This window comes from Mesoplodon bidens, assembly GCF_964165515.1.
Source record: "Mesoplodon bidens genome assembly, chromosome: X".
NCBI classification, from domain to species: domain Eukaryota; kingdom Metazoa; phylum Chordata; class Mammalia; order Artiodactyla; family Ziphiidae; genus Mesoplodon; species Mesoplodon bidens.
The window spans coordinates 36630537-36702625 of record NC_138163.1 but is presented as its reverse complement, the minus strand read 5'-3'; the positions used below and the strand labels follow the sequence as shown (position 1 = coordinate 36702625).

Here is a 72089-nt window from a genome sequence, read left to right as displayed (position 1 = left end):
GTGTCCAGCAGGGTTTGATATTATGATTAGTCCATGCTGGGTTAGGTGCCCAGCTGTGTGTGCAAAGGGGGACACAGGACTATATTGAAAGGACAGTGAAGGAGTAACAGATCTCCAAAGGAAGAGAAGTGCTATTACCAGAAGCAGGGAGGAAGGAATGCTAGGCAAACCAAAACAACAGATGTCCACTACATAGACTCCTCAGTTTTAATAGTTTTAAAATTGCATTTCTTGGATTCCCAATGCCTATAATCATATCATCTGCAAATAATTATACTTTTTTCCCTTTCCCCCTTTTTAGTTTTATACAGCTTATTTTATTTTCTTGGTTTATTACATTTTCAGAACCTTCAAAATGCTGTAGTGGGGCTTCCCTGGTGGCGCAGTGGTTAAGAATCCACCTGCCAATGCAGGGGACACGGGTTCGAGCCGTGGCCTGGGAAGATCCCACATGCCGCGTAGCAACTAAGCCCCTGTGCCACAACTACTGAGCCTGTGCTCTAGAGCCCGCGAGCCACAACTACTGAGCCCACGTGCCACAACTACTGAAACCAGCGTGCCTAGAGCCCGTGCTCCGCAACAAGAGAAGCCACGACAATGAGAAGCCCGTGCACCGCAATGAAGAGTAGACCCCACTCACCGTAACTAGAGAAAGCCTGCGCGCAGCAGTGAAGACCCAACACAGCCAAAAATAAAAACAAAATAAATAAATTAATTAAAAACAAAAACAAAATACGCTGTAGTGGACATCCATGCCTTATTCCTGCACAGTTGCCACGATAATTACTTCTGGTAGATAAGTGGATGGCCCAGGTCGGGTGAGTGGGGTAGGTTGTGGGAGGAGGCATTGTAGCCTGGTCAGTACAGGCCTTGTCCCTAGTTCCTGAGGACAGCTCTTGGAGCGGCCTAGCGGTGGTTGATGGTCTCTGAGAGTTGTTGCTGGCATTTGCGTTAAAGACCTTGCTCTTGGTGCTGAGGGTGGCTCTGTCTTCAGTGAGGAGGGCCTAGTCTCTAAAACCAGAGCTCCCCAATTGTTGGAGGCAGGATCTCTGAGCTGCAATTCAATGTTGGCTCTGCAAGAGCTCAGGGAGGTCAGAAGACTGTCTCTTGGGACAGTGGGTTGTGGGGAGCAAAGGTTGTTGCCATAGGAGGCCCACTTGAGCAAAGTCTCTGAGCTTGAACCTGACCTCTCAGCCCTTTGCATGGAATTGGGAGAAGCCCCAGATGGCAGAGGCCTTGTCTCTGGGCATTGTACATAGCATTGGCAGAGACTACTATTTGCTTATATATGGTTCTGCAGGATATGCCCTGCACAAAGGTGTACCACTGAGGGGGTATGTGTGTTGGGGGTGGGAGAGGATGAAATCTAGCCCATACTCTGCTAGTCCAAAAGCCTTGAGCCCTAATGCAGGGATGCCACTGTCAGCAGAGAAAGGCAAGCATTTTTCTAATTGGCCTACCCAAAGGAGTGCCTTTTTCTAATCAACTCACCCAAAGGGGGCACTTTTTTTTTTTTTTTTTTTTTTTTTTGTGGTACACAGGCCTCTCACTGTTGTGGCCTCTCCCATTGCAGAGCACAGGCTCCGGACGTGCAGGCTCAGCGGCCATGGCTCACGGGCCCAGCTGCTCCGCAGCATATGGGATCTTCCCGGACTGGGGCATGAACCCGTGTCCCCTGCATCGCTAGGCAGACTCTCAACCACTGCGCCACCAGGGAAGCCCCGAGGGCACTTTTTTTGTGTACAATTTTTCTGCTCTGAGGATCATGCCTGCTAGTTGTCACCTTGGCTCTCTCAGAAGCACTGATATGCAGACACTAGATTTCTCAATCCTAATGGACCTTTATTAGAAGTCCTGACTAATCAGAAGCCAGCACTGGAAGATGCCCTTTCCCCTGGCCTTTCAGAGTGAACGCTGGCCACTCTCCTTGCCTCAGTCAAATTGACATAAGAAAATGACTCTGGTCAGATTAGATCAAGATGGCAGCCTAAGTGCTTGTAACTTTGTCCCCATCCTCCCCTCCCCAAATGTCTTAAAACATCAGAATAGCAAAATGACCAAGAGTGGTATAATTAAAGGAAAGTGTACCATCAGCAGTTCAGAAATTGTGAAGAATCCGTTGAGGATAGAAATCTGATATGATCATATTGATAAGAAAGGAGGAGGAGCACAGTCCAAAACGTGCAAGAGAAAATTACTGGATTAAAACCAGAGTAAATAAAATCTCTGAATAAATGCAAAGAGCGGGGGAGGCTCTCTGGTCAATTAAAGAATTGTATTCAGAAAAGAAGGATCAGTTGGGCCCCTTTGTGATCAGTCCTACCCCTCCTTCCCCCAACCCATTCCAAGGTTAAAGCCTAAAATATCACCCTAAAGAAAGTGAGCTATTTGCTTCCAAAAGTTTGCTAGTGTGAGTGTAGGATCCTAGAAAAAAAACAGAGCAGACCGTGGTGCAATCTGGACTTCCACAAAATATATGGAAAAACAAAAAAAGAGAAGCAACTTTGAACAGGAGAGAAATACACTAAAGTTCTCCACTGCCAGAGTAAAATTGTTTTGGCAATTTGTGGGGAGTAGGGAGAATGGCCTTTCTGTCTCATTCGTAGTTACTTACCTTAAAGGGAAGCCTGACAGGTCAGCACACACAACCCACTTACATAAAGTTCTTCTGCTCAGAAGACGGGGCAGTCAGACACACATAACTGCAGAGGGAACCCAGGCAAGCTATCTTTGCTAATCAGTGTGTCCCTTATTCACTAATATGCATAGACAACAAAGGATTACCAGAAATAGTTGGAGAAAATCTACAACATAAAAGAGAAGAACCAAGGGTTTCAATTAAACCAACCACAGATGGAAAATATTCTAAAAAGTTCCAAAAAGCAAAAGTGAATTTGCAGAGCTGGCAACTATATACATAGCATTTACATTGTATTTACAACTATTTACAAAGCATTGACATGTATTAGGTATTATCAGTAATCTAGAGATGATTTAAAATATATGGGAGGGGGCTTCTCTGCTGGCGCAGTGGTTGAGAGTCCGCCTGCCGATGCAGGGGTCACGGGTTCGTGCCCCGGTTCGGGAAGATCCCACATGCCGCGGAGCGGCTGGGCCCGTGAGCCATGGCCACTGAGCCTGCGCGTCCGGAGCCTGTGCTCTGCAACGGGAGAGGCCACAACAGTGAGAGGCCCATGTACCACAAAAAAATAAAAAATAAAAAAAATTTTTTTTAAAAAAAAAATAAAATATATGGGAGGGCTTCCCTGGTGGCGCAGTGGTTGAAAGTCCGCCTGCCAATGCAGGGGACGTGGGTTCGTGCCCCGGTCTGGGAGGATCCCACATGCTGCGGAGTGGCTGGGCCCGTGGGCCATGGCCGCTGACCCTGCGCGTCCAGAGCCTGTGCTCCACAACGGGAGAGGCCACAGCAGTGAGAGGCCCGCATACCGCAAAAAAAAATAATAATAAAATAAAATAAAATAAAATATATGGGAGTTTTTATAATAACTATAAATGGAGTATAACCTTTAAAAAATATGAATCACTATATTGTACAACTGTAACATATAATATTGTACAACCACCATACTTCAATTTGAGAAAAAGTATACAGGAGTTCATTTATTTTGTTTTGCTTTTTATTTGTTTTTTATATTCCACATATGATTAAAATCATACAGTATTTGTATTTCTCGGTCTGACTTATTTCACTTAGCATAATACCCTCAGGGTCCATCCATGTTATTGCAAATGACAAGCTTTCATCTTTTTATGGCTGAATAGTACTCCATTGTAACAAAATAAATGAACATACCAAACCAAACAAAAACAAAGACACAGATACAGAGAATAGAGTAGTGGTTACCAGAGGAATGTGGGGAGAATGAAATGGGTGAAGGGGATCAACTGTAAGGTTATGGGTGGAAACTGAATTTTTGGTGGTGAGCACATTGTAGGGTATACAGAAGGAGAAATATAATGTTACACGCATGAAACTTATATAATATAAATCAATATTACCTCAATAAAAATAAATACACCTGAAAATAAAAAAAATATAATAATAAAGTATATGGGAGGATGTACATAGGTTATTTGCAAGTACTATGCCATTTTATATGAGACTTGAGCATCTGAGGATTTTGGCATCCATGGGGGATCCTGAAACCAATCCTCAGTGGAGACCAAGGGACTACTGTACATAGAACAATTGTCCCTGAGTGGGGAAAGGGAAGGAGTGAAGTAATACAAGGAACAAAACTCCAGTTTTCAGATTCTAATTTTCTGACATATTCAGAACACATTGTAGGCATATTCAGAACCTTTGTGAATTACTCAGGTAGGTATTACAGCAAAATGAAAGAAACAAATCCAAAAAAGAGGACGATGTGGAATATAAGAAATCGTGGTAAGCAAAGAAACAGTAAAACTTTGAGTTGTCCAAATGCTAGCAAAAACCAAACAAACAAAAAAACCCCACTATTTGAATCAGACAAAAATAGAATTCAGAGCCCAAAATATTAAAAGAGACAAAAGGGTGTTTAATATTGTTAAAAGGTACACTCCACTAAGAACGTGTGACAATCATGTATCTTTATGAACCTAACAACATGAATTAGTGACAAAGACTGTTAGGATACTAACAGAATACAAATTTACAAATAATAACCAATCATAGGTGGAGGATCCCCTTTCTTGCTCTCCCTTTCCTCCTTTCCCTCTTCCCTTCTTATCCCTTTCCTGCTTTCTCCCCTACTTTTCCCCCAAAATATATATTTAGCACCTAATATGTGCCAGGCATTGTATTAGGTACTGTGGGCATAGTAGCAAGCAAAACAGCCTTGATGCCTGCCACATGAAGCTTTCAGTCTAGTCAGGGAGATAGACATTATTCAAATATTCATTCAAATACATGTAAAATTACAACCGTGATGAGTGCTCTGTAGGAGAGGTACACAGAGGTGTGAGAGGTCAGGGAAGGTTCCCGAGCAAGCGAAACCTCCCCAGAGATTTGAAGTTAACTGAGTGAAGAGGGAGAAAAAGTATTTCAAGCAGAGGGAAAAGTCTGTGCAAAGGCCCTGTGGCAGGAGGAAGCCCAGTGCATATAAGGGACAAAAGAGCTGGTTCGGCTGTAGACAATCAGCAAGTGGGTAATTTTATAAGATGAGACTAAAGGAGTAAATATTCAGGGTCTCAGAGGCTATGTTAATTGTGTCCTTATTCTAAGCACAATAAGAATCATTGAAAAGATTAAAAGTGAAAAAGACAATTCTGACGGTAAAAGGTATTGACTGGATAAAAGTCAAAGCAGGGAGCTCAATTAGAAGGCTCTAACTGGGAATTCTCTGGCAGTCCAGTGGTTAGAACTCCAGGCTCTCAATGCCAAGGGCCGAGGTTCAACCCCTCATCGGGGAAATAAGATCCCACAAGCCATATGGCATGGCAAGAAGGCTCTAACTATATGCTGGAAGATATCTTAGAGGTGGTGCAAGTGGTCAACATTGAGAGAGAAGAAGAGAGTTTTAAGAGATTTAACAGGCAAAATTGATAGGGCTTCAGGGTGGGTTGCACATGAAGATGAGAGAGAGGACATAGCAAAGGTGACTCCTGGTTTCTGGCTTTGCAAAAGGCAAGTGATGGACGATGGTGCCATTCTTGGAGATAGGGAACACTGCAAGAAGACCAGGTTATTGGTTTTGGTTTATAGGGGGAGGTGGAAGAAAAGACTTTGGTTTTGAATATGTTGAATTGGAGGTGTTTTGAGGCATGTAAGAGGAGATGTGTAGTGGGCGTAAAAATCTTTGGAGTTCAGAGAAAAACTGGGAACATCAATTTGTGACATATATGAACAGGGGATAATTGAAGCCCCAGGTATGGATGTGATTACTTAAAGAGAGGTTGTAAAGTGAGAAGAGGGGCTGTAACTGAGTTAAATGTTAAGATTCAGTGGTTGAGTAAAGGAAGGTAAGGAGGGTAGAGAGGTATGAGGAAAGCCAGGAGAGTGATGTCTCAGGTAAACCAAGGGAAGAGAGTATTTCAAAAAGAGGCAATGGTTCCCTGAAAGAAGAGCTACAGACAGGTCAAATAAATGAGGATGAAAACATGTCTATTACATTTAGCAATACAAAGGTCATTTTTGACCGTTCTAATTATTCTTTTTTAAAAAATTATTTTTGGCTGCATTGGGTCTTCGGGCTTCCTCTAGTTACAGCGAGCGGGGGCTACTCTTTGTTGCGGTGTGCAGGCCTCTTGTTGTGGTGGCTCCTCTTGTTGAGGAGCACAGGCTCTAGGCATGCAGGCTCAGTAGTTGTGGCATGCAGGCTCGCGGGCTCTAGAGTGCAGGTTCAGTAGTTGTGGCGCACGGGGTTAGTTGCTCTGCAGCATGTGGGATCTTCCTGAACCAGGGCTCAAACCCACGTCCCCTGCATTGGTAGGTGGATTCTTAACCACTACGCCACCAGGGAAGTCCCCGTTCTAGTTATTCTTTTCTAGTTATTCTTAACACACAATCCCAAAATTTAGTGGCTTAAAACAAAAATGTAATAATAATTATTGTTATATCTGATGATTATTTGGGTCAAGAATTTAGACAAGGCACATCCAGCTCATTTTGGCTTCATGATGTCTGGGGCCTCAGCTGGGATGACTTGAATGGCTGAGAACTAGAATATTTGGGGGCGGGCTGGACATCTTTTTCTCCAGACAGCCTCTCCACGTGGCTAGCTTGGGTCTTCTCACAGAAGGACAGACTCAGGGTAGGCAGACACATTACCTGGTGCTTCAAGAGTCCAAGAGTAAGTGTTCCAAGAGGCCTAGGTGGAAGCTTCAAGGCTTCTTATGTCCTAGCCTTATACATTCCAGAATATCACTTCTGCTGCATTCTTTTGGTTAAAGAAGTCACTAAGACAAGCCCAGATTCAAGGAGAGAAGAATTAGACTCCAGAGAGAGAGAGGTGCTGAAGAATCAAGAGAGAAACAGGATAATTGATAAGGCAAGGTTTCTGAGAAAATGGAAAATAATGGAATTCCAAGGGCAGGTGGAGAAATGGGTCTCAGAAGGAGGGGTAGTTCTTCTATTGTTAGAAGAATGGGAAAAGTTAAATGGGATGGGATGAAGGTAGACAGTTGTAAGTTGTATGTTTGGTACCAGGCAGATGAAGGCAATCCCATCTTCCTTTCCATTTTATGCATAAAGTAGGATGTGATGGTTAGGGGAGGGGTGGCAAAAATTTGAGAAAAGTGGAGAAGGTTTGAAATAGTTCAGAATAACTTAATAAGAGATAAGATTGGGGTTGCTGGCCAGACTTTCAGGCATATTTGAAGTAAAATATTTCTCTAAGAAATCATCAGATCATGTGAATAAGTAAGGATATACAGAAGTTCATAACACTACTCAACAAGATTGAATATATATATATACATAGATATATATAATATATATGAGATTACCCTGTCCAAACATAGAATGTGTTTTCTTTGCAAATACCTATAGAACATTTTCCAAAATGACTGATTTATTAGTCTGCAAAAATGCAGAAATCATAGGAGTAACAGTCTCTGATCACAGTGCAATAACATTACAAATTAGCAACAGAAAGAGCCCCCCAAATCAACACACTTAGAATTTCTTTCTGGTTAAAGTCCCTTAGGTAACAGCTTTCTTGAGATAGAATTTATATGCCATAAAATTCACCCCTTTAAAGCATACAGTTCAATGATTTTAGTATATTCACAGAGTTGTGCAACCATTGCCACATTCTAATTTTAGAACATTGTCATCACCCCATAAAGAAATCCTGTCCCCTTCCTCAGCTGCCACTTAGGTGGCTAAGGCCGCGTTGGGGTGAGGCCCTCACATCATCGGGCAACTAGAACCACGCCGGGCAGCCCCTGCCTTGCACTCCCCCGCACCATGGCCTCCGTCTTAGAGCTCGCCTGCATCTACTCCGTCCTCATCCTGAACGACAATGAGGTGACGGTCACGGAGGATAAGATCAATGCCCTCATTAAAGCAGCTGGTGTAAATGTTGAACCTTTCTGGTCAGGCTTGTTTGCAAAGGCTTTGGCCAGTGTCAACATTGGGAGCCTCATCTGCAATGTGGGGGCTGGTGGACCTGCACCAGCGGGAAGTCCTGCCCCCTCCACCACTGCTGCCCCAGCTGAGGAAAGTAGAAGCAAAGAAAGAAGAATGTGAAGAGTCTGATGATGACATGGGCTTTGGTCTTTTTGACTAAACCTCTTTAGTAACACGTTCAATAAAGAGCAGAGCTCTTTGCTGACAAAAAAAAAAAAAAAAGAAATCTTGTGTTCATTAGCTGACACATCCTATTCCCACCTTTCCCCATACCCTGGCAACCACTAATCTACTTTCTGTCTCTATGTATTTGCCTATTCTGGACGTTTCATATAAATGGAACTATACAATATGTGGTCTTTTGTGACTGGCTTCTTTTACTTAGCCTAATATTCTCAAGGCTCATGCATGCAGTAGCATGCATCAGAACTTCATTCCTTTTTATGGCTGAATCATATTCCATTGTATGGGTAAGCCATATTTGTTTATTTCACCAGTTGAAGGATATTTGTGTTGTTTCTGCTTTTTGGCTATTATGAATAATGCTGCTATGAACATTCATGTACAAGTTTTTGTGTGGGCATATGTTTTCATTTCTTGGGTAGATACCTAGGAGTGGAATTGCTGGACCATTTGGTAACTCCGTATTTAACATTATATGGAACTGTCAAACTGTTTTCCAAAGAGGTTGTACTGTTTTATCTTCCCACAGCAATGTGTGAGGGTTCCAGTGTCTCCACATCCTTGCCAACACACAATATTATTTGTCTTTTTAATTATAGCCATCCTTATAGGGTATTTTTAAAACATTTAACAAACTCTTTTAGGATAGTTTTACATTTACCAAGAATATATAAGAATATTACAGAGAGGGGCTTCCCTGGTGGCGCAGTGGCTGAGAGTCTGCCTGCTTATGCAGGGAACACGGGTTCGAGACCTGGTCCGGGAAAATCCCACATGCCGCGGAGCGGCTATGCCCATGCGCCACAACTACTGAAGCCCCCACGCCTAGAGCCCGTGCTCCTCAGCAAGAGGAGCCATTGCAATGAGAGGCCCGCGCACCACAACGAAGAGAAGCCCCCCTCGCATCAACTAGAGAAAGCCCACGCACAGCAACGAAGACCCAACGCAGCCAAAAATAAATAAACTAAAAATTAAAAAAAAAAGAATATTACAGAGAGTTCCTATATACCCTGTACCCAGTTTTTCCTATTGTTAGTATTACTATGGTACATTTATCACAACTAATGAACCAATATTGATACACTATTAATAACTAATGTCCATATTTTCTTCAGATTTCCTTAGTTTTTACCTAAATGCCCTTTTTTTCTCCTCCAAGATCCCATCCAGGAGACCACATCATCTTTAGTCATATCTCTTTAGGCTCCTCTTGGCTGTGACCATTTCTTAGACCTTCCTTGTTTTTGACTACCTTGACAGTTCTAAGGAGTCCAGTCAGATATTTTGTAGAATATCCTTTTTTATCCAAATTTGAGTTTGTCTGATGCATTTTCCATAGTTATACATCATACCAAGGGTACATGCTATCAACATGATTTATCATTGATGAGGTGAACCTTGATTGCCTGGCTGAGGCAGTGTTTGGCTTGTTTCTCTACTGCAACACTATTCTTTTTCTCTCTTTCCAAACTCCACTGTTTATAAGGAAGTCATTATGCACATCCTACACTTAAGGAGTGGGCAGTTATGCTCCACTGGCTTGAGAGAGTATCTACATAAATTATTTGGAATTCTCCTGTACAAGAGATTTGTGTACTCTCCTTTAATTTATTTATTCAATCATTTATTAATATCAGTATGGATTTGTTAATATTTATTTTATACTTTGAATTATAATCCAATGATAATTTTGTTGCTCAAATTGTTTCAAATTTGGCCATTGGAAGCTCTTTCAGTTGGCTCCTATATCCCTTTGACATACCTCTATAATTGCAGGGGTTTTTGTTTTTATGTTTGTTCAGTTTTTTATAATTAAAAAAAATTTATGGTGGTCTCGACTCATCTTATATTTTCCATGCTCCAGTCCTAGAGTCAGCCATTTCTCCATGGAGCCCTGATTCCTTCTATCGGAGAATGGAGAAAAATTTGGTGCTATCTACTAAATTAAATATCCACTTAACCCTCAACTCTGCAATTCTGTTAGGTATGTAGCTTAAAGAAATAATGGCATTTGTTTTGAAAGAGGTATGTGCAAGCAATTTTTTGTGTGTAAGCATTTAAAATGCAGTATTATATGTATTGATAATTCACTTAAATATTTACTGCAGGCTTATTATGAGTTCAGCCTATTCTAGGCCTTGGGGATATAGCAGGGAGTCAGACAAAGTCCTTACCTTCTTCTTTTATTTTATTTTTTAAAATAAAATTATTTATTTATTTATTATTTATTTTTGGCTGCGTTGGGTCTTCATTGCTGTGCGTGGGCTTTCTCTAGGTGTGCCGAGTGGGGGCTACTCTTTGTTGTGGTGTGCGGGCTTCTCATTGTGGTGGCTTCTCTTGTTGTGGAGCACGGGCTCTAGGCACACGGGCTTCAGTACTTGTGGCTCGCAGGCTCTAGAGCACATGCTCAGTAGTTATGGCACACAGGCTTAATTGCTCCGCGGCATGTGGGATCTTCCCAGACCATGGCTCGAACCCATGTCCCCTGCACTGGCAAGGAGATTCTTAACCACTGTGCCACCAAGGAAGTCCCAAAGTCCCTACCTTCTTTTTTTAAAATTTATTTTATTTTAATTTATTTTATTTTTTGTCTGCATTGGGTCTTTGTTGCCATGCATGGGCTTTTCTCTAGTTGCAGCTAGTGGGAGCTACTCTTCATTGTGGTGTTCAGGCTTCTCATTGCGGTGGCTTCTCATGTTGCAGAGTGCGGGCTCTAGGCGTGCAGGCTTCAGTAGTTGTGGCACGCGGGCTCCAGTAGTTGTGGCATGCAGGCTCAATAGTTGTGTCCCACAGGCTTAGTTGCTCCGTGGTGTTGCAGTTGTTCAGTCAGAGATGAAAATGAGTCCAACACACGAGATGTATGCGTTAAAGCACAGTGGTAGAGGGCTGCAGCTCGCTCAGGCAAAACAGCAAAGCCCTCAGTCCACTATGGAGTATTTATTTAAGCTTTATCTAATAGAAAAAGGTTCTTTTTAGCACAGGCTGTGTCGTCCTTGAACATCTAAACAATGCACCTCCTTATTTTCTTATGTTCCCAATTATACCAAGGACATGCATAGATCAGTGCCCAGAACAATCAGTACTGCTTGCAGTCCTGAAACATTCTCACGCACCCAGCTTGTTAGGTGAGCCGATTCTTGGGTCACGTCTTTTCCCATGTCCTCAGTTACCCTGCTACACCGTGGCATGTGGGATCTTCCCAGACCAGGGATCGAACCCGTGTCCCCTGCATTGGCAGGCGGATTCTTTTTTTTTTTTTTTTTTTTCCAAACAAATCCCGGGTAGATTTTTTTTTTTTAATTTATGTATTTATTTTTGGCTGTGTTGGGTCTTTGTTTCTGTGCGAGGGCTTTCTCTAGTTGTGGCAAGCGGAGGCCACTCTTCATCGCGGTGCGCGGGCCTCTCACTGTCATGGCCTCTCCCGTTGTGGAGCACAGGCTCCAGACGCGCAGGCTCAGTAGTTGTGGCTCACAGGCTTAGTTGCTCCGCGGCATGTGGGATCTTCCCAGACCAGGGCTCGAACCCGTGTCCCCTGCATTGGCAGGCAGACTCTTAACCACTGCGCCACCAGGGAAGCCCCCTGGCAGGCGGATTCTTAACCACTGTGCCACCAGGGAAGCCCCTACCTTCTTGAAGCTTACTATCTACTGGGGGAAACAGACAATCAACAGCAAAAAAATAAATAATTTTAACGTCAGGCAGTCCTGTCACTCAGGGTACTGGCAGAAATGAGAGGTGCATTCAAACAGAAGGATTGATAAGCATTTAATGAAGGATTTACAAAGTTGTAAACAATGATAAGTGAAAGGACAAGAAATGATTCAGCAGCCACAGGTGGGAGGGGGATGAGAAGACATTACCATAGCTTGGCCCTGAGTCAACCTGGAGAGAAGTATGACAATAGGAGAGAGTCACCGGACAGGAGTGTCACAGCTGCTGGAAAATCACAGCAGGGAGGGAGCTGGGGAATAAATGCTACAACTCCAGTGTCTCCCACCCTCCTGTCTCTTGAGGGTATCTCTCACAGGCAAAACCTAAGGGGAAACCAGAAGGCAAGGAAGCCTATTATTGCAGATCATAAAGATCTGCTGCAGGGCACAGAACAAGGTGGAAAGGGGGAGAGAGGATCCGGAGAGGCAAAGTGAGAATATTCAGCGCAGTAGTGATAAGTGCTATGGGGAAAAGTAAAGAAGAGTAAAAGAGAGAGTGTAAAATGGGGCACTATTTTAGATAGTGTTAGGATGAGGTGGCATTTGAATAATGGCGTGAGTGAAGTGAAGGTGGGAGTCATGTGGATATCTAAGAGAAGCACATTCTAGGCAGAGGGCAAAAGTGCCAAGGCCTTGAAGTGTTATTCATACAATGAAATATTATACAACAATCAAGATGAATGAACCACAGCAACATGCAAATTTACATGGGTGAATCTTAGAAAAGTAAATATGGAAGGGGAAAAATTAGGTTCCCAAAGAGTACATACAGCATACAGCTGTATAAAGTTAAAATGCATTGTAATAAAAATTATACTTTTAAGAAAGATATATATATATATCCATATATGTATGTAGGCACACATATCTATATATGTGTGTGTGCATATATATGTATGACATAAAATTGTATTAAATGGAGCACCACAAAATGATGAACACAGGATTCAGGGTAATGATTCTTTGCCAGGGGGTGGGGGGAGGCAGAGGAATGAGATTAGGGCCATATGGTTAGATTTAGTTATTAGGTTCATGGATACTTATTACATTATTTAAAAAACTAACTAAAAATGAACCATACTTGTATTAATAAAGAGAATGTGCCATGAATCAAAGATTATTATTAATTTAATTCTATTCATCCAAGAACCAATGAAAAAAAATAAGACTCTGAGAAGCAAGGGACCATGCTTGGCATGCTTGTGGAATAGCAGGAAAGCCAATGTGGCTGGAGCAGAGAAAGGGAGAGGAGTAGTAGATGAGGTGGAGGGGTGGATGGGGGCCAGATTGTGTAGAGCCTTCAGAGCAGGATGAGGACCTTGGATCTTATTATAACTGAGATGGGAAGCCACTGGGGGTTTTGTGCAAGGGAGTTACATGATCTGACTTATGTTTTAAAAGGTTCATCCTACCTGCTGTGTAAAAAATAGACTGTAAGGCAGCAGGCATAAGAGTGAAAGCAAGAAGCAAAATAAGTAAGAGACGAGTTTGGTAGTCAAGGGGACAGATGATAGTGAATTTGACTAGAGTCATAGTGTTAGAGGTATGTGAGAAGCGATCAGATTTTGGATATATTTTGAAAGTAAAGGTGATAGTATTTGATGATGGACTAAATGAAGGATGTAAGAGAAAGAGAGGGCTTCAGGGATTTTTGATCCAAGAAAATAGGTGGATGGGACTCCCATTTATTGAGATGAAGAAGATTGCATGTTGGGGAAGGGGCTGAAATCAAGGATTCTATTTTGGACACGTTTCATTTGCAGTGTCTATTATTCAAGTGGAGATGTCAACTTTGGATAGTTTGAAGTGTAGTGGAGATATTCAGGCTGGAGATTTCAAATTGGAAGTCCATGGTATATAGATGGTATGGAAAGCTATGAAACTGGCTAAGGAGAATCAGGAGAGGGTGGTGTTAAGGAAGTCAAGGTACCAAAGTGTTTCAAGAAGGAGATCATGGTCAACTCAAATACTACTGAGAGCTTGAGTAAAATGAGAACTGAGTATGATTTTTGGTTTTGGCAAGGCGGAGGTCATTATTAACCGAACTGAGTAAAGGGATGGGGGGGTGGTAGATGGCATTTTAAAACACGTATTTATTTATTTATTTTGGCTGCGCCGTGACTTAGTTGCAGCACGCTGGCTTTTCGTTGCGGCATGCGGGATCTTATAATTTTATTTATTTATTTATTTTTGGCTGTGTTGGGTCTTCGTTTCTCTGCGAGGGCTTTCTCTAGTCGTGGCAAGCGGGGGCCACTCTTCATCGCGGCGCACGGGCCTCTCACTATCGCGGCCTCTCTTGTTGCAGAGCACAGGCTCCAGACGCGCAGGCTCAGTAGTTGTGGCTCATGAGCCCAGTTGCTCCGTGGCATGTGGGATCTTCCCAGACCAGGGCTCGAACCCGTATCCCCTGCATTGGCAGGCAGATTCTCAACCACTGTGCCACCAGGGAAGCCCGTCATACAGGATCTTTACATGCATGCAGGGATCTAGTTCCCAGACCAAGGATCAAACCCAGGCCCCCTGCATTGGGAGCGTGGAGTCTTACCCACTGGACCCCAGGGAAGTTCCTAGATGGAATTGTTAAAAGGAGAGATTACGGCAATACCTTATTGAGAAGGTAACATTTGAGCAAAGGTCTGAAGGAGGTGAGGGAATTGGTCATGTGGAGATCTGGGGTAGAGCTTTCCAGGTAGAAGGACCAACCAGTGCAAAGACCCTAAGATGTGGGGTGTTGGAAAATAGCAAGGCAGTCAGTGTGACTGGAGAAGAGTAAGAAAAGGGAAGGAAGAGTAGTAGAAAATGAAATTGAAGAGGTAACAGGAACCTAGACAATTAAAGACCTTGTAAGCTATTGTACAGATATCGGTTTTACTCTAGTTGAGATGGAGAGCTGTTGGAGAGGTTTGAGCAGAGAAAAGACTTTACTTTGAATTTCACTTTTAATAGGAAAATCTGGCTTGTGTTGAAAATAGATTGTGGTGCGAGGCAGAGGTAAAAGACCAGTTTGGGGGCTATTGAAACAATCCAGGCAGTAGATAATGATGGCTTGAACTAGGATGGTAGCTGTGAAGGTCATGAGAAGTGGTTGACTTTTTTATGTATTTTGAAGAATCAATAGGACTTACCAATGACTTGGGGGTGGAGTGTGAGAGGAAGAGAGGAGTGAAGGAAATTCCTAAGATTTCAGGTCTGAGCACATGAAAGGATGGAGTTGTCAATAACTGACGACTGTGGGTAAAATAGGTTTGGGGACAGATGAGTGTATGAGGGGACAGAATGGAGAGAGTCTAGAAGTACAGTTTTAGACATGTGTTTGAGATGCTGGTAGAAGTGGGTAGATGGGGTGGTGGGAGTCTGTGAAAGGTGTTGGGGGTTGAAGGAGAGAAATAGTCATCTAGGGGAGACTGCATAGCTTATGCTGAGCTGTCCAGTACTTAGCCACTAGCCACATGTGACTACTGAGTACTTGAAATGTGGTTAATATGGCTAAGGAACTGGTTTTTCAAGGTCCATCTAATTTAATTACTTATATGTAAACATAAGTAGCCACATGTGCTAATGGCTACCGTTTTGGTGAGCACAGAGTATAGAATATTTCCATCATTGCAGAGAGTTCTATTGGACAGCACTAGTCTAAGAATATATACTATAATTGCCAGGCAGCATTAAGGGCCCACTTGAGATTAGTGATCATGAATTTAAAATGAAGCTGGTTAGCATGGCTGTGTGTGTGTGTGTGTGTGTGTGTGTGTGTGTGTTTAATTTATTTATTTTTGGTTGCATTGGGTCTTTGTTGCTGCACGGTGTGCAGGCTTCTCTCTGCGGTGGCTTCTAGTCATGGCACGCGGGCTCAGTAGTTGTGGCGCACAGGCTTAGTTGCTCCGGGGCATGTGGGATCTTCCCGGACCAGGGCTTGAACCTGTGTCCCCTGCATTGGCAGGCAGATTCTTAACCACTGCGCCACCAGGGAAGCCCTGTGTGTGTTTTTTTAAAAATTTTTTAATTGAAGTATAGTTGATTTAGAATGTTGTGTTAGTTTCTGGTGTATAGCAAAGTGACTATATATATATATATATATATATATATATATATATATATATATTCCAGATTCTGGTACTTCATAGCTTGGTAATCTTGGGCAAGCTACTTTACCTCTTTTTTCCTCAGTTTTCTCATCTATAAAATGGAAATAATAATAGTATCTACTTCATAAAGTCACTCTGAGAATTAAATAAGTTAATACATGAAAACACTCACAACAGTGCCTGACATAGCATAAGTAGTCAGTAGATGCTAGCTATGATTATGGTCATTATACTTCCGTGTTGTTTGAATGTTATACGATGTGGGTGTATTCACGTATTTCCATTGAAAGAGCTGAGAGGAAGGAGCCAGTAGAGAGGGAGAGGTTGAAGGTATAGGACAGAGGTAATGACAGCTTGAGTAAGGTTACTGAGGACCTGTACATGAAAGGGATCTGGAAGACAGATGGAGGAATTAGACCTAGCTTGGAAGAGGGCTCTCTCTCATTTTAACAGTAGAAGGATGGCTCTGAACATATTCCTAGTTTGGTAGTAGTAGGTAGTAGGAAGTTGGTTTCCCATATGGAGACTTCTATCTTATCTTTAAGAGGTGAGTTATTTGGTAGATTGAAGGGGCTGTTGAGGTGTTGGAGTTTTGAGGAAAATGGGCAAGCTTTGAAAGAATCACTGGGGAGAATGAGAGAGTGACCCGAAAACATGAAAGGATTTCCCCAGGAATATTGAAGGTCCATTTGAGGCTGGGACTACGAATTCAGGGTGGTACCTGTTTATTTAACTGTGATTTTTCTTTTGCAGTGTTTAACGACTCTAGGGTGGAGAGGAAAGGCTGTGAACCAGGATCTTCAATGAATGAGTAGAGGACAGCAAAGAGGAAGTCAAGGTGTAACCAGATAGTATGAAACTTGGAGGAAGAAGAATCAGGTTTTTTTTTTTTTTTACCTGAGGGCGAGGAGGAATTGTCTAGAAGTTGTAGTGTGGCTGGAAGAGGGCATCTCATCACCTCCTGACTCCCTAGTACATGCAGCGTCTTGGTGTAAATCACTTTCATTTGAAAGTGCTGTAAGAGAAGCTCCAATCTCATGGGAAAGCCAGGAATATCACTGGACATTCAGGGATAAGTTGGAGAATGGGTAGGAGTTTGTTAATCATGGAATTGTGTTCCAGGGAGGCATAGCAGAAGCACCTGGAAATTAAGGTAGAAATGAGAGGTCAGGTGGCAGGAGAAGAAGCACAGAGGAATATGGGAATGAGGTTAGAAGAGAGGAATAACGACTGCAATAGTAATTTAATAATAACAATACTAATAATTTAACAATGCTTTGCCTGTATTCTCTCATTTAATCCTCATAACAACCTCATAAAGTAGAGCCTTTACTTTTCAGATGAGAAGACACGCACACGGGTTTAAGTGACTTGCCCAAGGTCACATAATAATAGATTGAACTTGGTGCTTACATATTGGGCGATGACAAAAGAAAATAGGGATATGAGTGAGGCACAGTGAGTTTGGCTTATCATAAATTTGTCAAGATGGTTACTTCTGACAGTCTTTTGATAAATAGGGGTCTCTCAGCTTTCTCCAAATTTAGCTGTATTTGGGACTAGAGGTGGATGATGCTGTTTGGTTGGTGTTCCTTATATTGCTCTGTATGGAAGGATCCAGGCCATGGCCGATGCATTTTCTCACCTGTGCTCTGCACAGTGATTGGTGGTGGGGGTAGTGGTGTGATTCTTAGGTATGTCTTGACCTTGTTGGGGATATAAAGTCAGGCTGCAGGTGGCTCTGAAGTATAAGGCTGCGGGGCGGTTTGTGGGAAAAGTGACCTTAATGGAAGACTTCACAGGCTGTAGATTCTGAGAGATGAGAGACCCAGTAGGGGTCTGGCAGTGGCCCAATTCTTTCTTGCAGTGAAAGCACCTCCTCCAGTGTTCAAAGCTATGGCCCACCTCCTAAAGAAACCATTTTTTACTGGACACTCTGGAGGGTTTTGGTGCCATGCTTATTGCTCAAGGAAGCTTATGAAGAAGAAAAGGAGGCCTTACTGTAAACTTCCTTGGGCAGCATTTTATAGTCTTATGTCAAGATGATCCTATAAAATTGTTTCAAAATTCTAAGACAGCAAATACAATCATTAAACGTTTAATGCTTATTATAGCTAGGTTACTTATTTTAGTAAACTGTATGCTAGACTTGGGTTTTCTGTGTCCTGTGCTGCATGTACATTGATGTCCCTTGTAAAATAAATTGCACAGAACATCTATGCATGAATTCTAGTATAGACAGCATATATGTCTAAAACATAAAGGTCCTTTATAACTATTGCATGAATAAATGAAGTTCATTATTTCAATTTTGGAAGAGGTTTATTTTGAGGTATTTCTTCTTTTATGACATATTGTTTGTTGTAGCAGTGATTTATTTGATGATGAGTTCTGTCAGGAGTAAACCCCCAATTATGACCTTGGAAAAATGATCCCGTTTACAACACAAAACCAGAAACACATTACAGTGAAAAGTGGGCCCTGCTTATGTATCTGTGTAGATGGGTTATGAATAAAGGTATTCATGTACACATACAGAACTAAATATCTCCCTCATTAATACTAATGACCTAACTTGGCATTTGTCATAATTCAGATTCAGTTTCTGTGATTATCAGAGTGTATGAAAGTGGATTAAAATGTGTATGCACATGTAGCTATATATCTATTCCATGCATGTGGGATTTGTCATAATTTAGAGTATGTATAATTTTTTTTTTTTTTTTGCGGTACGCGGGCCTCTCACTGTTGTGGCCTCTCCTATTGCGGAGCACAGGCTCTGGACGTGCAGGCTCAGCGGCCATGGCTCACGGGCCCAGCTGCTCTGCGACATGTGGGATCTTCCCAGACCGGGGCACGAACCCGTGTCCCCTGCATCGGCAGGCGGACTCTCAACCACTGCGCCACCAGGGAAGCCCTATTTTTATTTTTTAAAACCTTATTATTATTATTTTTGGCCGCCCCACGTGGCATGCGTGGTCTTAGTTCCCCTACCGGGGATCGAGCTGGCACCCCCTGCAGTGGAAGCGTGGAGTCTTAACCACTGGACCAACAGGGAAGTCCTTATGTATAATTTTTATAGAATTAAAAGTTAGCTATTATTTCTAGCACTGCAAATACTCAGCATAATACTTTTTAATAAGTCTAAAATTAGTAGGTTCAAGAAATTAGGAAGTCCATCCAGGTATTATTAATTTTGGAGTTCATCAAGTTAAATTTTATTTACTAGTGGAATGCATTGTTATTACTAAGGTGTTATGTTTAGATTGAATACAAAATATTTATTTTCTCCTACCTCCAACCGCTTAATTATAACTGTTTATTGTTGTTATAATATATTTACTGTTACATGGCAGGCTTCCAGGGCGATGTGAGTTGCCAGTAGAGGAAAGTTCTCCTGTTTTGTAAGAAGCCTAACAGTGTAGCACTAACCACAGCTTGGGGTCTGGGCTTCAGTTTTGTATGTTCATAAACGATATTTAAATGTCACAGAGTTGATTGATGCTGGGAATGCGGATTCACGCTAAGGACGTTCTCAAGAGATTGATGTATAAACCATAATGCCAATTTATTAATTTACAAAGACAATTGTTCACGTGGATATGATTTGAAAATAGCAAGTCCTTTCCGGGCAGATCTTCATGGGAAGCTAAATTATAATCAGAAGATTGTTGCTACCATAGAGTCAAGGCAAGGTGAGTTAGCAGTACAATTCAAACACATAATACCATTTGCTGTCATTGCCAAGGCCCATCTCCCCAATATAGAGTATTTGCTCCATGGAGAGACTGGTGTATTTGTTTTACAGATCAGTGCACACCCATCCCACCGCCTGGGTAGTGCCTGTTTAGGTTTTGCATTTTTCTATGCTTTCTTTGCTGATCAAAACTCTTGATTTGCTCTTTTTCAAAATCACATAAGTAAAACGTGTTTCTTTAGCTGTTATCTCTTCAATCGGATTAGTCTAGTATCGATCGGCTACAGGCCATTCTATCATTCAGGGAAGGTACCTCTTTATATTTATAGCTCAACTTATAGCCATGGGGGTGAGGCAGGGGACAGCAACCTAGTGAATAATTCTTTGGGGGCACCTCACTGTGGCCAGTGAATATGGTTGCCAGATTAAAATACAGGACGCCCAATTCAATTCAGATAGCACGTACTTTTTTTTTTTTAGTATAAGTATGTCCCAAATATTGGATGAGGTATAGTTATACTAAAAAAAGTATTCATTGTTTTTCTGAAATCCAAATGTCCTGTACAGGGCGTCCTATATTTTTATTTGCTAAATTTGGCAAGCCCACGAGTACATCAACATGATGTCAAGAGGCTTGCTTGGCTTCAAGCTGGTCTGTAAGCACCAATCCATTCGGTTTTCTCAGGGAACAAAAACCATTCCCACTAAAAAATAACTGTAGGTAGCAATGAAACACGGAAGAATTTTGACCCTTTGAGGAACCCGTAGTGACGCAACAGCCTTAAGTACTGCCTTGCTTGATTGCCCCGCCCCCTCCATCTTCTTTCTCTGCTCTTAGAATGATTGCTCTATCACTTCTTCCTTCTGAAGTCCCGCCTTTTCAGCTACCCGCTCTGGATAGGGATCGGTAAACCAAAAAGGGCCGGCAAAAGAGCCGACGGGGGTTCCCTGGTGGCGCAGTGGTTGAGAGTCCGCCTGCCGATGCAGGGGACACGGGTTCGTGAGCCGGTCCGGAAAGATCCCACATGCCGCGGAGCGGCTAGGCCCGTGAGCCCTGGCCGCTGAGCCTGTGCGTCCGGAGCCTGTGCTCCGCAATGGGAGAGGCCACAACAGTAAGTGGCCCGCGTACTGCAAAAAAAAAAAAAAAAAAAAAAGAGCCGACGGTTTTGAGAACCGGAAGTAGTCAAATTTTCTGACAACCGTAAAGTGCGGCTGGCTGTCTCCCTTTCCGGGTAACGACAACAGCTCCGACTGTTAGTGCCGGCCTTCCTCGTGTAAGGGGATCTGCCGGACTCTTGCTAATTCAATTTTTTCCCCATTCCGGGCCCTTCCCTATCGTCGCCCCCTTCACCTTGGATCATGTTCAAGAAGTAAGGACATTCTGTGGCCTCCGTCGGCTGCTCACAAAGGTGGTGGGGGTGGGGGGGGGAAGAAGGCGAGAGCAAAGATTCTCTTTCTCTCTCCCCCGCCCCTGCCATCCTTACTCCCTAAGGTTTTCTATAGTACTGTTCTCTCAACTCGCAACCAGCAACACTTCTTTAAGCTTTCGTCCCTAATCCTCAGTTGGGTTTGGGTCCTCCCACCCTCATTTTCTTTCTCCTTACCTCTCTTTCTCTTTTGCCCCCTTTCCTAATTCTATCTCCGTTCCTAGGGTTCTACCAATCACATCCATGCTCTGTGATTTAGGGACATATCCTCTTTAGCAGAGAGGAGAGCCCTGCACTCACTGCCTTGTGGTTACTAGTTATGAACTGAATAAGGGAAGGCTTGACTTCCTGGGTCATGGGAGTGAAGGAGTCTGGGTGACAGGAAGCTAGCGGACTGTGATACCTATTGCCTAGCTGCCAGATGAACCTTGTCTTGAAAATAGCGTGACTGCCCCATAGGCTATTCAGTGTGAGGAAGACAAAAATTCTTTGGAACCTACCTAGTGGGTTTGCCTTCCAGATTTGGTAGCCGCAAAAAGCAAAGGGGGATCATGGGCAAAGGAAGGTGGGTTTTGTGCATGACATTTTGAGCAGAAATAAATAGGGATGTTAAATACCGTCGTCATCATCACTTAAAAAAGAATCTCAGCAGATTACATAGCCTAGGAGGGGCCGATTTTCACTGTTATATTTGGGTTGGTCTTTTGTATCTCAACGCTTGAGGGTATTTTCATTTTGTTTTGTTTTGCTTTTGTTTTTTTACACAGGTTTTGTTATAGGTGGGAATCTGTTTCTTCCTGGGTAGAGTTGAGTAAGATTTTCCAGGAGAGGCATTTGTGTAGCTAATTACAGATTATAATGTGAAATATGCCTCATATCCTTACCCCCTCGCCCCCCCGCCCAGCTAATTGTGACTTTATGACAGTTTATTTTAATATTGTATTAAGACTTTGGTTTTGTGCTGGACACAATAAAAGGGAAATGGTATTTTAAAAAACAATTGATTTCATAATTAATTTAGACGTCTAAATATTTGCTTGGAAATAGATGACTAATTAAAACTATACCTTTAGCTATTCTGATATGTCTTCTTGGAAATGCCTTTTTTTTTCCTTGCAAAAATCATTTGGCAGATTTGATGAAAAAGAAAATGTGTCCAACTGCATCCAGTTGAAAACCTCAGTTATAAAGGGTATTAAGAACCAATTGTTAGAACAATTTCCAGGTATTGAACCATGGCTTAATCAAATCATGCCTAAGAAAGATCCTGTCAAAATAGTGCGATGGTAAGTCTTTATTTTTTTCTATGTAAAGTTCAGAGAAGCTGAATATTGTATGATTAGATTGCACTCATAATAAATGTAATTATCTTCACATTAACTATTTATCTACTCTAAATGAGTAACTCTAAAACTTATCAATATTTGTATTTTCAAGTGTTTTTCTATGTTTGTGAAAATGTGGCTTTGTGTACTGATTGTTTTATTAAAGAGTTAATTAAATGTTTTTATTCAGAGTTGGATTTATTTCAGTTTGTGCTTTAGAGATTTGTTTTATTAATTATCTAAAAAGGAAATTAAAAAAATAAAATGTGAAATAAAATTGTAGCAGATCATATTTTTCCTTTTTCTCTACTGGACTGGTATGAATTAAAAAAAAATGTTTTGTGTTTTTTTTGCCCTGGATCTTTATTGAAATTTTTTTTAAAAAGCTTACTGTATCTCTGTATATGCATGCTTCATATTATACATTATTTAAAGGATGTTTGGCATATTCATTTTTGAAAGAAAATATCTAACTTGGTACTTTGTGACATTTGTCTTACAGCCATGAACATATAGAGATCCTTACAGTAAATGGAGAGTTACTATTTTTTAGACAAAGAGAAGGGCCTTTTTATCCAACCCTAAGATTACTTCACAAATGTAAGTCTTGTTAGAAAATATGTATTGGGGCATATGGAAAGACACAAAAGGAGTTGAAAGTGACTTCTGGTAGTTAACTTATTAGTACTAGGTTATATGGAATATAAAACTAAAAAGATTTCCCCCCTCCCCATCTTGTGGTAAATCTGAAAAATGCAAATTCTCTCATTATGCATTCCAGAAAGCCCAAGAAAGAGCATTCATTCATTCATTACTTAATTCAAAAAGTATTTTTTAAACTTACTCTGTGCCAGGCACTGAGCTAGGTACTGAGAATGTGATAGGAAGCAAAGATAGATATGGTCTCTGTCCCTAGGAAGCTAACAGTTTAGTTGGGAGAATAGACAACAATTAGATAATTACACAAATATATATTCACAAACTGTAATAAGTGCTGTGAGCATTTTCTTTTACATTTGTATCCAGATTTGCCTCATAGAGGTAATTCTGTATAAGGGAAAGCATGGAGTCCCAGTTACTATTAGTTGAGTGCCAAGGTCAGGTGTTAAGAAACAAAATAATGTTTATTATGTACCCACATTTGCATGTTGTTAGATTGATTACATTACAAAAGAAAACCCAAAGGAAGATGCTATCCCAGTGTACAAGAGTTTTTCAACTGCAAAGTAAAATTTCTGCTTTTCAAGCCAGTATGTGTCTGGCATGAGTGCTTATTTATGATGAAGCATTGTGTCTGAAATGTCAAATGGTAGAGGAAAAAAATGTGTATATAAATAGAAAGAGATAAAGCAAATATAGCAAAGTGCTAATGAACGATTGTTGAAACTAAGTGGATGGTGTCCAGGTGCTCATTGAACTATTCTTCCAGTTTTTCTATATGTTAAGCATTTTCACAATAAGTTGGAAGAAAAAGATGTTCCTATTTAATAATATTTTGCTGGGAACCAACCTTTTAGAACATCTTAAAGTTATTCTTGTGCAAGAAGCAGGATGATATGGTGGTTAAAAGTGTGAACTTGGAGTTAGGCAGGTCTGGGCTCAATTCCCAGTGCATGTCACTTTTGTCAAGTCACTTAAGCTTTGTTTCCTTATCTTTAAAAGTGGACGCAATTGTATGTTACATCTCCCAAGGTTGTGAGGATTAAATAAGATAGTAACACACGTGTAATGCACCTAACACAATGCCTGGAACATAGTAAGTGCTCAATATATAATAGCCATTATTATGATGTAGTAATTGTTCAGTAAATGTCCATACACTACTACTACTTGTCATCGTCCCCATGATCAGGATCATCATTATCATTATTATTAAAGGGCAGATATTAATGAGTATGGAGATCTAGAAAACAAATTATGGCTTCTGAGTAGTAAACACATTCATTCATTCAGCTTCCTTTTTTTCAGTAAGATGTTTAATTTGGAGCTGTGTTTAAATTAATTTCTAGTCTTGGTAGGAAAAAGACTTATTTGTTCTCTGACTAGTGGGAGGGCTAGTGGTAAGACATTAAAGTGAATACATTTTACCAATTATTGTTATTACTCCTAGAGAGCCCTGAGAGGCCTAAAAAGTTTTTCCCATAGATATTGTTTTAAATCCTTCAGGGATCCTTTAGTTGTTAGGTTATGAATTATTAGTAAACACACATACACACACCCAAATAAATTTTTTAAGATTCCAAAAGGAGTATGTGTTCATTCTAGAGATTTGTAAAATATGGAAGTAAAATCACTTGTATTCCCATGACCTAGAGGTAACCATGGTTAGTATATCAGTGTACTTCCATCCCATTATTTCCTGTATTGTGTGTGTCTGTGTGTTATGTGTAAATGCATATTTTTTTCCTTTTTAAATTGGGCTCTCTGTTATGTAGTTTTTGTTTTTTAATTAATAGACTTTTTCTTAGAGCAGTTTTAGATTTACAGAAAAAATGAACAAAGTACAGAGAATTCCCATATACTTCCTTCCCACCCTTCTTTTCTTATTAATATCCTGCATTGCCGTGCTTCATTTGTTACAATCGATGAACCAATATTGATATATTATTATAATTAATGAAAGTCCATAGTCTACATTAGGGTTCATTCTTTGTGTTGTATATTCTGTGGTTTTTGTCAATTGCATATGTCATGTATCCACTGTTAACAGTATCTTACAGAATAGTTTCACTGCCCTAAAAATTCCCTGTGCTCTACCTATTCATCCTTCCCACCTCCCCCTCTCTTCCAACCCCTAGCAACCACTGGTCTTCCTGGCAGTTTTTTTTTTTTTTTGCGGTACGTGGGCCTCTCACTGTTGTGGCCTCTCCCATTGTGCAGCACAGGCTCCAGATGCGCAGGCTCAGCGGCCATGGCTCACGGGCCTAGCCGCTCCGTGGCACGTGGGGTCCTCCCGGACCGGGGCACGAACCTGTGTCCTCTGCATCGGCAGGCGGACTCTTCAACCACTACGCCACCAGGGAAGCCCCATTTCTGGCAGCTTTTATTCTGCTTTTTTCACTTATCATATATTTTGAATATTTCCCGGGGTATTCTCCAAAAACATGGTCCTATTATATAGGTATTATAGACATACTTTAATTCATTTATCTCTTACTTTATTGCTGGACATTTAGGTTGATTCCAGTTTATTTCTAATATAAATATTAGTGCTATAATGAATATCTTTCTATCTAAATATATTGTACATCTCTCATTTTTTTCTTAGGATAAAGTCCTAGAAGTAGAATTACTGAGTCAGAGTTTGAACCTTTTTGAGGCTGTTGATACATGTTGCCAAGTAGTCCTAAAGAAAGCTTGTACCCATTTATAAGTCTTCTAGCAGTATATGGGAATGCCAGTTTTCCTACACTCTTGCTAGCACTGGGAAATACTTTTCTTAAAAATATATACCAATTTGATAAGTGAAGGAGGGTGTTTCAGTTTTATTTTGCATGTGTCACAGAGTACTGTAATTTGGGGAAATATTTGTTCATGTCCTTTGCCTTTTTCTGTTGAGTCATTAGTCTTACTAATTTATGTAATTCATTTCTTTTCTTCTAGATCCTTTTATCCTGCCACACCAGCAGGTTGATAAAGGAGCCATCAAATTTGTACTCAGTGGAGCAAATATCATGTGTCCAGGCTTAACTTCTCCTGGAGCTAAACTTTACCCTGCTGCAGTAGATACGATTGTTGTATCCTTCCCAGGCTCTAACTGTTGAAAAATGTGTTCATTGTATTCTTGTTATTGCTGAAAGATCTGTCATCCCAGAGAACATTAGATGTACTTTTTTGGAGGTTACTCTTACTGTTATCTCATGCCTTTCTGGCTACATTTGAAGATGTGGGAAGCAACATTATTTCTTGAGACTAAATTATGTCCCATCTTAGAGATTAAATGAGAACAAGTAACAAAAGAGTCCCAGCTGCATTTCAGCTCAGTTAGGGACCAGTGTTATCAGACTCAGGACACAGTATAAAACTCTTAATTATTAATAGAGAGGTTGTATATGATATGATTGGATCACTTATTTGGACATCATCTTGCTACTTTTATGTTTGAATTACCCCAGATACCCTGGAGTAAAAGCACTCAAAAGGGAAAAGAACTTAAGCACTAGGTGGAATGTTAGAAGTGAGTAGTGGGAACCATTGGCAATCCCAGTGGTTTTATTTTAAAGTTCCAATGAACTTTTATTCTAAAGTTCATTTTTTTTTTTTTTTTTTTTGCGTTACACGGGCCTCTCACTGCTGTGGCCTCTCCCGTTGCAGAGCACAGGCTCCGGATGCACAGGCTCAGCGGCCATGGCTCACGGGCCCAGCCGCTCTGCGGCATGTGGGATCTTCCCGGACCGGGGCACGAACCCGTGTCCCCTGCATCGGCAGGCGGACTCTCAACCACTGCGCCACCAGGGAAATCCCCTAAAGTACATTTTTAAGTTGGTTGTTTGGGCCCAGAACATGTTTTCTCAAAGAGAAATGGTAAAGTCCCAGATGGTCCTTAAGAATCTATTCAACTCATGATGGAGCTGAATAATTCTCCATTATTTCCATTTCTACAGTGCTGTTTCAGCTATATTCCAGATTAGTTTTTTGTCACCTAGTCTGGACAGGAGGACATCTTCTCCTTTGTCATAGATAAAGTGGCCATTTGCCTCAGGTTGAGAAAAGGAACCATACTTGGTGGGAATGGGGATATCACTGGAGCGGAAAGGCCATTGGAGTGGGTTTAAGAGTGTGTCCTGTGCTCAAAAGGAGGGTGTTCTCTCTTGTGGCAGTTATATCTAAGGGGTAGTATAAGTTGTATCAATATATTTATATCTTAGGAACAGCTTGTGTTGATATAGATACTGGTCACATAATAGGTGATCAAATATTTGAATTGAATGAATGACTTGAAAACCAAGGGAGAAAAGTATTCTGTGAGGACAGATTACCCTTTTATGTTTATGATTTTTCTGTTTTTAAAGTTTATAGTTCTGGGGTTTCCCCTAAATGGAAAATTTTCCTAGTACTTAGCCTTTACTTTTAAAATAATTTTTATTTTGAAATAATTATAGACTTTTGTAAAGTTGCAAAACCTAGTACAGAGAGTGGCTGTGTACCCTTGAACCTTTACTTTTTAAAATATGTAGTGCAGTGTTTAACATTCTAGACACTTCAAATGATAACCAAGAACATTCTGGTTGTTCTGGATAGATTGCAACTTACATTGGGCTCTTAAGGATTGATTGGGGATACAATTATTGTTTTAATGTGTCCTTTATATAAAACCACTATTTAGTGATTAAAGCACTAGAACAATTGATATTTATTTCCATTTTTAATATTTATATGCAAGAAATTTTGTCTCCTTTTTTGCATGACTTCTTTTTCTTCTCCTCCTTCTTTTGTTGGCATTGGGTTATGGTATTATTAACATTTGACTTAAAAACAGAGAATGATTATCAGATTCATTCATTTAGCATGTATTGAGTATTTGCAGTCTGCTCATAAATTTTGCTGGGTCCCTGCCCTCAAGGAGTTAATGGACTAGGCAAAGATGCAAGTTGGGTTCACAGTGGCTTAAGTAGTAATGTGACACCCCCTCTCCAAGGCATTTTGATAGATAAATAGTTTTCTTAGCTGTGTGTTTTCAGGCAATCATGGCAGAAGGAAAACAGCATGCTCTGTGTGTTGGAGTCATGAAGATGTCTGCAGAAGATATGTAAGTCTCCTGTTAGGTCTCCTTAGCTTTTAAGATATAGGTAACCTATGCAGGAAGAATCAGAATTACAGGTGAAATTTGCTCTCATTCATACCACATCTTATAAATATTTAAGCACAGAAGCCTAATTTCTGATTTTTCCTAACACTTAGGAAGCCACTGAAACCTATTTTGTCACTGGGATTGCATTCTTCCTTTAGCATTCTGAAAAGAACCTGTGTGCCAACACACCTGTATTATATGTATGTGTGTGGTATTTTAGGAATTTTTTTTATTTAGTATGATTTAGATTAGGTGTGGGGAAAGATATTTTGCTGCTAGTTTTTAAAAACAGTGACATAATTTAGTACCACACAGTATTTATCTTATATTTTAACATGGTGGTATAAAATATTAAGGAAATATTAAAGATATATTACCAAAATATAGTCAACATACTTAAAAACATTGGAACTCATGACCAAAATATTCCTATTAATTTTGTTTCAGGGTTAATTATAACACTTTGATGTTCTCCTGGTTTGGTGACATCATTACTCTGTTTCTGTGGACCCACTAGTTAGATCACTAGAATCGCTTTAAGACATGAACTGCAGCAGAGTAATGTAGTTTAATGTAGATGATAATGTTAGTGTAATATAAATAAATTCCCTACATGTGGCTCAATAATTTCAAAATAGCAATGCACCCTGAATTATATTTACCATGAGTAACCCTATAAAAATACTTAACAATATGTTTATGTGCTTTATGCCTTCTGCAGTGAGAAAGTCAACAAAGGAATTGGCATTGAAAATATCCATTATTTAAATGATGGGCTGTGGCATATGAAGACATATAAATGAGCCTCAGAAGGAATGCACTTGGGCTAAAAATGGATATTGTGTTGTATCTGTGTTTGTGTCTATGTGTGACAACATGAAGATAATACCTCTGTGGTTATGCTGAATAAATTCAACAGATGCTAAAATTCTGTTAGCTTAAAAATTATTTTAATTTTTCTTAAACTCAAGTTGAATTTGGGTTACAAACTTGGACATTAAAAGGTATCTGGTAAGTAACCAAACTCAGACAACTTAATGTCCTTTCTCAGGCTAATGATGTAAGATGAAGGGCAAGACTTGGTAAGTGAACTTGCTAGTATATGGCTGACCCCCCCAGAGAATCTGACTACTTAATGGGGCTGGAAGCTAGACTGGGATTTTTATCCCATTACCCCAGGGCACCTAGAAGTGCCCCTTCTCTTTTGTGTGTGTTTTTTGTTTGTTTGCTGTTGCTGTTTTTAAACTTTTCATTATGGAAAATTCTGAGCATATAGAAAAGTATGGGTAGAATAGTATAATGGACCTTTTCTGTATCCATCACCCAGCTTCGCTTCGTGGCCAATATTATTTCATCTCTATCTCACTCCTTCCCACCCCACTCTCTGATTATTTTGAAGCAAATCTCAGATATATCATTTCATCCACAGTTTCTTTAATATGTCTTTGAAATATGTATTTTTTTAAAAACCCATAATATCATTATCACACCTAAAAATTTAGCTATATTTAAAAATATATATATTCATTTTTTATTTTTGGCTGCGTTGGGTCTTAGTTGTGGCACATGGGATCTTCGTTGTGGCACGTGGGCTTCTCTCTAGTTGTGGCTTGCATGCTCAGTAGTTGCGGCATGTGGGCTTAGTTGCTCCGCGGCATGTGGGATCTTAGTTCCCGACCAGGGATCAAACCCATGTTCTGCGTTGGAAGGCAGATTCTTAACCACTGGACCACCAGGGAAGTCCCAGCTATTTCTTAATAAGGTCAAATATCTGAACTGTGTTCATTTATGTGACAGATGGACCCAATTGTTTCTCTCTTTATTTTTTTAACCATTGGTTTGCTTGAAATTGGTATCCGACTAGGTCCATATATTGCATTTGGTTGTTATTTGTCTGTTTTAATCTCTAAGTTCCCCCTCCGTTTTCCCTTTAAATTAATTATGTAAGAAATCTAGTTGTTTTGTCATATAGTGTTTCTTCCCACATTCTGGATTTTGTTGATTGTATCACTGTAAAGTAATTTAACTTGTTTTTATACTCCCTGTATAGCCTGTAAACAGATCGGCTTGATCAGATTCCAGTTCAATTTATTTAATGCCTTCTCTTGAATCATACTGCACAGATGCCCAGAACTTGCAGATTTGAGTCCCCACTGTATTCCCCAAAGAATGTGTATCTCCTATCATAAGTGGCATATGAAGACCATGGACCTACTTCAGTAAGAACAGTAAGCTGTTTTGAGAATTAAACAGCAGTTATGAATTTATACAGTGATAACAGGTCTTTTTTCCTAATAACATTGCTGTTATATTGGGTTGGCCAAAAAGTTTGTTTGGAAAAAAGTTTGTTGTTACAGAAAAACCCGAACAAACTTTTTGGCCAACCCAATACTGTGTTTCAGCCATCTTCATTTGGTTGTTTACAAATATATGACATGTGATTTTATTTTTCAGATGAATACAGACATTTACAAGGTTGTTGTGACCTGTGTTATGGTTAGAAGTTGGTGAGAAAGGTGAGGGTGGATAGTAAAAAGGGAGACACCATTTGGCTGGCTGTTGCAGCTGGGCCTCCCAAGATATAACATGGGTGAAGGGTATAGATCCAGGGTCTGACTCAGATTGAGAAACTATTTTCCAGTAACAAAACCTATAAGACTTGGAGATTCCCACGTTAGAATGTAAATGTATTAATTTATAGTGATAAGTCTGCTTAGGGTAAACAATTAGTAAACAGGAAGTTTCTTGGTGAAGATGGATAAGAGTAAAGGAAGGTTGATAATTGGGGGAGTATTTCTTCTGGGCCGGGGTAAGGCTTGGAGAATTTTTCCTGCTTCATCATTAATTAGAATGCTTATGTCTGCCAAAATCTTTCTTTCCTAGCCTGTAGAGGTGCCCTGATACTTTTCTTCCTATATCCTTTTTAAGTTCTATGTAGAATATTTTTCTTTGTTATGACAGTTATATTTCTACAACTTACTATATTTTTATATTTTATTATTTATTCCTGGTGGATAAAAGTGTAAATAATCTCATCAGTAGCACAATTATAAATGATCTTTCAGGGTAGGTTTCTTCAACAGATAGTCTCATTTTATGCTGATTTACTAGTTTCAAATCAGATGTTTCCCTATTTGAGGGAGAGGCAGCCTATTCGAGGTCTATAGCTCCTTATATGCTTAAAAAGAAAATAAGTCATTTATGTCAAAACCAAAGGTTGAACCTTTATTTTTGGTACTAAGATAATTTTAATTGACCAAGATTGCCTATGGAGTGTTAGCAATGAAAAACAAAGCACACACATATATTAGAGAAGTTTTAATTGTGTGGTTTCAGAAATAATTTATCCATGTTTCTAACCACTGTTATGGTGGGTGTGGGGAACACTTTTAAAATATTCAACATCATCTGTGCTTGTTTTCCTACTATGTTCAGGTACATTGACTTTGTTGCCTTGGTAATATGGACTAAATATGTATATTTCCTGCTCCCCCGGGTCTGAGGCCTCAGGTTATAGAGTTAATCCGGGGTGTCACTCCATAGGTTGGAGCCCAGTCTGTTTCTAAACATTAGGTCATGCAAGGAAGCCAATTCAAAGAGGTTGAACTATCAGCCTCTTTATGCACTATGCTAAAGGCAACTTAGTTTTCCCATATTCCTGAGAGTAGGAATACAGGGAGAGCCTGTTTTTCTCACAGGCAATGTGTCTTCAGTTCATTTTTAGTTAGGGTGTCAAGCTTGACACATTTTGTGTCAAGCCAACCTACAGTCTAGTCATTTTTGTGCATCTGACACACTTTTCCTCAGCCAAGGTCAGTTCAGCTCAATGGACATTTATTGAATATCCACTAGGTTCTAGGCATGTGGCACAAAGATGAATAATAGACAAGTTGCCCTTGCTCCTAAGGAGCTTCCAGTCTAGTGAGTAAATTTACGTTTAAAAAAATCTGGGTAGGGCTTCACTGGTGGCGCAGTGGTTGAGAGTCTGCCTGCCGATGCAGGGGACGCAGGTTCGTGCCCCGGTCCGGGAGGATCCCGTGTGCTGCAGAGCGGCTGGGCCCATGAGCCATGGCTGCTGAGCCTGCGCATCCGGAGCCTGTGCTCTGCAATGCGAGAGGCCACAACAGTGAGAGGCCCGCGTACCGCAAAAAAAAAAAAAAAAAAAACTGGGTAATGGTGACAGCCCAATAGCAACTTATAAAGCCAGTAGGAAGTTACTAATACATTTCCAATTTCAGTCATCAAAATTTGCAAATTAAAAAAAAAATTTGCAAATTATACGTGAACCAGATATAAAAATATTCCTTAGATTATATCCAATGTGAGGTTAAAAAATCCAGATGTCTTGGAGTTGCAACAATTCAGCATTCCAACTCAGATTGTTGTCCCATTGTGTGGTAATATAAAGGCCTGTTAAACCCTCTTCTAGCAGACTATTATAGTGGTTTGGTGGTGTTCTGTTGGCAGCTACATTTTTCCTTTTTTTAATGTTCTGGACCCAAAACAAGCAGCTGGATTTATCCAAAGGACAGCTATGAACATTTCTAATTTGAGGGATTTGATAGTCCCCAAACAAAGTCATATGGCATTTGTCAAGTAATGATTATATCCAGCCAAGTTCCCCCTGCACGTACAAATCCACTACCGAGGATACAATATTTCTAAGCATAGTACTTCAGAAGATACAAGAATGGCAAATGACTAAATTTATAGACGTATTTCATTATAGTAAATATTTCACTCTTTTGTTCATGAGAATATTAATAATGTAGCAATTATATATTAATGGGAATATGAAATGAATGTATGCCCAAACAAAATGTGGTAAATATTTAACTTTGTTTATCTAGGTTCCCTAATTTTTAAAAAAATTTTATTTATTTATTTTGGCTGCGTTGGGTCTTCGTTGCTGTGCGCGGGCTTTCTCTAGTTGCGGCGAGCGGGGGCTACTCTTCATTGCAGTTCGTGGGCTTCCCATTGCTGTGGCTTCTCTTGTTGCGGAGCACGGGCTCTAGAGCACAGGCTCAGTAGTTGTGGGCCACGGGCTTAGTTGCTCTGTGGCATGTGGGATCTTCCCGGACCAAGGATCAAACCCGTGTCCCCTACATTGGCAGGTGGATTCTTAACCACAGTGCCACCAGGGAAGTCCCATAGGTTCCCTAATTTTGAGAATATGTCTCTCAAGGCTCTTCAGGAAACTCAAAATGTTCAGATTTCTAAAGGAGTATCTACTAAAACTGATTTATAATGAGAGAAAAAACAGAAAATGTATGTATGCATCCTGTGTCAATATAACCATTACTTCTGAGGTCTCAAGCAATCAGAAACTTACTCAAATTATTCAATAACCTGTAAGAATTAGGCCATTAAAATATTTTGAAAGCCCTTCAGAACACATGTTTAGTGTGTCATTAAATTGTATTAAGGCAATAAAAATTACACTAAATATAATTATATTCTTTTTTTAAAGGTATTTTTGATATGGACCATTTTTAAACTCTTTATTGAATTTGTTACAATATTGCTTCTGTTTTATGTTTTGGTTTTTTGGCTGCGAGGCATGTAGGATCTTAGCTCCCCGACCAGGGATAGAATCTGCACCCACTGCATTGGAAGGCAAAGTCTTAACCACTGGACCACCAGGGAAGTCCATGTATTCTATGTTTTTACACATTGTATTTATGCTTTATTATACTTTTTAAAATAGAAGGTAAAAGAATGATTAGATATAATGAATTCTAACACTAATTTATTTAATATTGTATTAAAACTAGTTAAGTACTTGTAAAGGACTACAACTCCATCAGAACAGGAGTGAATGAATGGGATTGAGAACCAGTTTTAAAATCTATGTTGAGACTATTAGGCTAGTTGATTGGTTGGTTGGTTGGTTGGTTTAGGAGGCTGGCCTCTTGGAGAATATAATTTATATATGGAAAGAGATATGGGAGATGATTCACTGGAATTTCTCCTAATAATATCATGTTCATTAGAACAGGTCATGAGGAGGAAAAATAGATAAAAACATCCAAACTAATTAGTACTATTAATATTTGCCTCTTGGAGTGAAAAATTAAAGAACACCAAATTTTATCCCTGAACATTTTGAGGAATAAAAGATCAATTAGCGAAATAATTTCTGCTTAAAACCCTAGTTGTTACAGAGAATGACATGCTTTACTATTATAATTGGACAATTAAATGGATTATCTTATAGTTTTGTGGGGTTTTTTTGGCTGTGTCGGGTCTTAGCTGCAGCATGCAGGATCTTCTTTGAGGCACGCGGGATCTTTTGTTGTGGCGCATGGGCTTCTCTCTAGTTGTGGCAAGCGGGTTTTTTCTCTCTCTAGTTGTGGCATGCAGCCTCCAGGGCACATGGGCTCTGTAGTTTGTAGTGCGCGAGCTCAGTAGTTGTGGTGTGCAGGATTAGTTGCCCCACGGCATGTGGAATCTTAGTTCCGCGACCAGGGATTGAACCCGTGTCCTCTGCATTAGAAGGTGAATTCTTTAACACTGGACCACCAGGGAAGTCCCTATCTTATACATTTTTTAAATCCCATTTTAAAAGTAAAACAAATCATGATTTTCATATCAATCACTCTTGTTCCATTCCCCAATTTTAAAATACTTCAATTTTAGCCAATATGTGAATATAGAGGACTTCTAAGGCATAATGATTTACTTCACTACCTTCAAGTTCATTGTAAATGTTCTCAAAAGTCTATCGTAGCGGGGGAAGCCCTAAATTTAAAATATACACACTTTTACTTTTAAATTTTTATTACAATACTTGGTTGTCAAAGAAACTATTAACTTTCTTTTAACTTTCTTTTAATCTCCTATGATGAAATATGTAATTTCTTCTGATTTTCACAAGCATGTGAGCAAAAGACTGTGTTTTAAGAAACAAATCATTTAAGCACTTAGAGAAGGTGCCATTTCTCCAAACATATGCCTTGAAAACAAATCAAATTCAGTTACTTTTTTGTCTCAGGGAAGGCCATACTGGGGAGACTTTTGAGGTTGGGAAATCCATTTTAATTCTTACCAACTTCTAGTAAAAAAAGGAACACTTTCTTTGTCCCCAAATGCTGGGATTGTCCTCCTCTGCTGATGTATGATGACACCCTGAGGCTTGGAAACGTGCAAACCAATAAGATGATTTTGTGATGAAATTGCATGTTAGATTGATACTATTAATAGTCCTTGAATGAGCTTAAATTTGAAACAACTTTTAAAAGCAGCATGCACTTAACTTCTCGTTTTGTTTCCCTACCTGTAAGGTGTGAAATATCTGTTTCTTCATACCGATGTTTTTAAATGTATTTTTGGCCGCGTTGGGTCTTCGTTGCTGCGTGCCGGCTTTCTCTAGTTGTGGCGAGCAGGGGCTACTTTTTGCTGTGGTGTGTGGGCTTCTCATTGCAGTGGCTTCTCTTCTTGTGGAGCACGGGCTCTAGGTGCGCAGGCTTCAGTAGTTGCAGACGCGGGCTCAGTAGTTGCGGCATGTGGGCCCTAGAGTGTGGGGGCTTCAGTAGTTGGGGCGTGTGGGCTCAGTAGTTGTGGCACGTGGGCTCTAGGGTGCGCGGGCTCAGTAGTTGTGGCTTGCGGGCTCTAGAGCGCAGGCTCAGTAGTTGTGGCGCACGGGCTTAGCTGCTCCGTGGCATGTGGGATCTTCCCAGACCAGGAATTGAACCTGTGTCCCCTGCATTGGCAGGCGGATTCTTAACCACTGCGCCACCAGGGAAGTCCCTTCATACCGATGTTTTAACAAATTTTTAGTTTTTCATGATCTGAAAGATTTGGTATGTACTTGTTAGTCTGGACACTGTTCTCATCAGTTCTAATGCTGCCCCATTCAGAATTCATTTTTTAAAGCCAAAATTCACTGTTCACTTAAACATCTGGATTAAATTGGGCAGGGTGAGGATGGGAGGAGAGTCCTTTTTGCCTTGTAGGCTCTGGACAGCTTTCTTAGAGAGCTGACTTATCCAGGATTAGGAAAAAGAATGCTTTTGTGTGACTGATATCTTTCTAAAGTTTGCTTGTGTAAGCATTTTGGATTTAAGAAAGTTCAACCTGGGAATTCCCTGGCAGTCCAGTGGTTAGGACTCCGTGCTTCCATTGCAGGGGGCACGGGTTCGATCCCTGGTTGGAGAACTAAGATCCCGCAAAAAGTTCGACCTGAATTGTATCTGAATATAGAGTAGAAATAACTTCATTTGGTGGGATAACAGCAGTCTCTAACCCATCAAATTAATCTCTATCTCCTAAATTGCTTTCAAAAACGCACATGACTGGAAGATATTTTTCACTGGCAATGCTTTATTCTGTTTAAAAAATAGTAGGGGCTAAAATATAGTAAAAACTTGGAAACTTACACTGCAATTATTTTGTGCTTTACAAGATAAAAATTTTATATTTTGTAAAATGTTTTGAAAGGAGTCCACAAAGTAATTCTGCTTTCTTGCTCCCAAATGCAGAGGTCTGAGAGAAGGCACATGGCCTCATGAGCTTCTGGGTGTTGTCAAATCCAATTCTCTCTCAAGTACCAAATGCCCAGATGCATTTACTGGGGATGCAGGAGTATCACTTAAGCAGTGGTTTTTGTCAATATAAAGAGAAGCATCTTGATTAAAGTGTGAGGAGATAGAAACCATACTGATTTGGGCAATTTTGGCTCCAATAATGTCTAATTTACTGTGAAGGGGGAATATGTTCTAAGTTAATGTTCTTAAAAGCAACTTCCAAATTTCTCCTTAAAAATATTTATTAAAAAGCTGTTTGAGGAAGAGCTGTTTTATTGCATGGCACAGATTCACTGTACAGATGTTATCTTAGAACTATTAATTAAGGAGTTCCCTTGTGACTTTGAATATTCAATACCAGCTGTTATTCACATCAATATTTTAATATTTTACCAGAAAGATACTTAATAAAAGGATTGATACATATTTAACTGCGTAAAGTGCTAGTTAAACTTGTTCAAATGGGTCAGAGGGAAAGGGAAATAACATTCTTTGAGCACCTACTATATGCACAAGCTCTACTTATATATCTTGCTTAATCTTTATGACTATTCCATGAGGTAGATTTTAATTCTCATTTGATAAGTGAGGAAGCTAAGGCTCCAGAAGGGTTATATAACTTTCCTGAAGATACATTGCTAATAAATGGCAGAGTTGGGATTTGAACTAAGTGTCCCTTGATTGCAAAGCCTGTTTTTTGTTTTTTGTTTTTTACATTATCATATATTTTTTATTTTAAAAAATCTAATATTTTAGTATTAAAATAAAATTTAAACACAGCATCCTTTTCTCACCATTAAAAGTAGGATAATTCTAGACAATTTTTCTGAAATCTATAAATGTGCTTATACAAATGCATTAAAAGCTAAGTATCTCAGCATCTGTAAGGCCTTTAGCAAATAAGTATCAACCTTCAGGAAGATGAGAGGCCACCTGAAAATGCACCAAAATTTCAAAATTAAGCTTTTAATTTATTGATAATAAAGCTAAGTATCACTGATATGCAAGTAAACAGTTTTTAGAACAAGCTGGAGTTTTTCTAAAATTTAACCACGGTTGAATAGCAAGAACTTCAGGCAAGATGGTATGTAAATATGAAAAAATACATAAAACACTTGGAATTAATTCAGAACTTGTAAAAATACTTGAGTGGTAAAGTGTTAAAACAGTCAAGAGAAATATTCTTTTACAAAGAGATTACATTCTAGAAGAGACTTTTTCTACCTTCCATTCATACTTCACGTATAAAGAATATACACTCAGAATTTGCCTAAACCTCCCTACCTCCCTCCCGCAAAGCCTATTTTGCAGAAAATCTCCCATCACATTTCATAAAATGTTAATCTTGGCCCACAGTTGCATCAGCATCTTTGTTTATGGGCTATTGGAGAGAAGTGTAAGTTGGTCAAGCCTCTATTCCACAGTGGGAAAATATGGGTAGAATTAGAATGCAGTAAGACTGGGTTGCTTGCAGTGTGCTTCTAAGGAATGTTCCGTTTCCCTCTTCATCAGCAGGGTATTCTGGGAGAATCTTTTGAAATTGAACTTAGTCCTGAGGTCAGAACTTTTTCTGTCACCTTCAAGCTAGGTGATTTGTGACCATTTAAAGGTTATACCATTTAGAAGCCTTTCCTGGATTTTTAAAGAAAAGGATACAAGGGGGCGGGTTGGTTAAGTGGGGGAGATTAGGGTATAGAGTGTAAGTGCAAAGGCAGAACTAGCAGCTGCTTTGTGACTATCAATACATCCAAAAGATAGGTCGGGAAAAGGATTAGTGAATATTAAAATTGACAGGAGCAATTTGGTTCAATTATAATCTAAGGAAAAAGGCTGAGGGGTCTAATCGATATTTTACTCCAGATCTAATGAGTTAATTTTGAGAAGGAGGATCCAATGACTTAATTTTGAGAAGGAAGATCCAGTGATGGGACTCATGCAAAGAGATGGCCTGGGGCCTGCTAAAAGCAATTTCTGTAGCCTTCAAGACAACCCGAAAAATAAACAGGCCTTTTAGAAGAAACTTCAAGTTTTCTCCCATTCACATGACAGCCCCGGGGTGGGGTGTTGTCTCACACTTCTGGAATTGGTTAGATCTGTGCTGTAACTGTAAAATACACACTGGATTTTGAAGACTTAATAAAAAAAAAGAATGTAAACTATCTCATTTTTTCTGTTGATTACATGTTGAAATGACAATATTTTGGATATATTGGGTTAAGTAAAATATAATACTAAAAGTAATTTCACCTCTGTCTTTTTTAATGTGGCTACTAGAAAATTTTAAACTACACATGCAGCTCCCATTATATTTCTATTGGATGGCATTGGGGTGGAGAACAGGCAGTATTCCCTGAAGCTTCCTTCTGGAGGTGAATACCTTAGAGTGGTAAATATGGAAAAGAAGATTCTCAGTACCAGTATTTAAAGTCTTCCATTGGTGGGGAGGGATAAGTTGGGAGATTGGGATGGACATATACATGCTACTATATATAAAATAGATAACCAACAAGGACCTACTGTATAGCGCAGAGAACTCTGCTCAATACTCTGTAATGGCCTATATGGGAAAATAATCTAAAAAAGAGTGGATGTATGTATATGTATAAGTGATTCGCTTCACTGTACACCTGAAACTAACACAACATTGTAATCAACTATACTCCAGTAAAAATTAATTAAAAAATAAAGTCTTCATCAAGTTAGGACCACTTTTCCCCTTTTCCCCTCAGATGGTATGGGGTTGGTGTTTTGACTGTTAGAACATCCCCATTTATTCAGCACTTTGAGTACCTCTGTGGATGTCTCTTATCAGTCATTCATTAGAAGCATTTCTTACTTTTTTCCAAACACAAGCCTGTCACATAATTAATGGCATCCATCCTCACTCCCATCCATCCATCCATTCATAGAAAATCTGAGTCTTATTTTTAGGCCCTGCTCTTCCTGCCAGGGCTTTCACTAAATTGCCAAAGCAATGGAAAAACCAATGTGGCCATTCTTGCATGGAATCAGTGAAAACTACCAAAGAAATGGGAATTATGTGGGTTAAGAGAAACAGCACTTATCAAATTGAGGACTTTTAAGGCAAAGAGGACCACCATATTCTAATAGTAAACAATGGCTTGTTTTATTGCTTGTGCAAAGCTTACATGAAATGATTATTTGACTCTCTGTATGAATCATGTGTTTGGGCTCTTTTTGCTTTCCACAAAATACCAGGTCTAGTGTTAAGCTCATAGTGTTAAACTCGATATATACAAGGAGTAGTATAGTATATAGATTCCACACTAATAAAAGTGGACTTTTCTTTCTATTATGCTAGAGACCCCAGACATACACCATCATTTCATACTTTCTAAATAAGTCATTTCCCCCATTACCCTTTGAATACTTTATAGTATTTTATCTTTGATGATATTGGAATTGAGTGATTATTTTTTCATTAGACTTTGGGGGACTCCTTGGTGGGAAGGTTGGCAAAACCTTCCCTGAATTTCTTTGAATGCCAAAAGAAAGCTAAACTTTTACACACAGGCTCTTCACATAAACACTCAGACATGCATTGAATGCATCAATCCAAGTCAGATAGCACTAAAAGGAACACAATATTTTAACCGAGTGGAAAATTAGTGGTACACCATTACTAAACTCTGTGCTTTCAGTAACTTTTCTAATATAGGTGTTCCCTGAATCTGGGCATTATAAATCAGATTTGATACACAAGCAGTTTTTTAGCTACATTAAAAAAAAGCCAAGGGGTCTAATCTATATTTTGCTCCAAATCCAATGTTTTGAGAAAGAAGGTCTAGCGATTGAACTTGTGCAAGGAGATGGCCTGGGGCCTGCTGAAAGTCAGGTTGCAGTTTCCACTGCATTCAAGAAAACCAGAAAGATAAATATAACTTTTAGAAGAAACTTGAAGTTTTCTCTCATTCACATCTCAGCCAGTGGGCCTCACACTTCCAGAACTGGTTAGACCTGTGTTGTCCAATATAGTAGGCATTACCCAACCATATGTAAAATATATTCACAATCATGATCAATTCCCATTAGACCTCCATTCTTCCCGATTCTCTTCCCAATAACAGAGTGGAGTTAGGGTTATGGTTTTTGGCTGTTGAATGCATGATGATCAAATCTGTAACCATGACTTCTGTAGCACAGTTTTCTGCGTTACTGATTCCAATTTTATCTACAAGACTAGGTACAAATAAGTTCAAGGAGACAGCATATTATTTAAGACAACTAACATTTTATAAAGGAATACTTACGTATAAAAATACAATCAAGGGTTTCCCTGGTGGCGCAGTGGTTGAGAGTCTGCCTGCCGATTCAGGGGACACGGGTTCGTGCCCTGGTCCGGGAGGATCCCACATGCCGTGGAGTGTAAGCCATGACCACTGAGCCTGTGCGTCCGGAGCCTGTGCTCCACAATGGGAGAGGCCACAACAGTGAGAGGCCCGCATATAGCAAAAAAAAAAAAAAAAAAAAAAAAAAAAACAATCAAGAGCATCAATTTGGTTTAAAAAGCAATTGTTACTTTAGTACCCACTAGGAAATCAAACAATGGAATGCATTTTCTGATATATTTATTACAACTATACCTTGATACACTAATGTAATTGAAGGTGATAAATACAGTAGAAAAAGTTTTAAGATACTGGTGTTGGGGGCAATGTGACACTTGTAAACTGGGTGTCACACTCAGTGAGATACTGTTTATCATTGCACTCACACTGAATATGATTTGGTTTGTAGTAATTACATCTGAGACCACATATTTGGGTGCTTGATAAAAGGGTTTTATTATTTTTCAAAGCTAATAACCTTTCATTTTAATCAAGAGCCCCAGTGAGGAAAATCTATAAATTAAAACAAAGGGTTTTACATACTACTCTGATGATCAATAATTTGAAGCCCGAGGCCCTCTTGAGGAAATTCTTTCTGGCTTGCAAAAGCTGTGGGAGACCATTAACATCATGAGGCCAGTTTACAAGAAAAATTAACCTCTAAAATGTCATGGTTTCACACCCTATGGGGGCTTATGGATCTGACTTAATATGGCATGTGCAGGCCCGATTTTAGGACAAGTCAGCTCCAAGTGTTTCACACATTTATAAACACAGAAGCTGTTGTATCCACCATCCATAAAGCTTTTGGGTAGCCACTGAAATCAGGCAAATGGCAGAGTAATCCAAGGTGAATGGTGAGGTTAAGGCCTCCACACCAAAAACCGTTGGATATGGTGCAATCATGAACATGGGGAAAATCTCAAAATTTGAACAGGTAAACAAAAGCCAGGACAGACTCAATTCAAGTAAGTGAAACTGCCAGACTTCTGAAAGGAGTTCTTCAAAGAAGACTTCCACAGAACTTGTTTGCTCTGCAGGAGTAAATAAATCTCAACTGATATATTTTTATCCAAGCCACAGCTGAGAGCTTGATTAACTGGGAAACAATACAGTTAAATGACATTACATTCTTTATAGTCACCACTCCAACTTCAATATCTGCATAGAGAAGTACAGAGGGTTACACTGAAATTGTGTATGCTGAGGGATGCCACTAAATTAGCTCCCAGGAAAATTATTAACCTTTATAATTAATTTTCACTTTTTCTCTCAGGGATAGATTTCAACTTTCACTTTAACAGTGGTTGGGAACATTCCCTTTATTGCTTGGTTGTGTATTTTGAGAAAGCAAATCCATTGGCACTTGCGAAGGCTTAGAACATAAACCAACATTAGAAGTAACAGAAACACATAGCTAAAAGTTTTACTTTAATCACAAATTCACAACTAGAGATTTCATTTGCGTATCTTAGAAAGCTAAAAAGACATGTTAACTTTTTTAACCAATCAGCAAAAACATGTGCCACACAGACTTTTAATGTTCATAATTTAGAATTTATCACATAAATATATTATTTATAAATATATCCTTTATTTGTAAAATTATTATTCTTAAAACATTTCTTTCCAACACAGTTGAAATTTTCATGTGTGTTTTAAGGGAAAAAAACCCACCCTATTTTAAAATGTATTACTAAACTTCAATGTGCAAATAAACCAGTGCCACCAAACTGAAAAAGAAAAAAAAAAAAGAACAGAAACATACTGCTGTGTTGGATATGCAGTTGTTAACTACAAATAACACCACCACATGTCCTATATGGTGATCATATACATGCTCGTTTCTTCTCAGTCATTATCAGAACCATTTGGAGGTAGGAAAACCAACGCATCATTGAAAATATGCCCAAATGCCCTAAGACGGTATACCCCGTACATCATTACGTGCATCTGATTAGGCGTCAGTCCATTAAAAGTAACAGCCATATCTGAACAACATCCTTCTACTACCTGGTTGGGGTGATTAGTCATTGCCTCTTTAATAAAAAGCCCAACAGACTTGGTGTTAAATACATCTTTTCCTTCAGCATCTTCTGCATTTTCTGCAAATACTCCAGCGTATTTCAGGCAGACTGCTAGCTGCTTATCTTCAGATATCTTCCAAATCATCCCTCCCTGTTCAGGACACTTTTCAGGAATACTTAGAAGGCTGTTAAGTCTTTTCATTGATTCTACACTTAAGACAATTCCTCCTTCCATACTCACATACTCGAGGTCTCCAGATTTTATAGTGTGGCCTAGATAGAAAGGTTGTGATGGATCCTTTTTTAACAAAAAGTACTTTAAGTTTTCAATAATAGCAAACGTCGTGGGGCGTGCAAGGAAGAACCAGTTGTATTGGTCTCTATATTTATCAAAGGCGTATTTGTAAGCTTTTCTCATCATTAACCACACGTCATTTGTTTCCATGTTAATTGACTCAAACACTTTAACATTTTCGGAACTGAAGAACTCTGCTTTGTCACAGTGTTTGGTCCAAGTCTCCTTCACTGCAGCCCAGAGACTCACATCTTTGGGTTTGACAAGGATGATACAGTATACTCGAAAGCTCTTACTGAGCTCCATGCGTTCATCCTCTGAAATTTTCAAGATATCTTCTTTATTAGGAGCTTGTAGGTGATGATGCTCATGGTGGTGCATTCTATTTCCATGACCAATCCTAATGTGTCCTAGCATAGTGATCAAGGCACAGAAAATGCTTCCAAGCATTACACCCTTCAAAAATGAACTGCTTTCAGAAAGCATTTTTCCTATAAAGAAGAAAAAGATCCTTAGGATACTTAATAGAAAAGGAGTCTAGTGATTTGATTTGATATTCCCCCTATACTTACATTTTGCTCTTAATGTTAAAAAAAAAAGGCTCCCAAGCTTGAAATCGAGTCAATGCAAGTAGCACAAGAGAGTCTTAAGAATTTTTTGTTTCCAATGATAACTGATTACTGTTCGGTACAAATTGGAACTTTGCAGCAACACCTTGCTGCCATAGAATTTTCTGGGAGGCTATTTTTGCACTTCATCTATAGGGATTTAATTAACCAAGTACTAAACCAAAGCACTAACCCCAGAAACTGATATTACAGAGGTTGTCTGTCCACCATTCTCTTTAAAGGAATTTCATTTCACAAGCTTGCATTTTATTACTTAAATACCTCTGCGGATATAAATGGACTTTTACAACAAAACCTTAAATTGAAGAGATAAAACCACCTACAATTGGTAAATCACCAATGGTGTCTGTGCTGGCCTCTGTTCTCAACCTAGTGCTTTATTTAACTGATGGCTGCTGTCCTTAAGTGTTTTGAGTACATCTTGGAATTGATACCATATATGTTAATATTTACCCTTTTGTTCCTAAGACTAAATGGTTTCCAATACAGTATGTCAACTAACTGATGTATAATAATAAAAGCCCATAATGAAAATAGCTAAATTATTTGGATGAGAACTGAGTCAATATAGGCATATCTGGGGACTATTAATGAACATTCTTATTTCCTCCAAAGGCATTTTCTTATTCTTTGGGGAAGTAAAAAGGGAGAAGTCTACACTTTTATTTCAGTTAGAAATTAAAAGAAACCCAACATTAAATACAACTGTTGAGATTTTCCCAATCTCCCTTCTATCTCCACAAGGAATGTTCTACTGAGCTACTTAGATTTTCCCTTTGTTTCTTAAAGTTGAAAGTGGCCTTAGAAGCTATCTAATGTCACTTTTCTCATTTTACAGATAGGGAAACAGAGGGTCCACAGAGGTTAGGTAACTGACCCAAAGTCACAGTCAGCAATAGAACTGAACTAGAAATCAGATATCCTGGCATCAGTTTAATGGTTTTTCTATTACAGAATAAAGATCTCAACAGTGCTTCCACCCATATTATTGAGAATTTAATAAAAAGTTACTGCATAACCTTGTTTTCCTACAAATGGAAAAACATGTAGGATCTGTTAACCATAATTGATATTTTGCATCCAGCATCACCGTACTGCTACAAGGAAACCATCTCTTGGTTTTCTTCTAGAGGAAATGGACTTTGACCTCCATTACCTTAGAAGGACAACGTGTGGAACAACCTGACAGATGTAATTCCTAAGGAGGGGTGGGGAGTCAGGTGGGAAAGAGGCAGGACAGCTTTCCTGTGTCACTCACAGAACTTGGTCAGCAAACACAGCTCTAATAAGGAAAAGAAAATTCACAGGTAACAAGCTCTGCTTGTTTTAGAATTGTCAGATGCACTCCAAAATGAATTATTTTATATAGGATTTTGGCATTTCATATTACACAATTTTCAATATGTCTGGCCATTATATAATAATTTACTAGTGTCTCTTAGATTGATAATGGTATATGTATGTCAGAATTCTTCCTGATGGGGATACTACTTATGAGTCATCTGCACAAATTTTTCTAAGGAGTAGCATCTAGAGGTGCACATGATAGGATATTTGGTGCAGAGGCAAGGGAAACTTAAAACCGCACACGAGCACAAGCGAGGCAGAAACGACCAGAGTGGTTTTTGAAATGAATCCTTTTAGATGAAGGCGGTTGGGGTGGAGTATGGAAAAGGGAGGAGGATGAAATGGAGAACAAAAGTGAGGGAGAGAACATGGTCATCTCAACACCCCAAGGAGGGGCCGAGGGAGCGCCTCTAGGAAGCCGGCGCTCTATCTACCCCCCTCACTGTTCCTCACACTGCACCTGCCCGGACACACCGCGTGGAGTACGCTGGGAATGGGCCAGGGCCCAAGCCTTCCCCGGAGAGGGGCGGGGTCAGGCCGCTCCCGGGGCTGCTCCGCGGGCAGCTCCAGGTGCGGGCCGATGCCCCAGCACTCACCCGCGTCTAGAGCGGCTCAGGGGCGGGAAAGCGCAGCCGCGCACGCCTTTCCTCTCACGTTCGCGCGCCACTCGGTTACGTTCCTGGTCGGGCTGCTCTAGATGCAGGCGGTTTCTTCTCGTTGGTTTCGCTAAAGGTGGTGAGGGCCCGGAAGTAGACGCCACAATGGCGCGGACAGCGGGGCGGGGCAAAGGAGCCCTAGGCCAGACGGAGCCGCCCGCCCGCGCCGACGTCGGAAGGGCCCGCACGCACGCAGCGCGCCCTTTCTCCCCGCCCCGTGCCGAGTTCAGAGAAGCGCGTCCTGCTGGCGTGACCCGCACGCTCACCCGTACCCAATGGGACGCCCAGAGAGGCGTGCGTGCGTACGACCGGCTGACACGTCCCACCGCTTCATTTTCCGGTTGTGGAAACTGCGAGAGCGAGGTAGAGTGTTTCACCTGACTGAGATCGTGTCAGGTCTCTCAGTGGTTTCTCTGACAAGCACCTGAGGCACTGCACCCTCCCACTGACAAGAGGGCGCTCCACCCAGTACTGGGCTGGGATTAAATGCAGGCCAATAGTCGTTGAATTATGAGGGCAAAGATCACTAAGGTTATTGGAACGGCATCTGAAGCCCCACTGTCCGGTTTCCAATCCTGTCTTCACCGCTCGCTATGCCTCAGTTCCCTCCTTTGTAAAGTATAGAAAGTATCACGGTAGTGCTATCATGGAAGATTAAATGAGATAGTGCCTTTGACTCCATTAGCAAAAGACCAAGCATGCAGTAAGCATTCGTTAACTGTTAGCTGTTATATTACTCACCCCTGTATCACTAGCACTTAACCTAGTGCCGCACGCAGGGGACAGTACATATTTGTGGAATTAATGAATGTTAGAGCAACAGATGAGGAACCAGGACCAGAAAGGATAAGGAACTTTCTAAAGGCCACACAGTAATTAATGGCAGAGGTGGGACTAGAATTCAGCTCTAATTATAAGTGTAGAGCTCTCTTTCCGCTAAACATGTGATCTGTCCTTTAAAATTCATTTTTGTGGCAGAAAGGGTTTTTTGCTAAAAAGCACGAAGTCTTACAAATTTTTAAAATGTACTGTCACCAGTTTCCATCTAAATAACTTTGAGTGGTGATTTACTCAGGCCTGAGTTCCTAAAGACACGTACATTGGAGTATTGGCAATGACCCAGTTTAAGTAGACTGAAGGTTTCAAGAAGCACTGAAACAATGAACAAATAGATGTTAGGCAATTACTGTTCTGGTAGCATTACCCTAAATTCTGGAGATATAGTGGTGAACAAAATTAGCCCCCTGCCTTCAAGGAGCTCTCAGTCTAGCAGGGAAGAAAGACATTAAACAATTCATTACAAATACATGGTGGTATGTTCTCCAAAGGAATACAAAAATGAATTCTAGAACTGGAAAAGAACTTATGACTGCAAATTATCTCCACTATATTTTCTTAAATAACATATATTGTCTATTGTCACCTATTATATATAAATATGTGTGTATATATATATATAGTTAAGTGAAACAAGTTGCAGAATAATGTGTATAGTATGATTGTACTTTGGTGAAAACAAACAGAATTTTACATATGTGCACATATGTTTGATCTGTTTGTATGAGCAAGGGGAGTTGTGGAAGGCTGCTCAGCAGGCTATTAATATTGATCACATCAGGAGGTCGAGGTGTGATGATTAGCTTTGTGTTTATACATCCTCCTAGTGCATTGTTTCACTGGTTATAACAGGCATTTGTTATTTTTGAATTTAAAGAACAGCAAATAAAAAGATCTTTAAAATTAGAGGGACAAAAAGAATAAGAGGAAAAGATACCAATAAAAATACCTTGTAAAGAGTGCGGACAGCCAGTCTCTTCTTGCAAAAAGGGACCAAGGAAAGACAGAAATGGCACTCAGAATTCAGAGACAGTGGCAAGGAGTCAGTTTAAGATGCTGCTTCCTTCTAGTACAGGAAGGAATACCAAACTGGAAGTACTGATACAAGATGCTCTGAAACAGAATAAACCATGGAATTTTCAACACCAAAAGTTCTGTCAATGAGAGAGATTGTCTAAGAACCCAGTTCTCTACTTAAAGCAGAGCTTAAACATACTTTGCATTTGAAGTGAGGTTAGTGAGATGGTTGATTTGTAGTTAGGTGATTCGTTTTTAAAACGCCATTCCACATCGTAGCCCTAATTTTAAAAATACATGCAATTAGTTTCTGCTAAAATTAAAAATATTTATATTCTTTGGCCCAGCTAACCCATTTCTTGTAATCTCTCCCCCAGAAATTAAAGCACCAGAATGTAAGGCTAAATGTATAAGGTCAAATGCATTGTTGTTGATAATAGTGGGAAATATCCATCAAAAGAGAATGGTTGAATTAATTACGGTGCATCCATATAGTGTAATATTAAGCATAAAATAAACAGCTTATCTCACCTGCACTAAACACTTCAGTAAACACACTAACCTGCTCCTTGTGTGTGGGGGGGTGAGGGTTGCTTTTGAATTTGGTTGCCTTCATGTACCCATCAGGTAAGGCAAGATTGCATTAAAAACTGACAACACTGCATTTTTGGTAAAGTCCTCCTGCCAAGTGCATGCATTATTCAGCATGAGAAGTCATTAATTTTTAGTAATTGGCGATCACTTGCATTTGAACATTCAAATTTTCGAAATCTGTCCAAAGGCCTTTGGGAAATTAACATGACTTTCTACAACAGTTCAGTGGAATAATAAATATTGAAGAAAATCTAAGATGGATTGTTTTCTGCATAACATCTTTTTGAAGGGTTAAAAATGTCTTCTGTGTTTACCAAAATTAATAGCTATAATATATGAACCTCTTCTGCCCAGAATTTCACAACTGTTCATCTTTAATAAACAAATTCCCTTGTCGGAGCAAATTCATTATTGTTTCCATTTGAGTATAGATTGGTCCCTAAATGAATCTCATTTGTGTTTTCAGGCATATTCATGCTTGCAATCTCATTTTAGAATGTTTTTCCATTTGATGACCATCTGGAAGCTTTCCTTTTTTAAAATTAACAAACCCACTTGCCTGCCAACAAATATGTATTAAGTGTTTACAGTAGGTCAGGCTCTGTGTTAGGTATTGTTTTTTTCAAAAACCTTTTTTTATTATGGGGAACTTCAAACATATACCGAAATAGAAAAGTATAATGAAATCACGTGTACTTTTTAAGGAAGCTTCAACATCCTCAATTCAAAGCCAATCTTATTACATCTATACTCTTTCCACTTCCCTCCTTTCCATATTATTGTGAAGCACTTCTGGGACATGTCATTTCATCCATAAACATTTCAAAATGTATAAGAGATAAGGGCTTCTTAAAAAAACCCACAATACCACTAGAAAACTAAAAAATGAATAATTCCTTAACATACTTATGGAATTACTTGACAGTGTTCAAATTACCAATAATATCACAAGTGTCGTGGTATTTTAATAATCTGAAGCAGAATCTAAATAGTCTACACATAGTGATTGAGTTTTGTGTCTTTTTTTAAATTAGTCTCTGCTTTACAACAAAGTGAATCAGTCATACATATACATCTGTTCCCACATCCCCTCCCTCCTGTGTCTGCCTCCCTCCCACCCTCCCCATCCCACCCCTCCAGGTGGCCACAAAGCACCGAGCCGATCCCCCCGCGCCACGCGGCCACCCCCCACCATCCATCCACCCCACGCCCGGCAGTGTATACACGTCCATGCCTCTCCCCAGCCCTGTCACAGCCCCCCCCATATCCCCAAGCCCACCCCCAGTAGGTCTGTGTCTCTATTCCTGTTTTACCCCTAAGTTCTTCATGACATTTTTTTTCTTAAATTCCATATATATGTGTTAGCATACGGTATTTGTCTTTCTCTTTCTGACTTACTTCACTCTGTATGACAGACTCTAGGTCCATCCACCTCAGTACAAATAGCTCAGTTTCGTTTCTTTTTATGGCTGAGTAATATTCTATTGTATATATGTGCCACATCTTCATCCGATGATGGACACTTGGGTTGTTTCCATCTCCGGGCTATTGTGAATAGAGCTGCAATGAACATTTTGGTACATGTCTCTTTTTTTTTTTTTTTGCTGTACGCGGGCCTCTCACTGTTGTGGCCTCTCCCGCTGCGGAGCACAGGCTCCGGGCGCGCAGGCTCAGCGGCCATGGCTCACGGGCCCAGCCGCTCCGCGGCATGCGGGATCCTCCCCGACCGGGGCACGAACCCGCGTTCGCCGCATCGGCAGGCGGACTCTCAACCACTGCGCCACCAGGGAAGCCCACATGTCTCTTTTTGAATTATGGTTTTCTCAGGGTATATGACTAGTAGTGGGATTGCTGGGTCATATGGTAGTTCTATTTTTAGATTTTTAAGGAACCTCCATACTGTCCTCCATAGCGGCTGTACCAATTCACATTCCCACCAGCAGTGCAAGAGTGTTCCCTTTTCTCCACACCCTCTCCTGCATTTATTGTTTCTAGATTTCTTGATGATGGCCATTCTGGCTGGTGTGAGATGATATCTCATTGTAGTTTTGATTTGCATTTCTCTAAGAGTTTTGTGTCTTTTAAGTCTCTTTAGTTTATAGGTTTCTCTTTTTCTCTTTCTCTCTCCCCCTTGACATTTCTTTGTTAAAGAAGTCTGGTTGTTTGTCTTGTACATTTACCCACAGTCTGGTGCAGATAGCCTCATTCTGTTTCCTTTAATGTGTTTCTCTGCTGTTTGTGTTCCTTATAAATGGGTAGTTGGATCTAAAGTAGGGTTGCCAGATTTAGCAAATAGAAATACAGAGTTCCCAGTTAAAATTGAATTTCAGATAAACAATGAATACATTTTTAGTATAACTGTGTCCCAAATTTAGTGTATGGGACATACTAAATATTGCATGGGACATGCTTACACTAAAAATATTATTTGTTGTTTATCTGAAATTCAGTTTTAACTGGGCATCCTGAAATTCATCTGGCAACCATAACCCTAATCTAAAAGCTTTGTTTGATTCAGGTTCAATTTTTGGGGGGGGAGGGAGGGGGTGCAAAATTACTTCATAGGTGGTGGCGTGTGCTTCCTTCAGGAACATTATGTCTGGTTGTCTTTTTTTAATGTTTTATTTATTTTGTTTTGTTTATTTTTGGCTGCATTGGGTCTTCGTTGCTGTGCACGGGCTTCTGGTTGCGGCGAGTAGGGGCTGCTCTTCATTGTGGTGCATGGGCTCTAGGTGCGCAGGCTTCAGTAGTTGTGGCACGTGGGCTCAGTAGTTGTGGCTCATGGGCTCTAGAGCATAGGCTCAGTAGTTGTGGCACATGGGCTTAGTTGCTCCGCGGCATGTGGGATCTTCTGGACCAGGGCTCGAACCTGTGTCCCCTGCATTGGCAGGTGGAGTCTTAACCACTGTGCCACCAGGGAAGCCCTGTCTGGTTGTCTTTGTGATGATAGCTGCCATTGCTGCCTAGATCCATAATTCATTAGCGTTGCAATATGATGGTCTTCTAATTTTCCAAGGCATATTTTTAAGAGGAAGGTTGGTGTAGTGATTAAGAAGTCAGGCTCTGGCATAGGAAAGACTTGGCTTAAGCTCTGGCTTAGCTACTTTCCTAGTTGTGTGACCTAGGGCAAGTTAGGTCACTTCTCTCAGCCTTAGCTTCCTCATCTGTAAAACAAGGTTAATAATAGTACCTATCTCATAAGATTTTTTTTTGAGGATCAAATGAGTTAAGGTCTGTGGAGGATTTAGAACGGTGTCTAGCACACAATAGATGCTCCTAAGAGCCGGCTATTATATCTAATGAGACTCTTGAAGAATTATGGCCTTTAAATTCAGGATTTCCCAATATTAAAAACTTTAAATCCTCCACTCAGCAGTTATATTTTCACATAATTAATAAAAATAACAATAAGGATGTATTGAACAAACAGCCTCTCCTATTTGTCCAGTGCTTTGCAGTTAACAAAGGCCTTCTTCACATGATTTCATTCTCATTTGATCCTCATAGCAGCCTGTTAATCAGGACTGGTCTTATCTATTTTTAAATCTGAAGAATCTTGGGCTTAGGGAGGTGACTTGCTCAACTTGTAACACAGCTAGAAAGTCGCACAGTAGAGTAGGGACTGAGTCCTAGTACAAGGCTCTTTTGAGGGAAAACATTGAGTGAGGAAAATTGTGTGGTTCTCCCTCTGTGCAACACTTTCATTTCTTGGTTCCAGGGACAACACTATCTTGTTTTCTTTTTCAACTTTTCAGCTTCTTGTTTCTTTCCCAGATGAATCCCTCCTCGTCCCCATCCTCAGTCTCTTTCTTCTCTTCAAAGTGTAGTTGTTCCCCAGGATTCTATCCTTGGGCCATTTTTATTGTTATATTCTTCCCCTTTAATACCTACTCAATAGCTTCATCTATTCAAATAGCTTCAACGATTCCCTCTGGGAAGATGATTTCCACATCTATATTTCTGGGCTCTACCTCTTGAATTTTGGACCCCAAATTTCAGTTGCCTGCTTGATATCTCCATATGGCTGTTTCAGACAGAATCTTACATTCAGTGGGACCGCTTATCTGGATCCTGGTTTTAACCAATCAACTATATAAATCAAACAAACAAGGGGCCGATTGAGGAAGTTTGAATAATTACTGATGACATTAAGTATTTGATGACATTAAAGGCTTAATGTTACCTTTTTAGGTGAGATAATTATATGTGGCTATGTTAGGAATATCTTTCTGAAATACATACTGAAGTGTTTATGGATAATATCGTATGATGTCCAGGATTTACTTCAAAATAATCCCGTTGGGGAGAGAAGGAATAGGTAAGGGTATTGATTGGCTGTGAGTTGATAATTGTTGAGCTAGGTAGTGGGTATATGGGACTTCAATATCCTATTCTCTCTTTTCCTCTATGTTTTGAAATTTGCATAACAAAAAAATTTTAAAGCTTAAATAGGCCCCAAACTGAATTGATTAACCTTGTCTAAATCCATCTCCTGACAATCATTTCCTCTTATCTTCCCAGTCACTTATGAAAACCAAAGCTCTTGGTTTCTTCCTTCTCCCTGACCTCTACACCCAATCAATTGCTAAGTCAGGCCGAGCCTCACTTCACAGTGAATCCTGCTTCTGTCCTCTTTCCCATTCAAACTGCCACCACTCTCTTAAGTCCCTAATTACTTCTTGCCTGCACTAGTTTAATAGCATTCATAAATTTCTCTCCATTTCCAGTCCCTCCTCACTTGGTATATGTGAAGCATCTAGCATAGTGCTTGGTACTTAGTCCCTTCTCCATTTCTCCTCAATAGTGAATTCCTCTTCCTTCCTGCTGCCTGCTTAACCCTCTGATGACATCTCCCTTCCCTGAGACTGCTTCTCACTCCCTTTCAGAATTGCTTTCTTCCCCATCCCTCCTGGATCCTGCACCCTCACTGCTGCCTCCAATCCACCCAGCTGCTATGCTTTGTGGAGGAAGCACGTGTCTGAATAAAGAATGATTTCTCAGTTCCAAAGTTAGAGCGGGGTTTTTCATAGCTGTAGGTGAGTGGAGTCTTTACGTACAGATGAAACAGGCATACTAAGTGTGAGTAAAAGAGAAGCAAGTTTTAAAGCTGCCTCTTGTCCCCTCAACTCATTGGAGAAGAAGAGGCAAGATCTCTAGTCCAGAGGGATCAGCTTCTAGATCCAGGCAGGCTAGGGTAAATGCCAATGGCAAAGAAGGAGCTGGGTGGATATTATTCCAGCAAGCTAGGGACTTCTTGAGGAAATACCTCTTGCCTGGTCTGGCTAAGGGAGGAAGAGCAAGAACTGCCTCCGGTGGGTCTCATAGAGGCAGCATCAGCAGTATGGATTGGGTGAAGGTCCTGTTGCTCAGGGCTGTCCCAGAGAAATAGAACCCTTACTTTTGGTGGCCTGCCTAGGTATAGTTCTGTCTGTTTTGGAGAGCAGCCAGGCATTCAGGAGCTGGGCTGACCAAGCAAAAAAAAAACCCTATCCTTTAAAAAAAATTCTGTAAATCAATCACATTCTTGCATTTTAATCATAACACTTGCAACTAAAACCAAACTGCTGTATTATAATCAAGATGCATCTGCCTATTTTATATTTAAGGCCCACAGGCTCCAACTAATTTAGGGAACCATCTGGTAAGAAAGAGAGAAAGTCTTATTACAAAGTGGTATTTGTTTGCAGGCTCAGGCCTCAGAAGGGATTGTCCTGGGGATCCCAACCAATTTCCAGTGCTCCTGACTTAGAAAGGCATGGCTCTGGAGTCAAATAGATCAGATTCAGTTCCTCCTGCAACATTAACAAACTGGTGTCTTGAGCCATAGGACTTCTGAGGTTTGAATTTCCTCAGTTTCCTCATATGTAAAATGGGAATTAGATTATACCTGAAGTTGCTGGGAAGACAAAGGAGATAAAGTCTCCCAGAGGGAGCCTAGAAACATTGCTTCCTTTCCCTTGATCCATAACTTAATCTTCCATCTTATTCCCTCTGAGCCTTGCTCTTCTTACCTACTTTGTGTAATATCCACTTTCACATGGATAGATGTGGGCATGCTTTTACACTGAGCTTTGAACAAAAGTTCTGAGAAATAAGCTTTATTCCAATGCTGTTATTTGTTCACTTCTACAGAAGTTAAAGAATTGAAATGGAATTGCCCTGGGATGCAGTGGTCAGAGGGCAATTTTGCCTCTTCTGCAGTATGCTAAGCAAATCTATTCTCAAAGTCCTCCTGTCCTACATTTAAGTAGTTGAAAGGATTAGACCAGTTAGCTGGGACAAGTGCCAGTTGCAGCTCAGGAGCGGGAGGAGAGGGAGTTAGAAAGCAGGTTGGTTAGAAATGGAAAATCTGGAAATGGGGATGCTCTTTGATTTTAACCAGATAACTGCTACTTAGGTGACAGCTTTATTTCAAGTGAGAATATGAATTTGGCTGTATTCCTAGTTAGAATCTAATGCTCAAAATTTCCTCTAAATCGAGAAACAAAATTAAAAAGTGATGATTGAGATAGGCAAATGTAATTGCTGAAGCTGAGTAGTAGCTACCTGGAACTTCACTGCACTATTTTCTATACTTTTGTGTGTGTTTGAAAATATCCATAATTAAAAGTTTTTTGTTTATGTGACAGTTATGGGACAATGGAGATCACTCAAAAACTGGGGAGTTTGATGTCATGTCAGTAAAGCAAGTAGAGGATATTTGAACCAAAAGAACTCCTTAGAGGAAATGTGGTGATTTCTATAATTCTTATCTAGCTAAGTGGATTTATTTGAAGGATTAAACAGCATGCAGATAAGACATTTGATGGATATAATATAAATTGACCTCCAAAAGTTTTTGACAAGATCTTACGACCACTGTTTTGGGTTTGTTTGTTTTTTAGGTTTTGTTTGTTTGTTTTGGGGCCATGCCACACTTGCAGGATCTTAGGTCCCCAACCAGGGATTGAACCCAGGCCCACAGTAGTGAAAGCGCAGAGTCCTAACCACTGGACCGCCAGGGAATTCCCACGACCACTGTTTTTAAGGGAATTGAGTCACTATAGGACCTTGACTCTCTTTCCTCTCAGTAGATACCACCTTAGAAATAAGAAACAGACATAGAGTACAAGGAGGTTAAGGACATTATTTTGACATTTTGAAAATATGATTTCTTAGGGATTGGTGGGGGGGGCAAGTTTTAAAAAAATCTTTATAAAAGATCCAAAGGAAGGAATGCACAGTGAAATCTCCAGGTGGAGAATTACATGAAACTTCCTGACAATAAAAAGCTTAGTTGATGGGAATAAACTATAAGGAAATCTCATGAATATGGGTGTGGGTATATTCACTGGTAGCTATGAAGATTGGCTTTAGTTGTTGCTCTGAGTTGTTGCTAAACTACTTAGGGATATTATGAAAACCTTGCTTGGCAAGGCTCTAGGCATGAAGGCTCATTATAGAATGACTTAACAATAATTCACATATGTATATGTACACATATGCATTTGATGCTAGAGTAGTGGCTGGGATTGATTGTGGACCACAGGAGAACAGATTTTTCTCCTCCTAGAATTGGCATGTTGGAAGGTAGGTACTCTATTATGGACACCTGCAATCCATCCTGTCAGGGGCTGGGAGAGAGTGTAAAACTAAAATCTAGTAGGGAAGAAAAAATAATCTGCCCTCAGAGGCTTTCCCTTCCCTTCAGGGAGAGGATTGATAGTCTTGATGACAGTGGAAAAAATAGGTCAAGAGCCTCCTTGTTGAGAGGTATTACCCTTCTACTTGAAGGAACAAAAATGAGAGTAGCAAGTTCTCACGTGGTGGTTGTAGAACAGCACATTTCCAGATGAGAGCTGAAGAGGCAAGCTATACTCCTGACAGGGCCAGCAATGTAATTTGTAGGGCTCAGTGCAAAATGAAAATGTGGGGCCCCTTGTTCATGAATTACTCAGAATTTCAAAATAGTGACAGCAGAATATTAAACCAAACATGGGCTCTTCTAAGCATGGGACCCTGTGTGATAGCACAGGTTGTATGCCCATCAAGCTGACCTTACTCCTGGGCAGCAGGAATAGTGATAACAAAAATTCAGAGGACATAATAGAAAGGTATAAAGCAGAAAATCAAGATCATCTAAAACTCCCACCACGTAGAAACAACCCTTGTTATTTTGGTGTATATATCTAAGAGATGTTTCTGTCCACATATACATATATAGACACATATTCATACAGTTTTTTATACTATGGAAATTGTATGTTAAAAAGGAGATAAGGGAGCTTCCCTGGTGGCACAGTGGTTAAGAATCTGCCTGCCAATGCAGGAGACATGGGTTCGAGCCCTGGTCCAGGAAGATCCCATATGCTACGGAGCAACTAAGCCCGTGCGCCACAACTACTGAGCCTGTGCTCTAGAGCCTGCGAGCCACAACTACTGAGCCCACGTGCCACAACTACTGAAGCCCACGCTCCTAGAGCCTGTGCTCCGTAACAAGAGAAGCCACTGCAATGAGAAACCCGCGCACTGCAACGAAGAGTAGCCTCTGCTCGCTGCAACCAGAGAAAGCCCGTGTGCAGCAACGAAGACCCAACACAGCCAAAAATAAACAAATAAATTAATAAACGTATTTTTTTAAAAAGGAGATAAGGCCCAAAGTGGAGTCACTTGTGCTAAGCCCATGTCACCAAATGGAGACTTAATATGTACGAAACCTAATTACAGTTTCAGCCTCTCCTAGGAATGTAATCTTAACCAGTCAGTCTGGAATTTCCTGGTTAGCACTAAAGAGGTAATCTCCTTGATGGACCCCTGCTGTCCCCCAGAGGAAGGTAACCTTGCTTGAAACAACCAGCTCTTTGCTAGAATAACTTCCTTGTTCTGCCTCCTTCTACCTGTAAAAGTCTTCCATTTTGTACAGCTCCTCAGAGCTTTTTCCTATTTGGTAGATGGTATGCTGCCCAATTCATGAATTGTTTAATAAAGCCAATAAGATGTTTAAAATTTACTCAGTTGAACTTTGTTATTTAACAGATTTGGTGGCAGCAGTGGGACTGAAGGAGACTTCTGATGGCTTCAGGGACAATGAGAAACACAGGAGTGATACCTTGTGAACCCCTTGAGTTCTCTTTCTCGCCATTTCCAAGGGCCGTGGGTAAGTTCCTCTTGGTTCTGAGCTCCACTCTCTTTGCCTTGAGCTTCCAATCTAATTGGCTTTCTGCAGTTCCACGTTGGGACCTTCTGGTAATTAGACCACAATCCCCTATTTGACTGGAAAACCCCAGCCCTTAGTTTAGTCCCCAGATTCCACATTGGGAACTGCTGGCGATTCTGTCAATAGTTCCCCATTTGTTTAGAATCCCAGTCTGTAGTCCCCACTTGTTGGGTCTGCTGGTTCAGTCCTTTCCCGAGTCCCAGGTTCCACATTGGGAATTTCTGGCGGTGTGTACAGGGCCTTCTCTTGTCCAGGCCACAGTAACATCTCTTGGTTACTGCTGGTGTGTTAAGGTGCACATGTTTGTTTGTCTTGTTTTGTGTAGATAAGGGCTATTGCTAACGGGATTCTTGGAAGCCAAAAGTCGCAAAATTGGTGGGCATGGGTCAAGTACTTAAAAACTGATGGAGCACTCACCACCTAACTCTAAGATTCCTGTGTTAGGATAAGTTGATCACCAACCTCAAGAAAATTTCCATGCAATGAGGTATGCTGTAAAACACCACACAGTCCTCAATGCAGCAGCACAACCCTCTTAGGTATTACAGTAGTCCTCCCATATCTGCAGTTTCACCTTCCATAGTTTCTGTTACCCCTAGTCAACCGTGGTCTGAAAGTATTAAATGGAAAATTCTAGAATTAAACAATTCATAAATTTTAAATTGCACACCATTTCGAATAGCTTGATGAAACCTTGAGCCCTCTAGCTCCATCCTGCCCAGGATCCCCAACCAGTGACATTGTCCGCTCCTGACATCCAGCCATCAACATCATCATGGCTCGATGATCTAGGATCACCCAAAGCAGATGATCCTTCTGACATATCATAAGAAAGTCAATAGTAGCCTAACACTACATCACAATGCCTACGTCATTCACCTCACTTCATGTCATCACATAGGCAGTTATCATTTCATATCATCACAAGAAGGGTGAGTATAGTACAATAAAATATTTTGTGACAGAGACCACATTCACATAATTTTTATTACAGTATATTGTTATAATTGTTCTATTTTGTTATTAGTTATTATTGTAACTCTCTTACTGTGCCTAGTTTATAAATTAAACTTTACAATATGTATGTATGTTCATATAGGAAAATATATATATAGGGTTTGGTACTATCCTTAGTTTCAGGCATCCACTAGGGGTCTTTCTTGGAATGCATCCCCTGTGATTAAGGAGGGACTACTGTAGTTTGGCTCCAAGAGACCAAAAAGGCTTAGCTAAAAGAAATGGGATCCTTAAATTCCAAAGAGTTGAACGCACCACCTTTTGGCACACCTGCTTATTTTATGTGTAAGAACTATGGTCCTGGAAGCTATAAATATCTACAAAAATGGCAGAATCTTACTAAAAAAATCCTAGAATTACAATGGCCATTATGGGGAATGTTCCAACTAGACAAGATCGTTTCAGTTAAGAGGTTCACTAAAAAGCAAAGGTTCCCAAATCAAACAAACAGAATGGGATACCTATTTTAATTGGTATGTAGAAGCTTCCAAAAGGCTTCTAGATTCCAAAATAGCTTCAGTGAAAATTTTGTTGTAAAAGGCTAATGGAAAATCAAAGACACAAAAGGTATCTAAAACAACACCAAGGCCTCCTGAATTACACCCTCCTAGGGGTCCATCATCAAAATGCTGTCCTAGAGATTGATATCTATTTTAATCAGCTGGGATACTGGAAAAGAGATCGTCCTCAAAGGTCCTATGCAAATTCTTCAACATCAGCTTGAATGCCCCCATATCTACCTTCTAAGGAGGGGCCCTATATGGCCCCCTCCAGAGCTGATGAGACTCTGAGGGATTTTTCTAGTAAACTGCTACTTTATTCCCTTAAGCAGCCAAGGGGAAACTAAAGTTAAAATCAATCAGAAACTTTACCAAATTCTGGTAGATACCAGAGCTTACACTCTCTACTTTAAACCCCACTCAGAGCTTGCAGATGGGATCCTGGGAAAACTGGCAGAAGCTGGCTAAGGGTAATAATTCTTGCTACAGTTGGCTCTCCCAGATCTCTTCTATTGTATCCTGTAGAGAAAGGAAAATAAAATACCATTTGCACCCTCTTTGGGGGCGCCTCTTTAGTCCAAGGAATTGTTCAATACTGCCAGAAATATTTACTGTTTTTCCCGGATGAAACCTGACAAGATATTTGAAAGGATTTTTCTTTTTTTAAAGTAGCTCTGCGGTCAGAAGTTGGCCAAATTGAAGCTGATATTCAAAGCCTATTAGGAACTTTTTTTTTTTTTTTTTTTTGCGGTACGGGAGCCTCTCACTGTGGAGCACAGGCTCCGGATGCGCAGGCTCAGCGGCCATGGCTCACGGGCCCAGCCGCTCCACGGCATGTGGGATCTTCCTGGACCGGGGCACGAACCCGTGTCCCCTGCATCGGCAGGCGGACTCTCAACCACTGCGCCACCAGGGAAGCCCTGGGAACTTTTTTAAAGGCCTTCTCTCCCAAGCTAAAATGAAAACCATACACCCAGAGGGAAAGAAAAACCTTCTGAAGCCTTTGTGGGAGGACTTACTGACACATTCCAAAGACAAATATTTCTAAATCCAGAACATAGAAATATTTTGGTTTTCATCTTAGTTGGGAATCTTCTCCCTGACACAGAAAAGCAAATTGAAGATAATGTGGTTGGATGAGTGGAACAACCTATGATGCCGTTTAAGTTGCAACCCAATTTCTTGAGAAATTAAAAGCAACTGTCCTTATCTTACAGATCTTTGCAAAACGAGAAATGTGGCTCCAGAAAAAATGCAAAGTCCACCTATCCTTTTTACCTATCCCAAAACCTCCCCTACTTATCTCAGAAAGCTTGTAAGTATTGTAAAAATTCTGGTCTTTAAAGAACAAAAGTCTTTCTTGGAGGAACTTGCATTCTTTCCCTGAGCCTTTGAGAAGTAAATGTTTTACCTAGTCTTTCTCTGGGAACTCTTATCTAGACCATCACCAATTCCTGAGAATGAAAGAAAAAAGTGGGGGGAAGGCTCCTAAAAAATACAAACTGCTATAAATGCTCTCTTGCCCCAAATCTGGTCCACAGCTTCTATAAGGTTACTTGTTAAGGACAAATACAAATCTTCAGTGTCTTCTCCACAAATATTATTAGAAGAAGCTTTAACCATAGCCATTGGAGCAGGTATACTTATTTCAACTGTTTGTTTATAAGCTAGTGAGTTTTATATTATCATATCTGTCTCATGGTTAAAATTTTAGGACAAGAACTATAAAGTCTCAACTATAAAGTTTGCATCTGTATGTTTATGTGTGTCTCTCTATATATGTTGTAGATGTGTGGTATTTTTTTTTTACCTCCAGATGGTATTGCCAAAATTAATTTGTAAAAGAGTTCTGTTTAATTGACTTAAAGAAAATGAATGCCTATATGAATTAAGTATTTATAAAATTCTCAAAAAATATAATAGAAACTAACCCAAATGCTTTTCCGGTTCGTGTGATCTAGGAAAATATTTGGTATTAAAGCTAATTTAAATCTGTTGGTTTAATTAAAATAGACATGTCTTTAGAGTTATCAACATTGAATATAATGCAGACATACAACTTTTATTCTACCTAGGTTTATTAGTCAAATAAGTTCATGTTATCTCTGTTATAAAACTTGTCAATAAGAAACATAACTTGGTATGATGAAGTAATCTAAGCATAATTGTTGAAAACAAGTGAATTAAATAGATGTAAGTGAGATAAGAGTTTTCAGGTGGACTTTTTAGCAATAATTATATTTTACAGTATATCTACTTAAGCAGTTTCCCCAAATCTTTTTGGTAACCTGAAACCTTAAAGTTTTGCTGAGTTAAATTAAATGATAGCCATTAAATATCTAGATAATTTCCAAATAAGATGAAATACTGAAACACTAATTACTGAATGTAGGTTTATCCACTTTTGGTTTTGTTTTACAGAGCAGCTAAAGATATTTGGGTTTATTAGTGAACATGTTTTGTGCCACACTGAAAAAAAATCACTATGAAAAAGCATATGTTTCTAGAAAATATAAAATGTTTATAAATTTGCCACAAAATGCTAATATATAAAATATTTCACAATTGTTTACTTATTTATTTCAGTAGAAATTAAAGTTTTTAAGGGTTGAAAGTTATATGTAATTAAAACTACTAGAAATAATAAGGGAAAGTTTCCATATGCAAGGAAAGTAGGATGTATGTTTTCAGTAAAGGAAGGTATGAGGAATGGAAATGCATTTTTGTTGAGGGAAGGGAAAGGAAAGTAGTTTTGTCCTAAGGCTGGTTATTTCAGAATGGAAAAGAAGGAAAACATAGGACAAAATCTGAATGTAAAAAAAGTAAGTTGTAAAAGGTTTATGGGAAATAATTTTATGCATGGTTAAGCTGGCTAAGATTAAAATGAATTTATTTGAGTGAAAAATGAGTTTTAATATCAAAAGTAGCTGGTACAATATTAGAATTTCGTTTTCTCTCTGTTAAAAGGACAAAGATTTTGTGCACTATTGATCTGCTCTTGTAAGAGACTGTAAATGGTTTTTCTTTATCTTTTAAGTAATTTGCCTAGAAGACAAAGATTTTGTGTCTTATCAAAATAATTTCCTGTTTCGGGCTTCCCTAGTGGCACAGTGGTTGAGGGTCCGCCTGCCGATGCAGGGGACACGGGTTCGTGCCCTGGTTCGGGAGGATCCCACATGCCGCAGAGCGGCTGGGCCCCTGGGCCATGGCCGCTGAGCCTGCGCATCCGGAGCCTGTGCTCCGCAACTGGAGAGGCCACAACAGTGAGAGGCCCGCGTACCGCAAAAAAAAAAATAATAATTTCCTGTTTCACATTGTCTTTATCAAGTCTTTGATTACTTAAGAAAATTGAGTCTTCTCTATTAAAAGAGCTAAGGTATTTTGTTTGTTTGTTTACAAGTATTTAATTTTCTGTATTCGCCTGTGAAGTCTAATTGTCACTATGGCTAAATAGATAATTAAGTATTGTTTCAGTGACCTATGATCCTATTTGACCAAATGTTTTTAAAGCCTTTTGATATTTTGAAAACTGCCCCCCCACACCAAAAAAAAATCAAATTCTCAATGAAGTCTTTTTGACCTGGAAGTAACTTTGAGATTTTTCCAGAAGCCCCTGGAAAATCACAAAAGAATTACTCTCCTTAGAAAAAGAGAGATGTTAAACTTATTAGGCATATTTGATATGCTAATTACATGGGAAGCATTGTCATATAAGTAGTACTAAGCTTTCTTTATGTTGTATTTGTATAGATATATGTGTTCCAGAAATTGTATGAAATTTCTGGGAATTTGAAGTGTCCTGGTATGCTATCAGTAATAATTCCAGTTATTATCTTAAAATGTTATATGTCTCAGAAATAACCAAATTTCCTCATCAATTCCATTGTAATTAATTCTCATCAGACCTTTAACAATGAGCATTTTTAAAGTCTTTTTACAGACAGTTACTGTCTTACTCTGATACTTTTGTAAAAATGTTCCTGAAAAGTACTTCTATCTTCAAGGAGGTTCACAGAAAGAACTTTGACAAGTACAGGTTTCTGATAACTTTAAGATCATAAAGCTGAACTCAGTGAGAATTTCCAGAGCTAATGGAAAAATTGGATTCAGGCAGAACAAGTATTAATTACATGGGTCTGAATGAACTGAGGAGGATGATTATAATTTTTAATGACTTTTTGGTTGAAACATTGCTGGTTCCTTAATGTTTTGTTTTTCCAGATTTAAGAAAACTTTTTCTCTTAAGCTAGCTATGACATGCAGCAACTTGGTAAAGTATACCTTTGTAAGCAAAGATGAAACATGTACTTTCTCTCCCTACCCAATCCCTCCATAATTTAGAAACTCTTGAGTATTCTTTTCATGGCAATATAGTTAGTTATTTGAATAAGTTCAATAAGGATCTGTTTGTTCTCCTTGTAACAGAACACAGTTAGAAACACTGGCTATATTACAATACCAAGGCTTTAACAGGAAAGTCATATTTGAGAGAGACATGCATAGACTTAGATATGACCAGACAGCTTTAAGGTACTAAGGTTGACTTCATGGAGCCAATAAAGCCTCTCAGAAACATCGACCTGGTACTTTGCTTACTGGATTCCCAGCAGCCTTACCATGTAAGTAAGGAAGGTCACTTCCTGGCAGGCTCAGAAAGCTCAGGATATTTTGGGGATCTGAAGAAGAGAGGAATTCACACAACTATAGGCAAAATCTTGGCTAGGTTTCCTGTCCTCAGAGGCTTTTAAGAGTTCAAGCGGAGATTTCTTATGAAAAGTTCCAGCAAAGCTGTCTTAAAAAGAACTTATATGGTCAATCACTATTCTTGCTGCACTTATGTAAATAACAAGGCCAGTTTTAATGCAAACAAATTAGTTTTACTGTGATTATATTGGTAAAAAAATGGGGGTGATTGTAGAGAGAAAAATTATGTTTGCACCTTTGTAGATACTAGATTTTAGTCCTGTTAACTGTCTTTGAAGTTTTGTTATATACCTGCAAACTGGACTGGATCCTCAGTTCTTTTAGTTTCCTCAAATATCTGGCTATAACTCTCCAAACTAATGTTTCCAATTTTCTCCCACCCTTCTGATTTGGAATCACTAAGAATAAAGGCTGCTGTTAAATTTTCTTGGAAGGGACTATACCAGCTCTTCCTCATTTATCCAGATGGCAGCCAAACTTCAGGGACTTGAACCTTGGGTACACATCTCACAGCTAAAGAAGGCTGCACCCGACAACTGGTCCTATGTAGACACTGGAGACTCCAAATCAGAGGAAGAGAAGTAGCTAACATTGATGTAGACTGCCAAGATGCCAGATCAAGACTTCATACTTTAGCTAAACATGAAACTCTCTCTCCTTTTCTTTCTTTCCTTTACTCTTCCAGACCATTGCTAATAGAGTTAACCTTTCAGACTGCTGGATTTGTCATCAAAAATGCCTGTCTGTGATGCCAGAAGACCCCCTGGTCCTCCCTGTGACCAATTTCTCTTCTATTCCCAATTGACGCCCCCCCCCCACCAGGAGTCACTTAGAGCCTGACTTTCATGGCCAGAACATCCTGTGCCTTCTTTGACTTTTCTTCAATTATAACTGTACTTGCCCAATTAGACACAAATACCTGTGTAAATCATAGTACATATGCACCCCCACGCTCTTATGATTATCTAAATCAGATCTTCCCCCAATCATGAAAAGCTCTCACCAGCAGCACTCATCTTTGCAAGGAATTAGAACAACTTTTCATTTCAGGCTCGGAGGTTTACTTTCCAATTGTGCTGAAAACCTAACTGACCCCTGGCTTGAATGGACAAATGCAACAATCCATTAACAATACCACCTTGGTGGGAATGGTTTGTGCCCTGACAGGATTTATCTTTGTCTGTGGTGTTTGTCATTCTCCTTGAGCCTATGAATGCCTAGATGGCTGGTGCATAACTGAGCAATCAATGCCTCTTAGGTTATCTAACTGTGCCCATAGCTGTCCACAATCAAACTGAGACACCTCATTGGTCAACTCCCCTGAATTTACATCATCCAGTTAGAAAAGACCTCCCAGGAGGTGTTCATGATTCAGGATTCACTTCCTTTGGCAGGTCCCTACTTCCCTGGTTAGGAGTGAATACAAGTAAGGCTATGATCAGGAACCTCTCCTTAACTCTCGAAAATACTACAGAATCTACTGCAAAAGCCATAGCTGCCCAACAAAAATCCTTACACTCTCTGATTAAGATTGCTCTTGATAAAAAGATAACCCTTGATTATCTTTTAGCTGAGCAAGGAGTTGTTTGTGCTGTGGCCAGCACCATTTGCTGCACCTGGATTAGCACTTCTGAAGTTGAAACTCAGCTGTATAAGATCACTGAATAAGCCACTGGCTTAAGAAAGTAACTCCTTCAACGGGTTCTTTCTTTGATGTAGTTGATTTTGATTGGTTTGGGTCTTGGGGACCATGACTCCAAAGTGCACTCCAGACTTTGGGAATTATCCTGCTTACCACAGTCATAGTAGTCTCCCTGGTGTGCTGTGTTCTCTCAAAAGCTTTAAATGCATGGTTGCAGCTGCTCACCAAGCAAATGTTCTAAGGCTGGAATGTCAGGAAAAAACGAAGAGAACGACCAGCTAAAAAATCATTTCAATCCTATTGTATAGAGATTCCATGTTCTATTTAACCAAACCCTATTGTTGGGTGTCTGAGGAATCTCGAATTTTTCATTATTACACATGATGCACATTGAATGTCCATACAAGTTGAGTGGGGATTGACTAGCTCAATCAATATAAAGCACTTCACAGAGTACTTGGCAAATAGTAAGCTCTTTATAAATGTTAGTGTTATTGTCAAATTGCCCCATATAAAGGTGAACTAATTTACATTCCTGATAGCAGGGTGAGAGGGCTTAGTTTCCCTAAATCCTTGCCAGTTCTTTCAACTTTTGCCTTTTGTATTTCTTCATCTGTGAATGGCCTGTTCATGTTCTTTGATGGTTCTCCTGTTAGATTCCTCATGCTTTAAAATTTTTAATGGGTTTCTGTACTGGGGCTATTAAGCCTTTGTAATATGAATAACAGGTACTTTTTCTTCTAGTTTTTTGGTTTGATGTTTGATTTTGTTTGCTTTAACCACACAGATGTTTTAAAGTTTAATACAGTTAAATCTGTCCATCTTTTCCTTTAGGATTTTGGTCTTTGCTGTCTTCTTTTCTTCTTTTTTTTTGGGGGGGGGCATGCTGTGAAGCTCGTGGGATCTTAGTTCCCCGACCAGGGATTGAACCTGTGCCCCCTGCAGTGGAAGCACAGAGTCCAAACCATTGGACTTCCAGGGAATTCCCTTGCTGTCTTCCTTTAGAAAGTCTTTACAGCATAGGTTTGAAGTTCAATGGGGGTGAAACCTCTCCTACCTTAAGTTAGGTCCACCAGCTTTCCTCTGAAGCTTCATTCTTCTGGGGTGTGGTGTTCCAAATTCTACAATAGAATTCACAACACTAGAATACTTTCAAACGTACATGGGAAGGGAATACTTTCATTAACTTTGAATGATACAAGGTATATTAAGAATGAGTGTTTTCTACCTTCTTCCTACCCAGAAAACACTTCTGCCTTTTCATATTTTCTGCCTTGCTTTGCTTACTTCTCTTTTTTGGCTGCACTGCATGGCTTGTAGTATCTTAGTTCCCTGACCAGGGATTGAACCTGGGCCCTCGGCAGTGAAAGCATGGTGTCCTAACCACTGGACCACCAGGGAATTCCCTACCTTGCTCTGTTTTCTAGGGAGAGTTCTGTCTTTATCAGAACTATTCTTTTGGGTATCAAACCAAAGAGAAATTGAATTGCATATACATTTATTTGGAGTTAATGGGATATACTTATGTGGTTTGCTATCACTTCTGCATACAGTTAAGTTATTGCTGGCTGTACGAGTGTAGGAATGACTTGTGGAAACATTTCTGAAGTGGTAAATCTAAAGCTTATTTAAGATTAGTTATTACTTAAAAAACTTGACACATCGTAAAATCTTACAGCTTACATATTAAAGAAATGATAGAGGATTTCCCAAATTTATAACAACCCAGAAAATTTACATGGCATTGACCAGTGGTGATGAGTTGTGAAGCTGAAAAATACTTTTCAAACTCTCAGAAAAAAACCAAGTTGTTTTTCTGTTCTCTCTATAGAAATTGTACTACAAAAGGTGTATTGGATGAAGAGGTGATCAAAAGACATGCAACCAAAAAATACAGGAAAAAAGTATATATTTAAAGTGATGAAAGGGAAGAGCCTACAACCAAGATTACTCTACCCGGCAAGGATCTCATTCAGATTCAATGGAGAAATCAAAAGCTTTACAGACAAGCAAAAGATAAGAGAATTCAGCACCACCAAACCAGTTCTACAACAAATGCTAAAGGAACTTCTCTAAGTGGGAAACACAAGAGAAGAAAAGGACCTACAAAAACAAACCCAAAACAATTAAGAAAATGGTCATAGGAACATACCTATCAATAATTACCTTAAACGTGAATGGACTAAATGCTCCAACCAAAAGATACAGGCTTGCTGAATGGATACAAAAACAAGACCCATATATATGCTGTCTACAAGAGACCCACTTCAGACCTAGGGACACATACAGACTGAAAGTGAGGGGATGAAAAAGATATTCCATGCACATGGAAATCAAAAGAAAGCTGGAGTAGCAATACTGATATCAGATAAAATAGACTTTAAAATAAAGAATGTTACAAGAGGCAAGGAAGGACACTACATAACGTTCAAGGGATCAATCCAAGAAGAAGATATAACAATTATAAATATATATGCACCCAACATAGGAGCACCTCAATACATAAGGCAACTGCTAACAGCTCTAACAGAGGAAATTGACACAACACAAAAATAGTGGGGGACTTTAATACCTCACTTACACCAATGGACAGATCATCCAAACAGAAAATTAATATGGAAACGCAAGCTTTAAATGACACAATAGACCAGATAGATTTAATTGATATTTATAGGACATTGCATCCAAAAACAGCAGATTACACTTTCTTCTCAAGTGCACACGGAACATTCTCCAGGATAGATCACATCTTGCGTCACAAATCAAGCCTCAGTAAATTTAAGAAAATTGAAATCCTATCAAGCATCTTTTCTGGCCACAATGCTATGAGATTAGAAATCAATTACAGGGGGAAAAAAACCATAAAAAACACAAACATATGGAGGCTAAACAATACGTTACTAAATAACCAAGAGATCACTGAAGAAATCAGAGGAAATCAAAAATACCTAGAGACAAATGACAATGAACACACGATGATCCAAAACCTATGGGATGCAGCAAAAGCAGTTCTAAGAGGGAAGTTTATAGCTACACAAGCCTACCTCAAGAAACAAGAAAAATCTCAAATAAACAGTCTAACCTTACACCTAAAGGAACTAGAGAAAGAAGAACAAACAAAACCCAAAGTTAGCAGAAGGAAAGAAATCATAAAGATCAGAGCAGAAATAAATGAAATAGAAACAAAGAAAACAATAGCAAAGATCAATAAAACTAAAAGCTGGTTCTTTGAGAAGATAAACAAAATTGATAAACCATTAGCCAGACTCATCAAGAAAAAGAGGGAGAGGACTTAAATCGATAAAATTAGAGATGAAAAAGGAGAAGTTACAACAGACACTGCAGAAATACAAAGCATCCTAAGAGACTACTAAAAGGAACTCTATGCCAATAAAATGGACAACCTGGAAGAAAGGCACAAATTCATAGAAAGGTATAACCTTCCAGTACTGAACCAGGAAGAAATAGAAAATATGAACAGACCAATCACAAGTAATGAAATTGAAACTGTGATTAAAAATCTTCCAACAAACAAAAGTCCAGGACCAGATGGCTTCACAGGTGAATTCTATCAAAATTTAGAGAGGAGCTAACACCCATCCTTCTCAAACTCTTCCAAAAAATTGCAGAGGAAAGAACACTCCCAAACTCATTCTATGAGGCCACCATCACCCTGATACCCAAACCAGACAAAGATACTACAAAAAAGAAAATTACAGACCAATATCACTGATGAATATAGATGCAAAAATCCTCAACAAAATACTAGCAAACAGAATGCAACAACACATTAAAAGGATCAGACACCATGACCAAGTGGGATTTATCCCAGGGATGCAAGGATTCTTCAATATACGCAAATCAATCAATGTGATATACCATATTAACAAATTGAAGAAGAAAAACCATATGATCATCTCAATAGATGCAGAAAAAGCTTTTGACAAAATTCAACACCCATTTATGATAAAAAACTCTCGAGAAAGTGGGCATTGAGGGAACTTACCTCAACATAATAAAGGTCATATACAACAAACCCACAGCAAACATCATTCTCAACGGTGAATAACTGAAAGCATTTCCTCTAAGATCAGGAACAAGACAAGGATGTCCACTTTCACCACTATTATTCACCATAGTTTTGGAAGTCCTAGCCACAGTCATCAGAGAAGAAAAAGAAATAAAAGGAATACACATTGGAAAAGAATAACTAAAACTGTCACTGTTTGCAGATGACATGATACTATACATAGAGAATCCTAAAGATGCCACCAGAAAACTACTAGAACAAATCAATGAATTTGCTGAAGTTGCAGGATACAAAATTAATGCACAGAAATCTCTTGCATTCCTATACGATAATGATGAAAAATCTGAAAGAGAAGTTAAGGAAACACTCCCATTTACCATTGCAACAAAAAGAATAAAATACCTAGGAATAAACCTACCTAGGGAGACAAAAGACCTGTATGCAGAAAACTGTAAGACACTGATGAAAGAAATTAAAGATGATACCAACAGATGGAGAGATATACCATGTTCTTGGATTGGAAGAATCAATATTGTGAAAATGACTGTACTACTCAAAGCAATCTACAGATTCAGTGCAATCCCTATCAAATTACCAATAGCATTTTTCACAGAACTGGAACAAAAAATCTTAAAATTTGTATGGAGACACAAAAGACCCCGAATAGCCAAAGCAGTCTTGAGGGAAAAAAACGGAGCTGGAGGAAGCAGACTCCCTGTCTTCAGACTATACTACAAAGCTACAGTAATCAAGACAATATGGTACTGGCACAAAAACAGAAATATAGATCAATAGAACAGGATAGAAAGCCCAGAGATAAACCCACGCACCTATGGTCGACTAATGTATGACAAAGGAGGCAAGGATATACCATGGAGAAAAGACAGTCTCTTCAATAAGTGGTGCTGGGAAAACTGGACAGCTACATGTAAAAGAATGAAATCAGAACACTCCCTAACACCATACACAAAAATAAACTCAAAATGGATTAGAGACCTAAATGTAAGACCAGACACTATAAAACTCTTAGAGAAAAACATAGGAAGAACACTCTTTGACATAAATCACAGCAAGATCTTTTTTGATCCACGTCCTAGAGTAATGGAAATAAAAACAAAAGTAAACAAATGGGACCTAATGAAGCCTAAAAGCTTTTGCGAAGCAAAGGAAAGTACAAACAAGATGAAAAGACAACCCTCAGAATGGGAGAAAATATTTGCAAATGTATCAACAGACAAAGGAGTAATCTCCAAAATATATAAACAGCTCATGCAGCTCAATATTAAAAAAACAAACAACCCAATCCAAAAATGGGCAGAAGACCTAAATAGACATTTCTCCAAAAAAGACATACAGATGGCCAAGAAGCACATGAAAAGCTGCTCAATATCACTAATTATTAGAGAAATGCAAATCAAAACTACAATGAGGTATCACCTCACACCAGTTAGAATGGGCATCATCAGAAAATCTACAAACAACAAATGCTGGAGAGGGTGTGGAGAAAAGGGACCCCTCTTGCACTGTTGGTGGGAATGTAAATTGATACAGCCAGTATGGAGAACAGTATGGAGGTTCCTTAAAAAACGAGAAATAGAATTACCATGTGACCCAGCAATCCCACTACTGGGCATATACCCACAGAAAACCAGACACACGCACCTCAATGTTTGTTGCAGCACTATTTACAATAGCCAGGTCATGGAAGCAACCTAAATGCCATTGACAGAGGAATGGATAAAGAAGGTGTGGTGTATATACACAATGGAATATTACTCAACCATAAAAAGGAACGAAATTGGGTCATTTATGGAGACGTGGATGGATCTAGAGACTGTCATATAGAGTGAAGTAAGTGAGAAAGAGAAAAACAAATATCGTGTATTAATGCATTTATGGGAACCTAGAAAAATGGTACAGTGCAATGGCAGGCTGCACAGGCTCCTGGGAGGGGAGGTGTGGATAGTGACCTGTGCTTGCACACAGGATTCTTGGTGGCTGCAGCAGGAGCGTTAGCCTTTCATGCCTGTCTCTGGGGTCCAAGCTGGTAGCCACGGCTTGTGCCCATCTCTAGCTCGTTTAGGTGGTGCTCTGCCTTCTGTGGGCAGACAGGGAAGGAATCCCCTCTCCTCGCGCACCCCAAAACAATGGTCTCTTGCCTATTAGGCAGGTCCAGGCTTTTTCCCGGACTCCCTCCCGGATAGCTGTGGCGCACTTACCCCCTTCAGGCTGTGTTCACACAGCCAACCCCAGTCCTCTCCCTGGGATCTGACCTCCGATGTCCAAGCCTCAGCTCCCACCCCGACCCACCCCCGTGGGTGAGCAGACAAGTCTCTCGGGCTGGTGAGTGGTTGTTGCCCTGATCCTCTGTGTGGGAATCTCTCTGCTTTGCCCTCCGCACCCCTGTGGCTGCGCTCTCCTCCACGGCTCTG

At 39.7% G+C, this 72089-nt stretch overlaps 2 protein-coding genes and 1 pseudogene across 4 annotated transcripts; 2 read left to right on the top strand and 1 right to left on the bottom strand.

Moving 5' to 3' along the window:
- The first annotated feature begins 7831 nt into the window (after positions 1-7831).
- LOC308608700 (large ribosomal subunit protein P1-like) lies at positions 7832-8541 on the top strand (annotated as a pseudogene). Its single transcript has one exon. The product of its transcript is annotated as a large ribosomal subunit protein P1-like (transcript).
- Positions 8542-20959: 12418 nt separating this feature from the next.
- Positions 20960-29220, top strand: MCTS1 (MCTS1 re-initiation and release factor). 2 transcript variants are annotated; one of them, XM_081222301.1, is made up of 6 exons: positions 20960-21119; positions 22310-22462; positions 23004-23101; positions 26105-26238; positions 28183-28250; positions 29014-29220. In XM_081222301.1, the coding sequence occupies exons 1-6, from the start codon at positions 21109-21111 to the stop codon at positions 29093-29095; spliced, it is 546 nt and encodes a 181-aa protein (XP_081078427.1). In that variant the 5' UTR covers positions 20960-21108; the 3' UTR covers positions 29096-29220. The 2 variants fall into 2 exon arrangements, with proteins under 2 accessions (XP_081078427.1, XP_081078426.1); XM_081222300.1 differs by lacking the exon at positions 20960-21119 and adding an exon at positions 21510-21741.
- An 8366-nt stretch (positions 29221-37586) lies between these two features.
- C1GALT1C1 (C1GALT1 specific chaperone 1) lies at positions 37587-46220 on the bottom strand. Its single transcript, XM_081223277.1, has 2 exons — positions 46061-46220; positions 37587-43979 (listed from the first exon to the last, which is right to left on the bottom strand). Exon 2 carries the CDS (start codon positions 43972-43974, stop codon positions 43018-43020), a length of 957 nt encoding a protein of 318 aa, XP_081079403.1. The 5' UTR covers positions 43975-43979; positions 46061-46220; the 3' UTR covers positions 37587-43017.
- Positions 46221-72089: the final 25869 nt, after the last annotated feature.

Bases quoted from the DNA above. Each gene is read 5' to 3' on its own strand.
- MCTS1 (XM_081222300.1), top strand. The intron at 22,463-23,003 runs GTAAGTCTTTAT...TTTGTCTTACAG, and splicing joins CCTGTCAAAATAGTGCGATG to CCATGAACATATAGAGATCC. The intron at 23,102-26,104 runs GTAAGTCTTGTT...CTTTTCTTCTAG, and splicing joins CCTAAGATTACTTCACAAAT to ATCCTTTTATCCTGCCACAC.
- C1GALT1C1 (XM_081223277.1), bottom strand. From the start codon at position 43,974: ATGCTTTCTGAAAGCAGTTCATTTTTGAAGGGTGTAATGCTTGGAAGC.